We start from the raw sequence: 72,089 nt of genomic DNA, 5'->3' as shown, positions 1-72,089 counted from the left end.
TGTAGCCGTGTGACTAGTGTCCTTGTTTCCCCTTTATGAGAGCTTAGATAATTAATTAAATGAAGCTAAATTATTAATAATTTCTTTAGTTGTCTGTAGAAGATTCCCAAATCCAAAAAAGGATCTAGAAAATAAGGGAGCATAAGTGCCTCAATTTAGGAATATAGTTGATTATTGTTCTAGGCCCGGATCAAGGCCAACCAACCATCACTAGAGTGAAGGATTCATATGGCTCCAGTTTTCCATAAGCTAGCTAGAGCTAGACTATCCAAAGGCAAACACACTTTGCATGATTTTGATACAGGTTGAATTGGGAATGGTGTTCTAGTAATAGTGTTTAGGAAATTTTTTCTTATTTGAAACTCACATGCTATTTTTTGGATTGGTGTCCATTTTCTATCTATTGATGTAATGTATTGTTGTTGGGTTTCATATCTAGTGTTTTGGCTTACTTTAGTGGTTTGAAAGTGAATCCAGATGGTTTGTGTCATGGAGTTGTGTGTTACTGCTTTGAATATACCGTCGGCTCCATTGACTAGGCCATCTAGAATGTCAATATTTCCAGCACAAAGTTCTACAATTAGGCATGGTTTTAAGTGAAGTTTTTTGTGAAGACCTGCCATAAACTTTGGATCTATTGGTATTTAGATAGTTTTTCTGTAAGTTTTTGCCCTTGTGTCTTGTGCTTCAATAGGTAGTGGTGTCCCTATGGTAGCGTTGAAAATATGTTGGTTGTGCAGGTCTTTATCTTTGTTCGCATAGTACATGCGTATGTAATGCGTATTGAGGTACAAAATGTCTTTGCTAGTGTGTTTTGAAATGCGTATCCTGTTGAGTATGTCGATGAATGTCTTATTAGTTTGTCTCATGGTAATTGTTAACTCATAGCACTTTATGCAGTCATGCCAGAAAGAGGGTGAGATAGTTTTGAGCAACTGAGGTTTTCTGTAAAAAATCCAAGAGTCGCGTACTGGACTAGCTTGGCAAAGATCGCCGCACAAGTCAACATCAACAGCACCGAATGGAACATCGTAGTTGTTTTTTATTGAGTGCAGGCTAGAGTCAGACATAACAAAGATGTTGGTTCCAATCAAGGAGACTTCATAAAAAATGGCTAATTGTAGGTCTCGATAAAGCACCCGTAGCTCATTCAGCCTCTTAGGCAATAGGGAAGTGTTAGATGATGTGAGCAGTGGCAAGTGGAGGGCCAAGTGGATAGTGCTTCCACCAATGTTAAAAGTAGCCTTGCCTGTCTATGCCATTAGTAAAGCTTTTGTAGTTGTTGGGTTGGAATGTGATCTGTGGTTATAGAAATGTAGAAGCCCTTGGACAATCAAAAGGAGGGTGAAAGTTTTGCTGCCTCCAGTCAGGAAAATGTGGATTGGTTCTATGGGAAATATACATTTTTTCAGCATAATATCATTGAATATTAGCCTCTGTTGGGCATTAAGTAGTAAAATGCTTTTGTAATACATATCGTTCGGTTGGAGCAGTATTTAATGTGGTTGGTATAGTGTTTGCATGGAGTTGGTGGTGTTGCATATTTAGGTCTTGTGTGATGTCAACAAGAATATGGGAGGAAATATTAGATAATGTCATAGATGTCAAAGATGAACTAGTGCCTAATGAATTGGTGTTAAGGTTGTCTTTTAGTGTTGTGGTTTTATTGTATTTAGATTCATTTGTATCAATGATAGGTTTATTTTGATTGTATACATCTTTCCATGTGAGTCCATTTGTTAGATGTTGAGTTTCATTATTTATCCATGGTAGAAATAGAAGACATTGTTCTCTATAATAATTATATGGGTTCTTTGCAGCATTATATTTGACATATCGTTTTTTTGGTTTGGTAATTTTTTTGGATGTGTTTCTTGTTGTAGTATATATGGAGGAAAATTCTACCAATGATATGGCATTGAGCTGGGCAGGATGTGTACAGTATTTGTCTATGCTTGTTTCATAAAAGATTTATGTGCTAGACGGGTCTATGTTTTGCAGGAGGTGTTCTCACTTGAGAAGCATTGTTCTCTCGTGGGGAGGGTTTGTGTTTATGAATATAAATTCTCGAGTTGCTCTGTAGAGAAGTAGAGAAAGTGCAATATACACTGCTTGTTGTGAGCTTTTTTGTTGTGTATTTACTATTGTGTTTCCTATTTTTCAAAGTCTATCAAATGTAGTTGCATTGTTTTGAATGCAAGAGTCAAATTTTTCTTTGATTGCTTTGATGAGTGTGTTATCAAAATTTCTTATATATGAGGTGCAATAGGTAGCTGCACCGTGTGCATTTAAAATATATTGTATATCTAAATTCGCATCCCAAATCTTTGAAATGATTGGATTGAAATTATTTGTGTAAATATCTTTGATATTTCTTTTCAACAAAAGTGTTGGGCATGAGATTTTGGATGCTATATCTTGGATGTAATCCTCAAATCGAAGGTCCATAGATAGGAGCCAATGTTTGAATGTAATATTTGCTTTATAATCTAGTAGTAATAGATTATCTTTGATTTGTTTGTGTTTCTTTTTATTGTATTAGATATTCTTATGTTGAGAGCGACAAGGTTCTAAAATCATAGTAAAGGGCATTGGGTAGCGGGGAAGTCAAAGTGGCATCCCTTGCGTTCTCTGAAGCAAGACTTCTTATACTTGTGTGTTTGAATTTCTTGAAAATCTATGGGAAGAAGCATGGAATTAGTTGTTATGTACTTATCAATGAAATCCACAACATCTTCGTTGGGATCTTTCCCATAAATAGGAGCATTTTCTATCCATAGCAGCCCATGATCATGCTAGCCACCCCGGCTTTGAAACACGGTTACAAAAAAGTAATCTTTGAGTTTACCTAATATGGTTATATCTTTGGCTAGCAATTTCTTCATCCCATTAAACCGGTTCAAGTAAAAGCGGGCTGTTGTTACAGGGTCGGACCGGACCAAATTGTGTATACATGACGCTTCTGTTTGTGTGCTTGCACCCACAATGGTTGAGCTTAGCAAGTGCTCCAATCAAAGATTTCCTTTCTCATCTGCAAAAAATGTGACAAAGAATGTTGGTGGTCCAAGCTGTCTAATCATAGTGAAGGCGTTTTTTTTTTCAATTTTTCCTTGTAGTCAGGTGATGTTCGCAATGCCTCAAAGTCGCGATATCCAAGTTGGGAAGACAAGAATTTCTCAATAATAGTATCTCCAAAAACTTGTCCGGCTACTAGTGTATTGTGATGTAGCTTGCCTTTGCGCATACAAATCCAAATGGACCCCAGGATTTTTTGAGTCATTACTTTAACTGCTTTGAAAAAAAGATTCTCTATATTTAGTGAGAATCTTCTATTACTGTGCATACGCTCCCATTGAGCCACATGTTGATATTTATGCTTAGCAAGTGCATGGTATTTACGCGGCTAACCGTAGAAAATAGTAGGAAAACTAAGTTATTCACAGTATTCATTTTTCAAAATACTCAAAGGGCTATTTCCCTCAGCAGGAGCTACAAAGAAGATTTTGTCGTTGTGATCGACTACTTGTTGTGATGACTCAATTCCATGGAGCATGACATCTGTGGCTAGATCATCTTCTTTTGGTGGTTCATTGTTGTCGACAGAATCATCAAGTAACAGGTAATGCAGACTATGGAAATGGCTTAGCCACTCGTTGTTTAGAGTAATTTTTTTGTTCTTGTATAAATATGTTTGCAATAGTTGAACACTAGCTTTCATTGTAAGCAATGGCCGGACAACCCTGGAAAGGTAGCAATGATTGTATTGTAGACGACGTTTAATATCCACTAGTATCGAGGATTCATCATGAATAAACCTCGGCAGTAATTGTTGTGTTCTCCCCAAGGATGCCAAAACATTAACAATGCTACCTCGTAATCCAAACTGACCATCGTATATAAGCTCCCTAATTTTGGTGAAAGGTAGCCTGGCACTAACAAGGCGGCTTTCTAAATGGTTTAATTTCTCTACTATAGGCAAGGGGAGGTTAAATCCTATGGAATTCAATTGGGCGAGTAGTGCACCATGATCTCGCCTTTTACGACCGCATGAAGTGCAAACATAGTTTTCATGTATCTCACTGTTTCTAGACGTCCAAAGTGCCGACCTACGCCCTTTTCGAGCTAATTGCAAAAAGAACATTAGACGTCCACATTTACAACATTGATATATTAGAACATCGTTCACTGTTTTTATGTACTGTTGTATAGCTTTGTTTGGTGGGGAGGCTTGTTCAATGTTTATGTTCAAGGGAGCTGTGGTGTGTAATTGTTTTTTATGTTTTTTAATTTTTGCTGTTATTGCACCTATTTCCAGGATGGTCCTATCACCCAAGCAAGCAAATTGCCTCGCTATGGAGGCAGGGATTTCATTCGGTTTTGCTGGAGAAGCAAAGTTTTCAATGATTTCGTTTCTTCTTTGTCCCAAGTACGATATTTGCGTTCGTGCAAGCATCGGTTGTCCCCTAAGTAAAAAAACAAGCAACCACTTCTATCGACAATGATGATTTTGTGCAATGTTGTTGGATCGGCTCCACTACTGAATGTTTTCATTTTGGGTGACATTATTGGCACACCGTAAATATGGACATCACATGTAATATTAAATATAAAGGAGAATACATGGATAATATCAAGCGCAACACCAATAGATGATGTGTGGCTATTCAATACTTGGGTCAAAATGGAGGAATCATGTCTACTGGAAGCCAAATGCGCCAAAGAAGGTGTCATCATTGGCGTTTGCTCCAACGATACTCTCACCACATCTAGCATGATATTGTTAATTTTTTGCAATGATGAGCGTGACTTTATTATTTTATTTAGCATGAGGGAAACATTATTATTCCATGGGTGACTAGCTAGGAAAGCACTATCGATATCATTCTGAATGAGTTGTTCAAAAGATGCATTTTGGTTGCTTGAGGAACCCATGTATATGCAATTTTTCCCCCCCCCTTGGGCTATGGGGAGGGAGGAACACAAGTAAATGAAACACACACACACACCATGAGAGAGAGAGAGAGAGAGAGAGAGAGAGATTGAGAGAGAGAGAGAGAGAGATGGGAATTTACAAGATGAGGAATGGATGAAAGCAATATAGTATAAAGAGTGTTTTTCTGCGTGGAGGTGATGGAGCTTCAATGTTGTAGAGGAGGAGTGCTACTTTGTCTCTTCCACAAAAGATGTGATAAGACCTAACTTGTTGACGGTGAACTTGCCAGTTTGAACAAGGGAGGCTAGAAGCTCACGTGCATCCAGTACATCAAAAGAATATAAGGTGACACAGTTTTTGTCAAGATGCAATACTTTGTCAACTACATCACCCACTAAGGAAACGTCAATTGGGGAAGCTTTGTTGGTCAAAATCTTTTCTTCAAGCTTGGGCACCAAAACAACAGTTGTAGATTTTGAGAAAATAAAGCAAAAGTCTCCCCCTTGTTGGTGATGAATCTTAGTAGATTTGCATTGACCGCAAAAACGTTCCACCAAAATTGAGTTGACATTCACAAAGTGCAATGTGCCAGTCACCTATGTATAGCCACTTGACGAATTAGAGCTTTCTTGAATCATTACGGTGAAAAAGGAAAAGCAAGATCAATACTTACTTCTTGATTGTGGCCAATATCAAGAATATGGGCCTTATATGCTTCCTCCAAATGATGCTTGAGACGAGAACTTTTCACGCGTGCTAGGATAGTAATATCCAAGACTAAGAGTGTATTGCTACGGCCTGTGAAGGAACCTATGTTTCGTGCAACAAACATAGGATGCACATCGGTCTCAAGAGCACGAAAGATAGCGTGGTAATCGTCTTTGCATGCATTCACGAAGCTAAGCTGTGACAGCAAGAGAGGGAAAATATTAAAAAGCAACAAATCTATAGAAGGACAAAGATAAGAAAGTCTTATAGTGGCACGATCCTCAGTTGCTGGCCCATCCGCAACAACAAGATCACCTTGGGAAAGACCAGCTTTTAAAGTTCTAGCATGGCCCTGTATAACAACAAACGCTATATTTCCAAAGTGCGTACGGGTGCCCTGCATTAGGAGAAAGTTGGACTCACTTTTGGGCCCTGTAAGAAGTTCCACGTCGGCTTAGAGAGAGAAAATGAAAATGTTAAATTATGCATTTTATGTGATACTTTTTTGTGCCAACAACAAAAAGCCAAAATGACATTCTTTGGTAGGTAGCCGCCGTCTTTATCATTCTTATCCTTTGTTTTCTTGTCAAAAATCTCACTAACCGTATGACTAATGATTTTAAATGCCAACTTACAAGCGTTCCCTCCAGAAATATAAGCTGCAAGAACTCTATCAACTCTAAACATGATAATATGGCCTTCCCTCCCAAAACCTGAGATATTTCATGAGTTTCGAGTGTCTCTCTATTTCTCTATCAACTCTAGGAATGGAGAACACTTCTTTCTGATGAAAACACCAATTTGAGCTTGCAATCCTCAACCCCTTCATCTTCAACACTTACCCAAAGAAAGAACACATGTTAACCCTCACCCACATTCCTATCACCTACGACGGACATTGTATTATTTATTTGGTAGAGTCAGGTACCGGGCTTGTCGATCCAATAGGAAAAGGGTAAGAGTGATCGCCGATGAGAGGCACACTCTAACTGGAACATTCAAGGGATTAGTTGGCTAAGCATGGGCGCCCAAGTGTGAATGGGGCGAGCTCATATAAAAGTCAACTACACCTAAAATTGATTTATCTCTCATTTATGCAATTGAAGAGTTCTCTTGCTCCATCTCCATCTTCTTCTTCATCATCTCCTTGTGTGTGTGTATATGTGAGAGAGAGAGAGAGAGAGTGTGTGCGATCGAGCATTGCGGCGTCACGACGGCGGCGAGGCGGTTGAGCGCGGCATAACGGTGTCTCCCTCTTTTTCGCAGCAAGGAATCCTCCACCACAGGAAGCGTAGAGCGGTGAGTGACACACCAATGCCATCTTTGAGCTTACTAGTTTAGGCTTGTTGTGTGCTTGGAGCCATTTGTGGCTCGCACACAGTGTATCGGGCAAGTTCCTTGCATTGACACGTGCGACATACGCGCACATTTTTGGAGCCGTTTTCGGGGAATGCCATACACTAAGCTTGAATGGCACTCTGTGCTTCTTTTGTGGTGAAATTTCAATTGTAGGAAAGGTGAGGAAGGAGGGTGTGTGTGTTGAGAAGAAGGAATTTGTGTTGCTACTGTGTATTTCTTTGTTAATGGAGTTTTCAAAGGAACTGTGTTTTTTTCTTTGTGTAAGGTGTTACTATTAAGGTTGTTAGTTCTATGTAATATAAAGTACAGTAAGTAGGAAGTAGATCTGTGAGAGCTAATGAAGTGTGTTAGTGTGTAACAATAGGTGTACTAGTTGTAAGTAGGTAGGTAGAGTGTGTGTGTGCTCGTGCGCAAACCGCGGCGAGCTTATCCTTTATTATATAAAAAAAAAATTTAAAGGTAGGACCGGGATCGAGAATATCTCCCAGACCCAAGCCCGAGCTCACGCTCAGGCTTAGGCATCTATCGCCCTTTAAAATTACGAATTTTAGCTTCACAGGTAGCTAAAAATCGACTTTTTTGAGGACCAATGAGCTTCAGGTGACCGAACGTTGTGTTGTAAAGCACACCGCGACCCTCTGAGTGATACGCTCGTTTTTAGCTATCACACACTTTCACCAAAAAAATCGATCTTAAAAAAACGTTAAAAAAACGTTAATATAAAAAAAAACGAGTGAAAACAGACGCCTAAAAAAGTAAGCAGTTAATCTTCGAGGTTATTCGCCGACGCTTGTAGGGTTCCAAAAGCACATGCATATGCGCTCTGATCGTGTGCTAGAGACGGAGCAACTAGAGAGAATTTCAACTTACGCGAGTTCTCATTATCCACCTACCTTAGGTTCCAGGCCCTCGGCGGGGACCCAAGGTAGCACAAACCAAGACCCGAACATAGCGGCTAGTGACTCTTCCTCTGACTACGATGTCATGGAGGGTTTCTTAATGCCTAATCCCAATAGCTCAAGCCAAGACATGCATGCCATGGGCCCACGGTCCGGACTGAGTGTGCTTAGCCGCTTGAAGAAAACCTTTAGTAGAGCCACTCGCTCCGAACATGGAGCTAATGATGTAAATGAGGGGGGTGGGGAAGTAAATTCTCCATTCATAACCAACGTAGACCCTATGCCCTTAGAGAATGTGCACGTGCATACTTTATTCACTGCACTTCTTGACTCTTCAGAGCTATTCCCCTCCGAGGTCATATTACCCGATGGTAGAAGCCTTGCCGAAGTGAAAGAGGTTGAGCGATATATCATTGCAACTAGGGAAAAGGAAGTCGAGAGCTTACACAAGGCGGAGCAACGAAGAGAGTTAAAAGCGAAAGCCCTTATGTCAATATCCTTGCTAGGAGAGAAATCGAATGCTCCTGACTTAGCAACCGCTAAGGGCCAACCCCTAGAAAGGAACATTGCATCTAGTTCAAAGGACACCCCTAGCACCTCAATCCTTGATGGAGCATTCTTAAATGAGAACTGGGAGTGAGAACTACAAACGGAAACTCTGACCGACCTATACACAGGTCACACCTATACGTGGGTTGGTTAGATGTCCTACAATCCACAATGGGCGCTACTAGTGTGGAGGATCAACAACAAAGAGTTTGTGAGGTCATCCATAGGGTCATTGAGTTAGAGAGACAGAACAAGGGATCAACATGCCTTCAACGGGTCTCATGAGATTCTTAGATACAAGAAAGGCTAAACAACCGACCTTATTGCAAATGGAGACTCCCTCGGTAAGTCCGATGGATCCTCCATATGTTGTTTCTCTAGGGGTCTCAGTGCAATCTGAGCCCACAAGTGATAGCTTCACCTTTCCGAGTCTAGTTCATCTTTTCCTTGATGACACCACGGCTACCATGCCTACCCCAATGATGGGCATGCCAAGAAACACGCCATGGACCTCATTTGTTAGTAACGCACCGCTTCATGGTAGCTCAATGCCTGAAATAGTACCTACAAGTGTGTATCGATCGTATGTACCTATGTGTCCTCATACTCATGTAGCCCCTACTCCTCCAATTGTTTCAACAACCTATGCTCCACAACCACAATACCCAAGTTCTTATTTCCATGGGACCATACCGGCTAGCATTAGCATGTCACAACCAATGTCTGCTCCCGGGGGATTCACCATGGAAAACTTATCGCACCACGTAAGTGCAAGGGAGGGGTTTTTTTTTACAGGTTACAAAAGCGTATAAGTTAGGGGCAGGCCCCCCAATAATTTATCTCCCAAGCTTAAAAATAAGGGAGGGGGTATCATATTTGGGGGAGGGGAGAGGGGAGAAGTGAGAAAAGGGGGAAATGAGAGGAAGTTTTGTGTTTCAAAATCATGGCTTCCCAAAAGAGTCTGCCCTCAAACTTGTGAGTCAATAGCTACAAAGATACATGCAAGAACTGACATTGCTTTGTATCAATTTCTTGTTTTGTGATTATAGTTCATTTGTTGAGGGATGAAAGCTATAAAGACTCATTGTATAGATGCAAATTTACACAGAGAACCTAGCACAACTTTATAACCATGTTTTTTGTGTAATTTAGATGGGTCAAAATTAGACGAGTAGCTAGAGTGCAGGCTGAATGGGCACATAGTTTTGAAAGTCAAACTAAGACACATTGAGGGTACATGTAGTTATCAACAGAAGTGGTTTCTTAGTATGTTGCCAGTCACTATGCTACAAGCTCTTTGAATAGTTTTACTCAGTTAGATCATGTGAGACCTAAATTTTATATGTAATATAGGGGTATGATAGTTTTTTGCATTGATTGTCGTATAAGCGTAGAAAGGGGGGTCATATTCCATAATATGAGTCGTATATAGGGGTTTTATCAAAGTTTTCCGCTCGCAGGTGGCGTCCCGTTTTGTATATAGACTGAATCCCCCAGGTGTCTGCTATGCCTAGGGTCACACATATAAACTTTGGGCCGCCATATGGCACAACCCTGTACCAAATGTGGAACCCAATGGCTTCCTATGTGCCAAGCCCAATGCCAATACCTACTCCACATGTAGTCTCTAGAGCACCTTCACCCACGGTGACTGCTCACTTAGGTGACTTGGCAACATTTGCTCACGCTATTGGTCGATCTATTGTTGAGAATATGCATAACACGCCTGATAGAGAACCTAGAAGTAAGGTAGTACAAATAGCCAAGCTCACACAAAAATTTAGTGGAGACGGAGATGTGAGAAAGCATATCGAAGTGTTTGAACAAATATGCGATTCTCTAGGAGAACACAATGACCTACATAAGAGTAATTCTTTAAGCCTAACCTTAAGTGGGAAGGTAGGGGATTGGTATAGAACACTAAGGGTGGAAGAAAAAACGATTTACCCTACTCTTAGGAGACTGTTCTTGAAAGAATACATACGAGAGGGAGTGCTTTGGGGTGTAGTCTCTCAGCTCCAGAAAGCCCAACGAGAGGAAGGAGAGTCGGTGAGAGACTTTATTAGTCGCTTGAAGCATTTGAATTCTCGTTGTAATCCAAATGAGCACTTCAATAATAATCAATTTCTTGATAGATTCATTAGGGGATTACGACATGAGGATATCTACAATGGCCTAGTCATTAGAGGTATCACCACTTGGGAAGGAGTCACCACCAATGCGATCCAATTGGAGGATAATTTAATGATTCAAGGACCGCAACCAGTGCTAGGACCGCAACCACCACATCCGAGAATCACTTCTGTGAATCAAGTGGGTTGTGAGTCGTCTATTGCTTGTTTGGAAGGCTGTGAGGAAGATATAGATCCTAATATTGCCTATGGGCTGGATGTGCTTGAAGAAAGTCCACAATACTACATAGAGGACTATTGGGGACAAGTCAAACCTGTATATCAAGTAGCTGCTCTTATGGAAAGAGGCCAAAATATCAATTACACTGCTAAGAGACCACCTCTTCAATGCTATGAGTGTGGAGGTCCACATCCTGTAGCCGAGTGTCCTATTAGGCTACAAAAGAACGCCACACTAATGCAAACCAATCAAGCGAGCATGTCTACAATGCTGATACTCATGTGTAATCGATGTGGCATAGATCATTTGATTGCCCAATGTCCAAATAATCCAAATGCACCGAAGATCACGCCATTATGCTTGGTTGAAGTTACCGAGGAACCATCAAAAAGTACACCTGTGGTACCAGTAAACGTACTTACACGATCGATGCTCCAAAAACAAACTATATTCTTGAGGAAAGAGACACGGCATCAATTGCCCAATCTCAGAAAAAGAAGAAAACACGAAGTAAGAGATCACAAAAAGCAGCGAAGTCAGACCCCAGTTCAAAGACCAACATAGGGACTGGTGATGACCCAAATATATGAACAACGCTGACGAATATTCTGATTCAGGTGAAACCATGGAGACCAAAACAATCACTAAGATAGAAACCATCAAGGAAGATCTTCATGAGCCATAATGGCAGGGATCCAAGAAGAAGATAGGAACTTATCCAAACCCTACAAAGGAGACGAGCAAGTCAAGCAATTAAGGAGTTTGGTAGAAGATACCCAAAGGGATCTAGAACCATCACCTAGGCAGATCCAGATTATAGACACCATGTTCCCTATGCAACAACAACCTCACCAAGTCCATAGACCCTTAGTCATACCTAGTGTCATCCAAGAAGAAAGTGACTTAAATTCATGGGAAAGCGGGCGTACTCACTTCTTGATGGAAAGAATGTTTACAGAGGGACTACTTGATCCTATCGAAGAAATGGAGATCCCATCTTCCCCACGTCAAGGGACTCAAGGCCAAAAGGTGTCGTTAAACATTGCCAAATTGATGGATTTCATGTCTTCAGAAGTTAGAACTACGTCATGTCCAAACTATATAAAGACCCTAAGCTAGTATCATCTCTTCAAGCCTTCCTCAATGGAGAACTAAAGTTTGGGCTACCACAATTTGCACAGATGGCTGGAGCTGGGGAGATGCCAATAGAGGATGAACACTTAGATCTACAACCCAACCTAGATGATAACCTTGTTACAGAAATACCTGTTAACAAGTTGGGACAATACTTTGAGGGTGATGAATCCAATGCGACCATACCAATCACTACCAAGGGATTAACTATGAAGGGAATCCTTGATGTTGGCATTGGGGTTAGCATTGTGACTAAAAATTGATGGGAAGCTATGGAAAGACCTCACCTTGCAACCACGACCATAGTAGTGAAGATGGCCAATGGGTCTATTGTTCAACCTATTGGGATGCTAGAAGATCTCAAGATCAAGGTCTTTGGACATAAAATAAGAGTTACCTTCATTGTTATGGATTTCTCCAAACACACTATGGCATCGGAGATGATCTTAGGACGTCCTTTCATGAGGGAAGCAAAAATGGTGCATGAATGGTCTAAAAACCATGTCTACTTGCAGTTCCAAGATTCTGTCATTCGAGTGGATCTTGTAACTGGTTGAGCACATCCTCTAGGAAACAGGTTTATAATTGATCATAGATCTGACACCACAATTCACTCGGCCCCATCGCAGTATTGTTACACATGCAAAGCGGACACCGATGTTGGGGAAGATTCTCCTTATATGGATGTACTACCGGGGATGACTGAGTCGGACAATGTGGATTGGGTCCACCTAGCAGCAACCATAGATACTTGGGGAAACAGGGGGACGACCTGGGTAACACCTGAGGGGGATGAAATGCTTGTACCCTTAAATATGCTACAAGCAATGCATATAGATTCTGACAAGACTCATCCTAATATGATGAAGAAAACATACAAGTGAGTCCTTAAAGCTTCTTTAGCGACCATAGCTAGTGCTAAAAAAAAGAAGCCTTGTAAGAAACCTCCCACTCGCTCCAAGAAATGTAAGGAAACGTGGCGGTGGATTCCTAAACGACTATTGGAAGCCCAAGGCTACTATCAAGGAAATGATCAAATCTGGGTGCCAAAACTAGATTCTGTTCTTACCTATCACCTGACCCATGTGAGCTCAATCCTGTGTCTCCAAAATGAATCGAAGATCACGGAAAGGAAAAAATCACGGAATGCTACACACCCGCTCCAGAGCTAGTTTTTGTACCGAAGAAAGAACGATTTGTTCCACCTAGCTCAGGAACAGGAAAATCAAATGAAGCTTCTTGCTCTTCATGTAGTTCCTATACGGAAATAGAAGCTTCAACACAGCATGCACCTACCATTGTACATATCCATACAAGCAAGAAAGAGTTTGCACCTCCCGTTATAAGTTCACCACCTACAACAATGTTGCAAATAAAACCATGGGAGAGTATCTTACCACCCTTGCAACTAGATGAAACGCATAGGGCGGTCGAAAACTATTGGTTAAAGCCTTCACCCATAACAACTTGGAGCAATTGGTTTCAAAAGGTGACGACATCATTCCAAAAGGTATGATCTACCCAAGGAAGGGGGGAGTGTTTGCTGATATCTATCATTCACTTGCTTCCCTCTCAACCTTCCTCCCTAACCTCTCAATCTCCAATCTTAGGGAATGTATATATAAAGCCTTATACTCACAAAAACAAGATAAAAAAGTAAAAGAGCAAGAGCCATAACACAAAATCATAAAAGCACATTATGCACAAGAACGCGACCCTTGTAATATTTGCACTCTAACCATCATCTATTTGCGTGTACAGATATGGCTAGAACGCTAGAGTCATCCACTCCTCCCTTGGGTGAGAGGTACCCTTGTTACTTTTCACAAATGTTTCACATGGTCTTTTCGGTGCTTGCATGTGAATGGAATTTGGTAGGTATGCTAGCATGTGAGAGGAATTTTGAGGAGTTAGAATGGCTGATACGTCTCTTGACCACGACTTATCCATACTTAGTAGAGAGTGTGTCTCCCATTGCACAAGCCTATCCTTTTGACCAAGATGACTATAGGTGTCTAGTGACCTTCTTAGTAAACATGGGTACCTATGATAAAGAAGAAGATTTACATGACTACACGGATGGCACATATGGTCTCACGGATGATGACTTTTTTATCTCGACAACGAGGATAGGGGTTTAGCCTTAGGGTTTCCTCCCAATCTCTACAATATCCTATTCCCTTGACTCTCTAAGGGGAGTGCAAATAATCAGGTTAGGGTTCCTTATGTTTTTTTTAATTGTTTTCAATAAGTGTTGGTACCTTTTCCCACTGATGTGCCTCCTAGAGGTATTCTTTGTGTTTCCTAGTGTACACGAACGTGTTGCTGTTGTTAGGATTTGGACCTTCATGGAATCTTTCTCTCATTCACACTTCAAATCAAGCACGGCCATCAACACAAATAGGTGTTTCTTGTCCATTAATATTGCCCCTTATCTTTTTTGCATCCATGTTTGTCTGCTTTAATTGTGATTGGTAGCATAATATTCAGTGCCTTTGTTTAGTATCAAACATAAAATTCAATGTAATTTTTGTCATAATCACTTGTCTAGGTTTTAAATTCAAGCAGTCCGACTAAGCTAGTTTGACCAAGCTAGTCGTTAGAGATCTTCTCTTAATACCATGGGGAATGCCTTCCTAATAATTAATGGTTACTTAGGTTCTTAATCCGATTTAGGCAGCATTGTGTGAAATGTACTAGGGATTTCTATTTGGCTTAGTCCCTATTGACCTTTAGCTTAAGTATTATAAAGGGAGTTTACTAGTGTGATGAGCCTGGGAAGGGTAACAATGTTATATGACCCCCCAAAGTTACAAAATTAAAATGCTGAAAACGAACAAACAAAAAATCAAAGTGCCACAATGTAAAATCTAAAGTTGGAAGAGAAATCTTAGCTTGATTTGGTACTTCACTCACATGTATCACCTATGGTACTAGAGCCCTAGAGGTTCCCATTGTGGGCGCTTTTCCTTGAAAAGCAAAAAACCCAAGGCATACAAAATAAGTACACACATCAAAATTGAATCACTATGAAAAGACTTTGCGGGGTCAAAGAAAAGGTAATCAATCAGGCGATGATTTCATGAGAAATTCCTTTTATCGTAGCTTAACTACAAGGTCTTCTAGCTATAGCCTCTAGACAGCCCTCAAACATGAAATACTTGACTCTCGCAATTAAACAACTTAATTGACCAGAGAAAATTAAGAAGCCTACCCATGGTATTAATAGTCGATCTTTAGTGCCTTTCGACCGTTAAATTAGCGACCCTGGACTTGTTTAATTTTTTATCTTTACGACTGTTTATGCGTTTGATTATATTGCAATTTAATGTTTATTTTGTTGACAAATGGTTTAAAATTTTGTTACCAATCAAATTGTCTGCCTACAACTGCATATGCTTTTTAATTGCTTATGAGAATGCAATTACTGTGCCAATGTTGTTTGATTTTGCAGTAACTGAAGGAGGCTAAGGACATTCATCTCAAAAGCTCTTCCATCTCGACGAACGAGCTTCAACTCAATAGCTTCCGACGACGTAATCTACATCAGGAAGGGGGACATGTTAACCCTCACGCACATTCCTATCACCTACAACGGACATTGTATTATTTATTTGATAGAGTCAGGTACTGGGCTTGTCGGTCCAATAGGAAAAGGGTAAGAGTGATCGCTGATGAGAGGTGCACTCTAACTGGAACATTCAAGGGATTAATTGGCTAAGCATGGGCACCCAATTGTGAATGGGGCGAGCTCATATAAAAGTCAACTAAACCTAAAATTGACTCATTCTCTCATTTGTGCAATTGAAGAGTGCTCTTGCTTCATGTCCATCTTCTTCTTCTTCATCTCCTTGTGTGTGTGTATATGTGTAAGAGAGAGAGAGAGAGAGAGAGAGAGAGAGTGCGATCGAGCATTGCGGCGGCACGACGGCGGAGAGGCGGTTGAGCGCGGCGTAGCGGCGTCTCCCTCTTCTTCGGGGCGAGGAATCCTCCACGATAGGAAGCGTAGAGCGGTGAGTGACACACCAACGCCATCTTTGAGCTTACTAGTTTAGGCTTGTTGTGTGCTTGGAGCCATTTGTAGCTCGCACAGAGTGTATCGGCAAGTTCCTTGCATTGACACGTACGACATACGCGCACAACACACATCATCTTCATGTTGATATATTACAAGAGTACGCATCGTTGCAGAAACGTAGGAGAGAGTCTTTCTTATCTCAACGGGAGAAAGAACTTAGAAGGACAAAAAAGGAACATCATTTGGATTTGTGGACCGATGGATCTATTTATCCAAAGGATCCTACGACAAATGCACCACCTCCCTTTGCTAATATCACTAACCTCTTACATTTCATAGGCGATGGCAAGAATGGACTATTGGGATTCACCGAACATTCGGAAATGAGAGGATTGAATGCGGAAAGGCAAAGAAACCTCCTGGAGATGGAGAACATGTAGCTGAAGAAACTTAATGAAGCATGCTCTCGGAAGATTTCATCAAACAAAGAGACAATCCAAAGCCTTGAGAAGATGATCACAAGTTTGCAAGAGAAAGACACTGTGCTTGGTAGTTAGAAAAGAAAACGAGATCTGTGCAACATTGAGAACATGGATATTGGTAGTGGTGGCTTGAAAAAACGAATACAAGCTTTAAGGTAACTCGAAGTTTGTTTCTGCTTTTGTATCTTCAATGTGCTTCACTAAGAAACGGATACACTTTCCTATACATGATCATAATGCAGGTGCTTTTTGGCACGTCTTTGCTGCATCCAAACTTGAACGGTGTAGGCTTCAATGCCAGAGTGCATTACAACCATCTAGTTCCAAAAGAAGTAGTTGAAGAGATGATAACTATAAAAAAAAATCATAAGTTGAAGGTAGGCTCCTTATCTCCTTCATGAACAAGAATCGGCTGGAACCAATGGAAGTGCAAGCAATACCTAATGAGAGTGGCTCTCGCAGATGGGATACATGGCACTCTTCGAAGCATTAGCTAAAAAGTCTCAAAATAGACTACAGAGAGGATCATTGCTGCCAAAGCCATCACATGTAAAGGCTACTTGTCGGCACGTAAACAATGAGGTGTTTGAGAAACTTGGCTCACCATTCCGTATTGAAGCAACGTTCTTACGCAAGGGCGGTAGAGAGGTACAATTTAATGAGCACAACAACCTCTTTGTTGATCTTGAAGCATTGCAAAGGTATGCAGTTCACTTCTTTGACATCAGTCGAGAGGAGTGCGGTGGGGTTCTCAAATTTGTTTTGAAGCTCGACGAGTGCGAGGTCATGAAGAACGAAAAGCTGGAGAGAGTCACCATTACAGTCATGAACAGAGCTCTAGATCCATCAATAACAAAAGAGGATCCACGATACTTCAGCGTGCAATCCGAAAACAACATTCTAACTCTAGGATTATTTCAAGTATACTTAGTTCACTCTATAATAACAAAAATATTGATTATCTGGTTGTTGATTTTCTGTTTTCTTTTTTTGAAATCCTCGATTGGGTTTTTAGTCAAACCCAAATTCCTTCTATCATAAGTGAACACAGAAATGGAGTCGTTCTTTCAGTGGAAGGATTTGGTGACTATACAGTGGAATGGCACATGGCAGGTGACTTAGAGACTCTTAAGTGTATGTACAACATAACACACGGATCAGCTGTGGCAAATCCATGCTTATATTGCATAGATGATGCACAATCTTTTAAGAGTGTGTAATGGAATAGAGCTCCCAACAGACATCTTCAAGATAAAACTTTTAGGCCAGTGCTTGATATTCCTCTGAGTAGAGTTCACGTCTATACATTTCATGCACTCTTTCGAATAATTGAAAAGGTGGTTCATTTGTACATATGTTTTTCATGGACATTAAAGCCAGAGAGTGAGTCAAAAAGAGTGATCAAAGCATTAGAGGGAGTGCTCTCAGACATTGGTTTTCATGGAGGCAATGTCAAAATCAAAGAGGACCCTAAGATGTCTCAAAGTCGTTACAAGTACCTAGGAAAGCATCGATAGGTAGCATGAAGGCTAGAAGGTTTCTTGGGTTTAGCCTCAGAGATTCAGATAGAGAAGAGAGGAGAAACATGTTCAACAAATGGAAACAGTTACATAAAGTGGTTAAAGACAATGCTGGTAGTGGGGCAATCCAAAATCACAAGGAGAACGTGTGGAAATCACTAGATAAATTTTTTCACTACGTTGAGCAACATTCTTGGGACCAAACTAAGCTCACATCATTTCAAGAAGCCTTGCTGGATTGGAAGAAGGCTAACCTTACAGGATGGGGTGGGCAACATATCACACGTTACATGGTGGGTTAGCATGCTACATATACAAACAACATTTAAAATTATACTCTACTCACCATTTTGTTTTATTTCAATGCAGCACATATTGTTCAACCATGCTCCATATCTTGCCAAGACATACGGATCACTATCAATATGGTCCACACAAGGCATGGAAAAAACCCACTACATGGAAAGAATAGGTTACTTTAATCACAATAGACATGTCGGAGGAAAGGATAAGGCCAATAGCCTATTAGAGTTACACCAATGGACTTATAAACGACTTATTCATAGAGCAAGGCAGAAGGAGCTTCTTAAGAGTTCAAAAATTACACGATCTTTACAACACATCCACAAAGAGAAGAAACAAATGGCTTGGGGAAATTAAAATGCAGGGGAGCACCATGCGAGGTGGCGACAGTCACGAGTCAAGAGCGGGAGAAGATGGACCTGAGCCCATCATTTTTATCCTCTTCAATGCACCTCCTTCTTTCTCACTTTGTACCTCTTCGATGTGCAAGCTCCATAGACGAGCACGTTCCTCTGTTGATGGTAGCATCCCCACGGGAATCAGGCGTCTTCTTTCCCTCATAAACAACCGCTTGTTGTATGGATCTAAGCTCTCCGGGTCTTCAACCCCTGCATCCAGAGCCTGAGTTGTGTAGGACCTGAAATAGGGGGCTTTTGAGTGCTTGGAACCCATACCCAATGCCAAAGACGTGTAGAGAAAATTGTTTCTCAATCAGAATTAGTCTTTCTGCGTTTAGTGGGAGGGGGTGCCCACGACACAATCTTGTAATAACTTTCATTGCAAACAGTGGGAACTTTGCATTGTCCTCGGAGTATTCCTTGTGGTATATTATGATCTACAAAACAATATTAAAACATTTATGAGCCATAAGTGAGATGAGTACAATTGCCAAGTACTTGAATTGTTTCTAAAAAACTTTTTGTGGTTGAAACGCCCGATGTAGTTGATGCATGGTTTTTAGGACCCCTTCTGAAGATGCAATAAAGGCACAGTCATTTGTTGGGGAGATGAGGATACTCTAGTCCAAGGGATCTCGAAAGAGAAGAAAAATCTACTTCACAAGCACCAAAGAGTAAAAAGTGCCATGGACAGAAGATACGTGGGAACGAGCTCTTATGCATGCCTACAACCTATATCTTACAGAATAGCCCATTCTAGGTGTGAATTTCTAGTGAAATTTACACGAGGATGTTCGTGTGGACTCACAGCACAGCATACTCCGTTTTCAATTTTTTACTGACAGTAAATATTTTTTACCACAGTAAATATTTTTCACCTACATGGTAAATACAAATCACTTTTTACCTACAGTAACTTTTTTTACCCATGGTAAATATTTTTTACTGCACCATAAGTATTTGGTAGGTAACAGTTCACTGTTACTAGAAGCAGTGATTGGGCATCAACAATGCAGTTACAGGAGGAGAAAAGGGGAAAATCTTATGGTAAAGGTGAGTCAACAGGGATAAAGACTTTTGAGTTGAAAAGAGACATGCTGATTTTTTCAAAGAACACATGTCAAAAGAAGCCATGGTTGAGGATTTTTTGAGAATTTGATATTCACGAGGACCCAGCTGCCCCCCCCCCCCCGCAGGTCCCCCCCTGACATGTGCAGAACCTCTAGTTTCAACAGCCACCTTACCTGCTCTTAAATGCTGGTCAAGGCCTTATCCCCATGTGTCACAATCAGAAAAATCAGCATGTACCCTCCCCTCTCACATCACTCTAGAGAATATCTTGATGGTGACATATCAGGTGACCTCAATCCGTTGACCACCCTAAGCAAAAAGTAACCCCAATCAGCGGGTTTATCCCTAATCCTAAAGCCTCTCAGAAACCTATATAAGGAGGCCTTCTCTCACTCAAAACCAACACTTCACCCACTTCACCAAGCAACGAAGCTATGACGACATTGCTCACAACGAGGAGCTATGGATGGAGCTCTACTCTCTCTCCCTCTCTCTCTCCCTCCAGTATGCTACATTACTAGCCCTAAAACCTAAATAAGGAGTCTTCTCTCATGCTCCATGGCCACCATCCTCGCCATCATTCTCTAAGGTATTGATGTGTTGCTAGTAGGATCATACCTACTTGCTGGGTTGATTGTTTTTGACAAGGGATTATGCCATCCTTGGCTTGCTTCTCTATATCCTTGTTATGTATGATCAGATGCCGTTGTATTGTTAAGCTGATGTCTTGTGTATATATATGCTACATAAGGTCCCTAAGCTTCGTTTCTATGTGTTTTGCCATATGTTTTGATGCCATCATAATGCCAGAAGTCTCACTTGCCTATGTGCACTATGTGTGAGGTCCCTAAACCTCTTAATTTAGGGTGGTGCCCCCTTTGTTTTGTTCTTTGCTTGTTTGCATGAGGCGTGGTTTGTGGAGTGTGCACGAGTACAGAGGCCACCCGATTGCATTGCTCTTTTTCCCGCTATCAGTAGTGAGACAACGCCGCATCCTTGTCTTGTACTTCCAGTGACAAGCCCTTGCTGTGAGCCTCCAGCTCTTCTAAGGAAACTATCGTCATACACTAGCACCTGTCAACAAAAATATTGATCATGATATTTCATCACTGGGCCATCTCCAATACCATCTGAACGCCTTTAAAAATTACCATCTGATTCTTGTCCATTTCCAGCATCGACCTTCCCCACAAGTGAATAGACTAACTATTCATCACCTGAGCTCTGGGTGCCACGGGCCTACCCATGTTTTCCAAGCCGAGTTGTTTTGTTGCTGATTGAAACTGCTCATCTGTTGGAAAATTGGCCTCTCTGGACTTCACTTTATTGAATGTATCTTTAAACAGTTTCCACCCTGAAGTGAACTGTGAGTCGTGGACAGTTGTGTCAACAAAAAGATGTTGGTCCACTCCATCATCATCCACAAATCCCATGTCTGCCTCACAAAAATTCACAATTGAAACTAGGCAGTATTCCTCCCGTATATTCAGCTCATGCATGATATCTGTGAGCAGAACGTAGTGGGTGTCACCCGCCATAGCAAAGCTGGGAGCACAATTGTCACAGGAACCGGATAATAGAGATCGATAGCAAAAGATAGAGAAAGAGATCTTTGTATTGATGAATCTTTGTAGAGTTTTGATACAACAGAGGAGCAAAATATATGGGCGCACTCCGTTGTACGGAGCTCGAACCTCCCGACCACCCCCGAGCTTCAGTTCGCTTGCATGCAGCGTCTCACTCGCACTCGCACTCGCACTCGCACTCTCACTCTCACTCTCACTCGCACTCGCACTCGCACTCGCACTCTCACTCTCACTCTCACTCGCACTCGCACTCGCACTCGCAGAAGAAGAGATCGGTGAATGATCCCCAAACGCATCACCCGTCGTGCTTTTATCCTTCTTTTCCTCGAAAAGCCTGCACGATTTTCGTACCAAGTATACCTGCGAGAATAATATAAGAACGTGATCGCTAAGCGATCCGTAAAGGTTAGATTTCTATCATGACACTTTGCACAGATCCTGTTTCACACATTGATTTCTGCATCGCCTACAAAATAGCCAGAAGAACATACTCGTGCAACCAATTCAACATGATAATCAAATTAAAAAACATAATTATATACCTTCATAATCTCAATTGTCATACTCTACCATGAAGAAACAATCCACTTCTTGGTTGATAGCAAGGAGAACTGTATGATGTTGTAGGTCTGTCTGTCCCTGTGTACATTACACTGCTGCTGCCTTTTGTTTGTTTTCATCATAACTTTTACAAACGAACTCAGAATAGAGCAATCCACGTACTCAAAACGACGGGAATAAGTTTTTTCTACAAGGCAACGCGGACAGAATTGCGAAAAACATCTCTGTTTGGCTTAAAATGCAATTTTTAGGTCGAGACTCATAAAACCTCTATTTTTGGGTCTCCACTACTTTTACAACTTATTTTAAGCCTACCCATGCATTTTAAGTTAAAACACATAAATATAAAACATTGATATTAATAAAAATCTCAATTTTACTGTTCACAGACAGACTATCTGTTATTCATTAATCTTTATCAAATCCGTCTTTAGTGTATTATTTTAAAAAAAAGAATATATATTCTCTCTTAATATCTCAACTCATTCGTATAAGCTCTATTTAATAAACTATTCAACAATCTTTCAAATCGTGCTAACGAAAGATATGCCCTGCTACATTCTTTTCGACTTTAAGAACTTCAAAGACTAGTCCTATTACAACAATTCAGAGGCAAAGTCACTTCCTTATTTGGGCTTTCTTGCTTGCACCCTAATGCTGCATTCGCAAGAGAAGCAAGCGTTAAGCCCGCATCAAATGTTTCCTTTAATACCTCTACCTGCTCTTCTTCTGGCTCAAAGTGCACCTCTGAAGGTTCCATGGGAAGCGTGTGTGAGTGCAAGTGCGAGAGCAAAGAGAGAGAGAGAGAGAGAGAGAGAGAGAGAGAGAGAGAGAGAGAGAGAGAGAGAGAGAGAGAGAGAGAGAGAGAGAGAGACCTGCTTTGGGTGGAGCGCACAACAACATTATCCTATTGCAGCTCCTTATTTTGTTGTATTAAAGAATAAGTGCATACATGGGTTAAGTTAGTAGATGGGTTAGTAGTAAGTGGGATGTCTGGCCAGTTGGCGTGAATCCCAACAAACTCCCACTTGAAGGCCAACACAGCCCAAGTGACCTAGTATGTACAATCGTGAAGCAATCTAGTGGCTTCCACCTATACCCATCAACTCACTGCAATGTGTAAACCGTCAAAGAATCTACTGGGTTGTCGTCAGTGTGTAGCATGACCAAATCAATGAGCTCTTGGCCAAGAAATCTCTCCCGAGATGATACTCGACTTTAATGTGTTTCGATTTGGAGTGAAACACGGGATCCCTTGCCAATGCAAGAGCACTCTGACTATCACAATATAATCACTGGAGTCGCATCAATGCCAAGATTTCTCACCAAGCCAAATAACGATATAGCCTCTTTACTTGCATCCGATAATGCAATGTACTCTGCTTCTGTAGTGGAAGACGACGTACAATCTTGAAGACATGACCTCCAAGATACTGCTGCTTTAGCAAATATGAAGGCATAGCCAGATGTCAATCTCCTATTTTCGACACAACCCCCGCATATTCTGCATCCGCATAACCCACGATGGATGCATCACTGTTCTCGAAGCGTAAACACCTGCCGACCGTACCTTTGAGGTACCTAAGAATGTGCTTCTGTGCTTCCCAATGCTTGCTGCCAGGATTTTCCATATATCAGCTCACTACTCTCACTGCAAAAGCAATGTCTCATCTTGTGGCCACCATAGGATACATGAGACTACCCACTGCCAAAGAATATGGTACCTTAGCCATTTCAGCTCGCTCAACATCAGATTTGGGTGCATCTTCCTTGCCGAGTTTCAAGAATGCTTGCATTGGGGTACTCAATGCTTTTCCCCCCTGCATATTGAAACGCTGCAAAACTTTCTCAATGTATGTTTCCTGAGATAACTCAAGAATACGATGTTTGCAATATCTTTTGATTCGCATGCCAAGAAAGTGTGTAGCATCCCACAAATCTTTTATTGCAAAATTATTGCTAAGTGTTTTCTTCAAGTTGGCAATTTTCGCAATGGATTTCCTAGCTATAAGCATGTCATCAACATACAAAACTAGAATGTTCATCGAGCCATCATCTAGCTTTCTTGTGTACAAGTAGTGATCCTCTTTGCTCCTTTTATATCCTTGAGACCTCATACATGCATCAAATTTATGATACCACTTCCTTGAACCCTGCTTTAAGCCATAAAGTTCCTTTTTGAGCTTACGTACTAGCTCCTCACGAGATGCATTCTCCTGAACAAACCCTTCAGGCTACTGCATGTAAACATCCTCATCAAGATCCCCGTGAAGAAACGTTGTCTTCACATGCATTTGGAAAAGTTCCATGTCCTCAATCGCTACAAGACCAAGTACGGTTCTAAGTGTTGTCATCTTGACCACAAGCGAGAAGATTTCATCAAAATCGACTCCCTTTTGTTGTTTGAATCCTTTGGCTACAAGTCTAGCCTTGTACTTTGGATTTGGATCACTTGAGGTAAATTTCTTCTTGTAAACCCATTTACAAGGTAAAGATTTCACATCATTTGGTAGTTCTACCAAGTTCCAAGTGTCATTAGCCAGAATCGAGTTATACTCAGATTGCATAGCCTGCTCCCACTTCACCACATCATCTGCCATCATGGATTTTTGGTAGCATCTTGGCTCACTGCAATCGGTCAACATGATGTAATCAAGACCTCGATTGAAACGCGCAAGTGGGCGAGAGACTCTAGTAGACCATCTCACTCCTTGACCATTTCTATCCTCTCCCTCTGGAGCATTGCTAGTGGAAGGTACATCACTAGCCCGCTGAGTTGATTTCATTGTCTCTGAGGCAACATCCTCAAAAGTGACTCTCCGAATGTCTATGTCCTTGGTAGGTTGTTTATGCATCTTCGACTCATTGAAGATGACATCTGAACTACGGATGACTTGACGAGATTCGGGTGCCAGAGACGATATCCCATCTCTCCATCTGCACCATATACAATGAAAATGCACTTGTGTGACTTTGGCTCTAACTTCTGTCGAATTTTTTTAGGCACGTGAGCATAAGCTTCACAACCAAAAACACGTAGATGGTCATAGTGGGGCTTATGTTTAGACCATAACTCTTCTGGAATCTCATAATTCAACGACGTACTAGGAGAACGATTTATAATGTGCATTGCGGTCAAGACGGCTTTTGCCCAAAAGCCTTGTGTGAGATTTGCCCTATAAAGCATGGCTGTGACTCTTTCCTGAATCATATGATTTATGCACTCAGCAAATCCATTCTGAGCTGGTGTGTATGGTGCAGTAAACTGTCTTTTAATCCCCCTTTTAGCACAGAAATTGTCAAACTCCTTGGAGACATACTCTCCACCGTTGTCAGTCCGCAACCTCTCGAGTTTCTTGCCATACTGATTCTCAACGAGTGCTAAAAAATTTTGGAACACAGGAAGAACTTGATCCTTATGTTTCAAAGGATATGCCCACACCTTTTGAGTAGAGCCATCTATGAATGTCACAAAATAGCTGCCCCCCCCCCCCCCCCCCCCTAGAGATTTGGTTGGCATAGGACCACAAACATCACTATGCACTAAATCTAGAGGTTCATCTCACTTTTGACCCAATGGTAAGTGCACGGACCTAGTCTGTTTGCCATAGATACAGTGCTCACAAACACGAAAGTCAACATAAGATAAGACATGTAAGTAGCCAAAAAGAGTCAGAGTTCTCATTCCTTTTTGGCTAATATGACCTAGCCGGTAATGCCACAACTCAGTAGACAACAGCTCACTATAGATATGTAATCATGACCAACATCTGACACATGCATGGAATACAAGGTACCATGATTCTGACCTTTGAGTACAACAAGATTACCTTTGCGTACTATCCATGAACCATTGCCAAATGTGGTGTTCTAGCCCAAATCATCAAGCTGACCAACAGAATTCAAGCTTTTAGTCAACTAGAGCACATGTCTGACATTACATAAAGTAAAGTGCGTGCCATTACTTAGATGCAATTTGACATTTTCAACACCCTCAATGTCTAGTTCATAAGCATCACCAAGTCTCACTTTGCCACAAGAGTGAGAATAAGTAGAGAACCACTCTCTATGTGGTGTCACATGGAAACTCGCACCAGAATCTACTATCCAATTATGTGCATACTGCGTATCTTCTGTAACAAGAGCCTCGACAGGTAGATCTGCTGTGAAGACCAATACGTCAGAGGTAAGTGGCATAACAACCGCTGGAAATATCTCTACAATAGGAGCATTTGAAGAATCTAGCACATTGATCTCCTCTATCTTTGCTTTGCCCTTGTTTGAATCATCAGACTTAGAAGTTTCACAGAATTGTTTATCCTTCTTTCTTTGCTGCCATTTCCTGCAATCCTTCTTCACATGCCCTTTTCTATGGCAGTGATAGCACTCGACATTACGCATAGAACCCTGAGACTTACTGCATGAGCCCCCACGTTCCTTGCTTTTGGCACGACTTTGAGTGCGATCCCTCTGTCTATCACTAGCAACCATCCTTCTTACCTTCGAGAGATTTCCTGCGAATCTCCTCGGTAGACAGACTCCCAAGGACGTCATTGTACACTAGACCAATACCAAGTGCTGAGTTGCTAATCGCAGTACAGAACGTATCCCAAGACGAGGGTAAACTACATAGCAAGAATATACATTTGATTTCCTCATCGAAGACCAAACCATGAGTGGTCAACTGAGTGAAAATGATATTGAGCTCATTAATGTGAGTAGAAATAGTGCCCTCTTCCTTCATATGAAGTTCAAACAGCTTATTCATCAATAAAACCTTATTAGTGGCACTTTTGTTCTCATAACTGGAACACAACTTATCCCATACATCTCTAGCAGTTCTTTTTCCAACTATAGTAAAGTACACAGATTCTGCCAAATGCAAACGGAGGGTAGATTTGGCTTTAGCATCAAGTTTCTCCCACTCAACATCTGAATATTGGCCCTCTGGGAGCTCCATGATAGGATCCAGCTAGCCTCTTTGTATAAGAACATCTTGAATCTGCTCTTTCTAGATAGAAAAATTCGTCCCATCAAATTTTTGGATATTGTAAATATCCTTTTCACTGTTAGATGACATGGCTGCAAGCTAAAGATAATATGGCGATAAAAACTGGTAATTTTGGGAAAAATTCGGCAGAGTTTCCCCAGAAAAAATGACAGAATCTCAATCCAAAACTGTCACAAGAGATCAGTAACGCATAAAAGGTAATGCTCTCAGAGCATAAGACAGGCGCATCAACCACTAACTGTGCATAAAAAGTCAAAAGCTGACCCAAGACTGCCAACACGGCGTCAAATGCACCTAGCCCTCTCTATACATGTCCTATGGCGAGGCCACAAAAAAGGGGTACTCCAGCAACGTGTATCACTGAAAGGATCTCAACATTCGAGAATCCCCCAGCTCAAGAAAACCTCACGCTATTGACCCTCACAAAAGGTTATGCAGACAAGAAACCAGCCCAGTCTCAGAAAGGGCCTCCGAACCGAGTCTCAGAAACGGTCAGGACTGCCAAAAACACACCAAATCAGCTCCACAAAAGGTACATATGGTAGTTTCCGCAACTCAACGTACATCCACTGTCAACAATACTGCAAGGTGCAGTATACGCGCTCAAACAAGCGTCAAACAAAATGTGCAAGTAGTAAACAAATCCCTGCGGGGAGTAAAACCACTCTAAAAAGAGCTCAAGCACTATCAAAAGTGCCAAAACAATGCATATCCACATCAAATACTCCCACTGAAATCTATGTTGATGCTAAACACTGCAACCTATAAGAAACCTAGATGTCTTGTATGTATGCAAGAACCTGTGAGGAGATGGATGCCTAAAAAATCCGAGACAATATCGATGCTGAAAAGTGCTCCTAATCAGCCCATAAACACCGTCTCAATAGCACATAATAACCATAAAATGGCTATGTACCATCCCAAAATAGTCTCTGAACAACCTACACCTGTGTCTTGTACCTGTATTTGTAGCAAAAGTGGAGTTGAAAAATACAACTCTTGAAGCGTATAGCTCAGATGAAGCTTTCGACTGCACGAATAGCTTCCAAAGAGGGGTAAAACCCCAGGACACCTATTGGAAACGCTCTTGGAACGCTGAATTTGTAGATGCCGAAATCAAAAACCTGTTTGAATTTTTAAAAGTGCACGTGCACGGACGCGAAAATGGCAAGCACAAACCCTGCTCTGATACCTGTAGAAGGTGCCGTGGGAAGCGTGTGCGAGTGCAAGTGCGAGATCAGAGAGAGAGAGAGAGAGAGAGAGAGAGACTTGCTTTGGGTGGAGCACACATCATTGTTATTCTATTGCAGCTCCTTATTCTGTTGTATTAAAGAATAAGTGTATACATGGGTTCAATTAGTAGATGGGTTAGTAGTAAGTGGGATGTCCGGCCAGTTGTCCTGAATCCCAACAACCTCCACATCCTCTACCTCTTCGTCGGGCGCCAATGGGAAACTATCAAAAGTTGATGACAAGGAAGTCTCTGACTCACCATCCCTCTGCAAGTACAAGTAGCAGACAAACCCGTGGTAGAATTCCACTAAGCGGACAATTTTTTAAGTGCTTCATACACCTGTCTTGTACAAGCAATGCATTGGAGGGACACTTTTCTACACAGCGATTGAGTCTCCTTGCCGCACTCTTGTGAGGGTCAAGGTCGGCTGGGTGTACATATCTCATGCCATTAATTGTCATGGGATTGTCACAAATGACTGCCTCATACTGTTGCACACGGGTTTGTAGGTACTCAAATGATCAATCTATGATTCTCCGTATAGAAAATTCTGCATTAAACATTCCTGATAGTTTTGGTGCACGGTGATGAGCACGGGCATTGTATAAAAACGTGAATAGTTTTTCTTCACATGTATCCTCACCCACATCTTCTGTCTCCAGGATTATGATCCCCATGTCTGAAAGAAAAAGCAAGCCAAAACTACTATTCAAAATTGGTATGTATTTGGTGTCATAACCAAGCAAACATTGGGCCTGGAGTATCCCTCAAGGTCTCTATTTTCTTGGTTATGTCCCGTGCGCTAATGTCATAATAGGTGGCGTGACTACAGTCAGAATCAGAAAAATAGGGGCCCCAAGAATCTCCGAAGGGCCCTATTCATTTGGTTCTGACCCAAGTTGAATTTATGTTGTACACCACATACATTTGGAACAGGTGGATTGGAACAGAGCATTTAATGTTATGAGTAAATGCTCTGTATCCTCGTCCACGTCGTCTGTCTCTAGGACTATGATCCCCATGTCTGAAAGAAAAGAAGCCAAAACTACTATTCAAAATTGGTATGTATTTGGTGTCATAACGAAGCAAACATTGGACCTGGAGTATCCCTCAAGGTCTCTATTTGCTTGGTTATGTCCCGTGCGCTAATGTCATAATAGGTGACGTGACTAGAGTCAGAACCAGACAAATAGGGGCCCCAAGAATCTCCGAAGGGCCCTATTCGCTTGGTTCTGACCCAAGTTGAATTTATGTTGTACGACCCATATATTCGGAACAGGTGGATTGCAACAGAGCATTTAATGTTATCAACAATAAAAGATATATAGGCCTACTCACTCACTATACCCAAACATAGCATTGAATAACAACTCAAGCACGGCACATACGGAGTAACTATTCCAACCATGCCTTGAACCTCACAACGTTGCATGGAGAATCTCAACTAATATGTACAATTTGTAACTATGCCAATCTTGAGGTTGCGAGACTTCTAATCTTACCCTAACGGCCCTTGGAGTGTTGTTCCCCTTGTGCCCTAACCCCGTAACACAGTGGCTTCGGTGCGCACACAGTTAACAACACACATGCAGGGGGGGGGGGGGGGGGGGAGAGAGAGAGAGAGAGAGAGAGAGAGAGAGAGAGAGAGAGAGAGAGAGAGAGAGAGAACTTGTCTCTACAATATCCAATGGCACCAAGGTGGATGGTGATGTCGTAGGTCGCTGAGAGCAAGAACCAGAAGGTGGCCAAGGGGAAGAGGAAAAAAAGGCAAAGGCAAGGGCGATGGTGACACGGCAGCAAAGGATTCAAACCAGTGAAGGTCGCTCAATGCAGGATCGTGAGAGGTGGCGAAGGGGAAGAGTGTAAAAAAGGCGAAGGCAAGGGCGGTCTATTTGTTCCACTTGGAGATGGAGATGGCGACTGCAACGACGATCGGCGTCTGACTCTAAACTGTCACTCAAAAAAGGCACGTGGGTTGTGCTCACAAGGACAACCAGTTTGGGAGTAATAAACGGGTTCAGATTCCCATGTAGTACCATCTACCAACCGCAATCTCAGCTGTAATCATGCACATAAGTGAAGTTGTCACCCTCGCCAAGGTGAGCATACTAAGTTTAGAGGCAGTACCCCCGCCCAACATTTTAACAATACCCTTGCCCCAGATGAGTGCTCGTGCAGTGAGAAAACAGTAAAAGCTTGAGCGCTCTTCTGCCTCTTTTTGCATCTTCTACTGCCTAGCGTTTTAACTCTGCCCCCGTCGACACTACGTAGTAAGGAAACCATCTCTTTTGTGCTCCCAATCCTTTTTGCGCATCCTCCTCTTACTCTCTAGTGCTCCTCCTTTTTGTGCATCCTCCTTTTACTCCTGTTCTGCAACGCTTTAGTGACATAGAACTCTACACACAATGAAGAGGTATGATATTACACTTTTGTGCACTTGTATTTTGTGAGGTCAGCACCACCAAGCGAAGGCAAACTCTGTTCGTTGCACCTGTTCTCTTGGTACTGACCATCATTGCACCTGTTTGCTTGGTATTGACCATCGTCTTTATTAATGATGTTTGTTATTATACTTTTCTAAGGTCAGTACCAAGAGAATAAGGGAAGGAAAACTCTGTTCGTTGCACTTGTTCGCTTGGTACTGACATTCATCTTTATTAATGATGTTTGCTATTATAATTTTCTAAGGTCAGTACCAAGCGAATAAGGGAAGGCAAACTCTGTTCGTTGCACCTGTTTGCTTGGTAGTGAGGAGCGTTACACCTGTTCTCTTGGTATTGACCATCATCTTTATTAATGATGTTGCGGCTAATTTACTTTTTTGAGGTCAGTATCAAGCGAGCAGAGACAATACAGCCGTATTTGGTGCACTTCTTTGCTTTGTGCTGACCCTAGAAATCTTAAGTCCCTTGTGCAACAAATGACATGTCACTTTCTGTTATGCTATTTATAGAGATGCCTCGTGCAAAGGTCACGCCTAGAAGGGCAACATGTGACTCTTTGCATGCTCAAGCAAGAAGACATTGATATGAGCTACACAGAGGTGTCGTGCAATCTGTTGTGAAGGATCGAACAACACATGCACCCGGCCATTCCACGTCTTCCTTTCCAGCAAGTAGTGCGAGAGATTCGCGAGCACTAGAGAGTGGGCATGCGATGGGCCAACAGTGCACTTCTCTACCTGCAAGAAATTGCACAAGACTACCTCGTTGAATTCTTCAGTGATGGATATATCCTGGCTGCCCATGCACACCGCGTTACTATCATGCCATGGGATTTTGACACTCTTCGGAGGCTACGCTTCCACTACGATGGGCTGCTTCAGCCAGTACCTATCCGGGATAGTAGAACCATGGATACTCTTAACATCCTCCCTCTACATCGTCGTGCATGACAAACAGAGCCTTCTAGGGCTGAATTAAATAGCAGAAGGACACGATCACACGTCAAGAGAAACAACATAGATGGGTAGGCTGAGCCGGCCGTAGAGGGGCATGAGTAGGCCAGGGTGGACTTGGAGGCAGTTATGGAAGAAATAGAGACAGTTATGGAGGAACCAGCTAGAAAGAAAAATGAGCAAGGCATGGAGGATCCGGAGCCAGTAAGGGAGGAGCTTGTGCGAGTAAGGGAGGAGCCTATTAGGGAGGAGCATGTGCCAATAAGGGAGTAAAATGTGCCTTCCAGGGAGGAGAATGAGCCAGCCATGGATAAAGCTCAAGAAATGCAAGGGAAAGCCTCTGCTTCACAAGGGCCATCCAACGAGGAGCCTTTATCAGAGGAAATGATTATTTTAGAGCAAGTCAACGAAGAAAATGAAGAGGAGTTGCAAGTTTTGATCGGCGTAGAGCCTCTGTATGCACAAATACTGCTGCTTGGAAGGTTAGAGGAGTCCTACATTTTAAACCTCGATCAACAAGACTTCCCTGTGCATGCACAGTTTCTCCAACTCCAACTGAACGGATGCAATCGTCAACATTGCTATGTGGCACTTCTCAAGCTCTTTATAAGTCACGCTTGGTTCATTAAATGACTCATTTCCACTAAGACATGGGTCAATACCAAGCGAGTGAGTGGCTTATGGAATTGGATAGTTATACCACTCGCTCAGTATTGACCCATGTATTAGCGGCAGTTGTCAATGTTGCTATGTGTTACGTCTCAAGCTTTTGTTTATAAGTCACGCTTGGTTTATTAGATGGCTCACTACCGCTAATACATGGGTCAATACCAAGCGAGTCAGTGCCTTATGGAATTGGATAGTTATACCACTCGCTTTGTATTGACCCATGTCTTCGCGGCAGACGTCAATGTTGCTATGTGTTACATCTCAAGATTTTCTTTATAAGTCACACTTGGTTCATTAGATGGCTCACTACCGCTAAGACATGGGTCAATACCAAGTGAGTTAGTGGCTTATGAAATTCGATAGGTGCCCCAATCGCTCGCTATTGACTCATGTGTTTGTGGCAGTGACATCCCGTTGCAATATCGAAAGTCTAATCTCTGCCATTGATTCATGTTAGGCACGCTATCTCGCTTCAGCTACCCGCCACTGATGTTTAGAACAAAATATACCTAATAGATCCGTTGATCTCGCCTATGTTGCAGAACAAGGGAGTTTCCTTTTTGGCTCTGTTGGGCTGGTTTAGCAGAGTCAATTTTGATCTAGCACATTTTTTGGTCACTGCATACAATCAATCGTGAGTTTCTTCTTGCCTTGTAAAAACCATGTTGAATTTAGGATCTTTCTCCTCATCTTTGATGGTTTTGGTGTAGTGATCATTGGAGTCTGTTGTTATTTGACCTTGAAGATAAGATTGTCTACTATGCAAACTTCGGGCAAAGCAGGTTGTTTCCACGCTTGTTTAAAAATGTAGGGCACATTTGGATACATTTGGAAGTAGTATCTCTTGTATGTGTTACTGACTCAAGGGGTTACGTATGTAGTGCCGCAAAAACATTTGTATGCTGTGTAGAGCATGTTTTGTTAGAACATGATCTAGGGACTACCATCCGGCACGAACGGGTCACCATGCCCATGCAGGTTGATGACTATAGTTGTGGCTGGCAAACTTGTTTGAATGCCTTGTTGCTCCTCAGTCAAATTTTGGATGTACCAAATGTAAGTAATCGTGTTGTTTCATTGTTTGTTTGCTGCAACAACGTTTGTGCTCAAAGAAGCAACATCTTTACTTACTTTCTTATTATCACGCTTCTACAGGAACTTCAATTACATAACTACACCCCCAACTATGTGTGAAATTTTTTTGTAATGGCCATCCAGCATAATAAAATCTCGGTAAATAGACGTACGCGAGAGATGAGGAGTTCAAACAGGCTTGCATTGACAAAATGACGTAGCCCTACTATCAAACTCAAGAGGAGGTTCGAAACATGCAAGAAGCAATCAATCAATATTATGCGGACGCTGCAGAAGTAGAGAAATGGGCTACACGTCAGCGGCGGCAAGAGCAAGAATAGAGGGAATCTTCACAATTGCAAGATGCATGGGAAGCCATGGAAGAGGCCCTTGATTTCGTACGATGCGAAAGGATGCCCGAGACCAGCGTCCCCGGAGGGAGAAGAAGCAACAACCGAGGAAGAGGATAGGGGAGCAGTGGCAGCAACCGGGGGAGAGGGCAGGGGACTAGTGGCACCAAACGGGGGAGAGGATAGGGGAGCAGTAGCGGGGGAAGGGAGCAATAACTACCTCTCTTTGTATACATCTTGATAAAAACAACACAATTTGTAAATTTTTGAGACAATGAGAACTGTACATTTTTTAAACATTGTTTGAGCGGCACAAAATGTCTCTGTATTAGTCATTTTGAAGAGTACATCATGGTTTGCATGGCATCAAAGCTCATTGCGTGCACAATGTATGTGACCTAACTTCCGGTGGAAGCAATTAAGTGAAGTGTATTTGAGAGGGACTCCTTGCACAATGTTGTTTTCTCCTTTCGTCTTGGAATCTGAGAAGAAAAAAAGAGCTAGATTCTATATCTCAATGTATTAAAAACAATCAAAATTCATCCATTTAGTAAGCACATTTCTATTGTTGAGACTGAATGCATACAATTCCGGCAAAACTGGAATTTGTTCACATGTAAGATCTACCCTGAGCTGTGCAAGAGTTGTGCTTGACATCGTCTCCATCACAGTAAGTAGGTTGTCTTGAAAGTAGATCTCCATTGATAAAGGTTTTCTCTCGAGGCTAGACTCTGTATCTTGGTCAAGTGGAATAAGCTGCCCACTCAGAAGATGATATCTAAAATAGTAAAACGACACTATGAAATTTTGAGAGCTTATAATAACTTGCAAATTATGGACTTATTTTGCAAAATACAGATTTTTCCCTGTGACTATTTCCTATCCCAATTATCATCTAAAAAGTCCAAACAGCTCTCAGACTTGCAAATGAACATTGTTGCGGTAGTTCTTATTTGCTCATCGAAGAAGAAATCTACAAACACTTCAAGAAGCATAAATAGTGGGAGCAGAACTATTTTTGTGGCAATTGAATACTTGAGGGACTTTTGTATATCATGAAACAACCTATTCCTAAAGCTTTCACTAGTTTGCGAAGCTGGCAAAGACCAATCCTTGCTGTCAAAGGATGGAAGTGACAAAGAAGCTACACAACCCCAACCAAAGGAAGTTCTCGGTTCCAAATATGACATATCATAAAAGAATATTCCATTATCTTCAAGTTCCTTGTGTTTCTTCCTTGGTACATTTTCTCACCAGTAAATGCATGGAAAGCATTGAAAATCCCAACTATGCTCTCAACAGTTTGCCAGTCCATCTATTCGATGGATAAATATCTGAAACATACCAAAGATGATATCCACCACTTAACCTTCGAATATAATCATGCACTAAGTGAGATGCTCAAAATAACTTACAGTTGGGTTGATGCCTTGGAAAACTTGGAGGAGATGTTTGCAACCTTAAGTCTGCATGTTGGAAAGCATGTTGTATGAGGACCTCTTTCACCCGCTTGCTTTCTGCACACACTTTAAACTCTTTAACTTGTCCCTTGAAATCCTCCACGAAATCATTGTGTTGCCTCCTCTTCCTCTTCCTAGTTTGCAGTAGTACCCAACTTCCGATAGTTATTCGAGATGGTAACCATGCTTGATCCTCTGTAGTATAACTGTTAAAAATGCTAACAGAGTCAATGGTAGTGCTAGGCCTTGGAGAAGTAGTCACGGTGTGCACTAGAATACACAAAAAAGTTATCGCAAATATGAAAAAGGGAAGAAAGTTTTGAGAGGGAAGTAGAGCTACTCAAAGTAATATTTGGGCCAGAACATAGATACTCGATTCTTCAATGAAAGTTCTGAAATTCATCGGTACAGAGTTAGTACGACTTATGGCATTTATGCCATGAAAGCGTTGAATTGTGCAATTTGATGAACAAAATTAATATTTTCTCCCTTTTTCTGAAAAGAGCTTGGCTCCAAAATGTCAATTCTCAATGTAATGTTAGCCTTTTCCTCATTGGTTGAGCGTCACTCTCTCTTTAGAATTGAAAGACCCAAAAGTGAGTCCAACTTTCTCCTAATGGTGCATGCAAGGACTGTGCCTCATCCAAAAATTGACGCACTTTGCTCTCTGAGTAGAAACTAAGGATGACTTGAAAAGGCTTTGTATTTTCTATGACCATGGAAGCGTTGAAGAATAGTACATAAGGAGATGTACAACCATCTGACTTAGTTTTTTTTTTTCACAGTCACATTCTCAATGTGCACAAAGTCTCCTATAGCAAGAGTGTCAATGAATTGCACAATAAATTGATCATTAATAGCACAAGTGATGGTGTCGGTGTTGAGTGGGTCAACTAGGTCTGCCTTAGGGTAGCGCATATATTTAGCAACTTCTGGGCTTTGTTTGTGAGTGCCATATCGGTTTAGTATGCACCCCTCGAATGCGAAATGAGAGCAAGTCTCAGTGATGTCAACAATGCACAGTAGAGGTATTTTAGTGAGAATATAAGACACAAGAGAAGATAAATTGGTGGGAATCACATCCCCATGGTAACACTTAGTAGTAGTATTTCCATCTAGTTTGGCACCCTCTGCAATGCTCTCGATTTTTGCAATTGTAGGCAATGGACCCTCCAGAAAAGGCTTGGCTGCCACAACAAAAAACAAAACTCGTAAGGGTTGGACACAACAATAGAATATCTATGGGATGCAAGCAAGACTTACTTGGTTCCGTTGTCGCCTCGCAAGTCTTGAAAAGTGTACGTGCCACTGCACCACTTTGATTCACACGCTTGAGCGATTTGGGCCCAAAGCCAAGTTTAGAAGTAGAAGCATCAAGCTTAGGCAGACTGAAAGCGCTTCTCGTGCGGAGTGGAGGCACATGATCAAGAATGAGGCTACTATCGGGTTCCAAGAATGATGCAGTTGTATCACGGTGCACTATCTTGTTTAGCTCTGGAAAAATAGATAGAAAAATCGCATTATTGCCAAGCATACAACATCAAGTATTTTCTATAAGTTATCAAGCTATTAGTCACCATCTTCAAACTCCATCAAGCGAACGTCACTAGATTCATCGCACATAGATTCCGCGTTGTCATTGTAGCCAACGTAATGTCCATCGAGTGGATTTCACGAGGAAGAAGAGGGAGCCATATTAAGAGAGGATGGTAAATAATGTTCACACAACTATTACTTGACTTGTTCAAAAGAAGCAAAGAGAAAAGAACATTCTTTAGCTAAATGATAAATAAGTTCTTGGAAACAATACTTCACACAGTCACAGGGATCTTAGGATCAATAAGGGAGAGGAATAGTGTTGAACTAATTTTTGTAGCAGCAACACTACTTATATACTACAATCCTCCCTTCTGTTGGGTCCTTGGGCTATAAACACATGTTGTGGTGCAGCAATCGAGGAAGAGAGAGAGAGAGAGAGAGAGACAGTTCGACAAACAGCAAAAAAGAACACGCTGCTTGGCAATTCCATTAGCAAAATGTATTTACATATAGCTTTTGAGAAGTGATATTAACCATTCCTTTTACTCATGCAATCTCCACTAAGGACTCATGTTACCTGTATGCTATAGGGGTAACTCCCATGAGCTAGACACCGGACAAGTGGGCTTGCATACCCAACACCTTCTCTTTCTCAACTTTTACTAAGGCTTAAGGCTAACCTACTATCATATCTATTAAATGAATTTGACACATATTTAGACGCATGCAAGAGAACATCAAATTCAAAAGCATTAACGTACACTATTCAGAAAGGGTACCCCCACTTTATCCATCTATACTATATATGAAGCAGCTTAAACTTTTTGAGGAAGGAGAAGGCATCCATGTGTCACTCACTGCTTCACTTGAAAGAAAATCTTACACAATGTCACATTCTTATGAAGCTTGGAATTTGTGAACCTTTTCAACTTTCAACACTCACCCTATCAAGTAAAAAGGAAAAAAAGGTTTGATTGTACTTTTCCAGTTTACTTTTCCTTTTGAAAGCCAATTGAAGGGTGGCTCAATTTTGCTTTGGAAAGCCAATGGCCAAAAAAGTTCAAAATTTAAGAAATTGTTAGTATGTACACTAGCAAAATTTTGTTAGTTTACTTCAAGGAAAACTTGGAATCTAGCTAAGATTTTTCAATTAATACACTAAACTCAATTTTAATCGAATATCAATTTGAATAGCCTCAAAATGAAAGGGTGCACATGCGTGTGCGCACATGTGTGTGTGTGTGTGTGTGTGTGTGTGTGTGTGTGTGTGTGTGTGTGAGAGAGAGAGAGAGAGAGAGAGAGAGGTCTCAAAAAGTGTGTCAAATCTTTTTTCCTTGATCGAAATAATTTTAAAATAAATCTATCTATTCTATCTCTTTATGGAATTCTCAAGCTATTATCCATGCCACGCGTCAAAGAATAGAGCACCTCTCAAATGTGTGCACACACGTAGTCAATTTATGGCAGCAAAAGATTGGATAAGCTGATGCAATTCCGTGGCCTTCCTAGAGAGAGAGAGAGAGAGAGAGAGAGAGAGAGAGAGAGAGAGAGAGAGAGTTGCTCACGGCATCATCAGTTGCAAACATGGCAGCATACGTCAGTCAAAACATGTAGAGAGAGAGAGAGAGGGAGAGAGAGTGAGTTGCTCCACGTCAGTTGCAAAACATAGCAGCACACGCCAATCAAAGCATGTGTGTGTGTGTGTGTGGGTTGAGGGGAGGAGGAGAGAGAGAGAGAGAGAGAGAGAGAGAGAGAGAGATGTGGCATTAAGTTGGATTGTAAAGAGCAATAGCTTAGGTAGGAACCATTCAGACACTAGGTGCTCTCCCACATGAGCCTAGCCAGTGCTCATGTGGACGATCTATTTTGTGTGAGTCGAGCAAGAAATCCTAGGGGTGGGAAATGGGCGTTCACTGGTGTCAAGAGTGGCAGGGATGGTCATCATATTTTGGGCTACCCTATTTGTTGGCTTGGCAACGTGCAATAGGTTGAGTGACATGTCATCATGTCGGCTCCCTTTGTTTACCCATGAGATACAACTCTTCACTTAGCTAGCTTGATTATGTAGCCAAATTGCATTGCCAATTGAGGGGAGAGAGAGAGAGAGAGAGAGAGAGTTTTATTGATGTGTATCTAGGTATGAGGATGTGAGTGTGTGATGGGAGAGAGAGACATGGAGATAGATAGAGAATTTCATTAAGGTGTGTGGTGTGAGGGGTCGTCTGTGTATGTGGAGAGAGAGAAAGAGAGAGAGAGAGAGAGAGAGAGAGAGAGGAAGCTAGGTGCGTCCATGCTTCGCTCCTCTTCCATTTCCAGAGATGGAGATGTGTGATCTATTCTGCAAGAGAGGTTAATTGTGTGTGCATTGTCTAGCTTTGTTTTTCTCAAGAAAATCTTGGCTAGATTGTGAGCTTGCAATCAAGAAAATCGACAAAATTTTACAAGTTTTAGTGTGAACATCGGCAAATGCTTCAAATTTGGACCAAAAATTTGAAAGAATTTCAAGGGTGTTCTTATTTTAAAAATGCTTTTGGCAAGCATTGGGAGCGGCATAATAACACCATGGACAAACTTTAGTCACAAAAGTTAGATATTTCACCAGATACAAAAATTAAGCAAAGAAGAAAGAGCCTTGGAGAGGCTAAATATAAGTCTATGGACACAACTAGAGAGAGAGAGAGAGAGAGAGAGAGAGAGAGAGAGAGAGAGAGAGAGAGAGAAGAGATAAATAGAGAAGGTTGAAGCTTTGTTTCACCAAAGGCTTTGGGAGGCGTATGTGGAACCAATGTATCAAGGGTTGGAAACACCATTCTCAAGCCTTCGTGCTACACCTCCTTCTGCATTGAACTCTTCACACCTCCCACGGAACCTGCTAAAGGCTCTTTTACTATACCTACAACAACAATACCATGCATTTTTTGATACTATTATAGATAAACAAATCCCTATTTATACCTCAACTTCAACTTGATGTTCTACTACAGAATTTACTATCTAGAGTAGATCATTCTAGAGATGATCGTCTCTTAGGATCTAAAAATTAAAGCCACCCAAAAAAATAAAGGCCAAGGATGATGACACTCCATTGTTCAAGAGTCTTAGGTCTTTTGCCTCCTCTTTCTTTTTTAATCACAGTTCATTATCCTAACTTTTGCACAAGTAGATGTCTAGTTCTATCATACCACAAAAAGAGGGAGAGACAAAGAGAGAAGAGAGTTCTCTTTTGTAAAAAAAATCCAAGAGACCCTATAGGTCTATCAACAACAAGTCATCAAGTCAAGACGTGTAACTCAAAAGAAAATTGAGAGAACCAATCTATTGCACTTAGTTTAGAGAGAGAGAGAGAGAGAGAGAGAGAGAGAGAGAGAGAGGGAGGGAGATCATATTGTCTCTTCAAATATCAAGTATGACCTATGGAGCCAAATGAAACATGTCACATATAGTTTTGAGCTGATCATAGACTCTCAAACTTGCAAGGGCATATTGTGCATAAACTAAGGGGCTCAGCGCACTAATGCCCTATCTCGCACCAAAGAGTGTGGGAGATGAGCCAGATTGTTGCCATGATGTGGATTACAAATAAGGGGATATGTCCAAGTGTGTATGCATACGCACAGAGAGAGAGAGAGAGAGAGAGAGAGAGAGAGAGAGATTCCATACAAAACACAAAATTCTTGAAGAGTGGAAGCAAGCATTAGTCAACATCGGATACTCATCAGAAAGCGATAACCATGAGCTTCCAACTACCAACCATAACCTAGCTGACTTGGCTTTGTATGCACCCTTCTATATCTTTTGGCTCCTCAAGGCATTGACTGTGCTTGAGGCTTAATGTACATTTTTTCCTGTGTTAACACAACACTACCACTTACAACGGTGAGTATGGAAAAAAGAAGAAGAAAACAAGCTCATTTATTAATACTTTATTGGACTTAAGCTCTTGTCAAATTAAGGCCATCTGTTTGATCCCAATATTTGTGGAAACCAACTTGCTTCATGTACCACATACATTATGACATATTAGTATGGCCGACGGCTCCGCCACCTCTCTCTCTTTTTCTCTCTCTATGAACGCACTGAGCGCAGGGTTGCAGAGTACACCATCGGAGCTGGCCGGAGCAAGGAGAATATGCCACGTGTTGAGGGGAGGGAGCTGGAATACCTCCTTCCATTATGGATATTATAGATGGTTTACAATCTATGTGAAACTCCTTATTTACAACATAGGAAGTTGTATTTTAACTATGGGGCTAACTTGAGTTAAGACCCCTCCGCATGGTTTTCAAGATTGGTGACTTGAATGCACAATCCTGATTTCTCTTGACAAAGCTTAAAGCCTAGTGTCCTAGTCATGTTCAAAATTGCTCTTTGAGGGCTTTTTAATATGCTTATTTTTTACTAAAATGAAAGGAAAAACGTGTGCTAAGGGTGGGCTTGATGCAACTTTTAAATGATCTTTGTCCTCCCTTTCTCTTTCCGTTCTCTGCTTGCACTAAAATTAGCTTTATTGCTGAAGCCTGAAAATATAGAAACAAGCGAGTGAGCAAACATAGGTCTAGCACTCTAAAAATAAATAAATTAAATATTTTTTCTACTAAAAATGTACTTGGTAAATCCATAAAAAAATCTCATGAAATTTTTATATGTGCACACATAGATTGATCTTGACGCAAAATCTTAATTAAGTGAATGATAACTAACTAGCATCACAAATATAGATAATCCATTTTTTAATTTCTTTTTAGCTCAATTAGGTCTCCCCAATATCAGAAAAATAAAAATTCTTCAAAACATATTAAGTGCATAAGTGAAGGGTGAATTTAGAAAATGAAAAAACAGACGAAGATGCTGTGTTCATATAAAGAGGTGTTTCTTCTCTTCTCCTTTATTTTTCCTTTAGAGTTTTCTTCTCTTTAAAGTGCTCTCTCTCTCTCACTCTCAATATTGTATCCGTCCTTCCCAGCTAATATTGTTGCAAATCTACGTGCTATGTCATTGTCCGTTGCTACGTGCTATAGAATAGCACATCATTTTTGTTGTTGTTGAGGGAATCTTTGAATTAGGAATAACTTTTAATTATCTTGAAGCCATTAAGAATACCTTTTAATACTTTATTTTAGCTCGAATAAGAGTGAATGGTGATCATATTAACAAAACCAACAAAAATACTAGAACTCCATGCTCACACTGAGCCATGGAGGACAACCATCAAACATAACCGTTCATAGAGTCCATAGCTTGGCTTTTTACAGGGAAGCCAAAAACCCCTACATCATAATGACTAAAGCCGAGCAAGATTAGTGAAGATGCCACCATTTCTGCCCTCCCACACAGGCATGAAAACGCGTAAACCAACCAACAATACATAGAGAAGAAACTAGGAGACAAAGGCTTGAATGACCATACGTCCCAAATCCCATGTATCATCCAAACATGTCTGATCAACAAACGGAAAGATGCAGACACCAAACTTGACCACATGTTTTGTTCGAAGGTTGTGGTCATGCATGCATCAGTTATTAGTACGATGTGATTGATGAAATGATGCCCTAATCGGCATAGCTACAAAAAGCGTTGCATAGTTGTACACAAGACAAATAATTGTTGGTGGACTTCTGACCATGCATGGGACATAGTTATTTCAAAAATAGGTCATAATTTTGCATTGTGTGACCACTACCATAGTTCACCTCACAGTTCACAAAATGACCTAAAATTGTCGCGAGCAAGCAATTGATCCATCTCGATCTTGATGCCTGGTTCTAGTCTCTCTGTATACTAAACAATGGTGAGCCGGCCAAAAAAAAAAACGGTTGGGAGCTCACCATCCCCCGGTGCAGTCACACATCGTGTTATTAGACCCTTTTTTATTGGAAGTCATTTAGTAATCTGGCTTATTTTCTTTCACGAGGAGAATGCATATTATGTATTTATTTATCAAAAACTAATTGGCATGCAGAAAGACATTTACTTACCAGCACTTTGACAGTTTTGCGGACCTTGCACATTCCTCTGCATGTAGAAGGCCCCCTGGCTTTGTTGAATTGAGTGTCTGGGTGCCCACCTAGAGAAGGGCTTGCACAATTCCTTTGCACATAAAAGGGAGTAGACGCCAAGTACTCATCATCAAACTCCGCTAGCTGCTCCTTCAGGCTCAACCTGTGGCTCCTACTAATAACTCTTCGCCTTTCATGGCTCTCTTCTGCAAAGCTAGAGCCTTTCTTACAAGCTTGCGATTCCTGATTAGCCCCAAGTGGAGTAGATTTCTCGTCCTCAGAGCAATTACACTGAGTTGGGTCCATGAAATAGCAATTATTCTGAACTGGGTTGCAATCATCATCCATTAAATAGCAATCCTTATGATTTGCCTTCATGAAATGGGTCCTAATTGTGCTTGGCAGATAGTAATTAGGGTCTATTTGGAGCCTATTTGAGCCCAGCTCTGAGCGCCCATCATCCTGTCCAAAGTAATTAGTGCTAATTGCGCTGCTATTTGGAGTGCTAATTACCTGTTTTTCCTCCTCTAATTGCTGATTGTACAGATATGTTGCTAAAGTGGGTGACCACATGGTGTTTTCTGCTAAGGATTGATGGCTACCACCCTCTTGTGATCTCCTCTTAAACTTGCTAATCACCCTCTTCAGCTTGATTAAGACCACTGATCTCACCATTACACTGCCTTCCCTCCTTTCCACATGCACCTCTTCCTCCTCTGGGCTGAAGTCCAAGTACCATGGCATTGGCGATGAGCTCACTGACTCGTCGCAATCTGTCCTCTGAGATGCCTTCCTTGAAGAGGATGTGCTGAAGAAATCATGGAAACCTTCATCATCATCATCATCATCTAGTAATTTGTCATGCACCTTAAAAATAGTGGGTGAAGGCTGCCAACAGGGAGAGGCAGAGCCTTCCCTGTCATGATGGAAGCTTATGGGCTTCCATGGTGAAGTAGAGGTACAATTACTCTCTGCATCTTCATGCTCCTCCGTAGCCAGAAAGTTCAAAGCTTTTCTGCTGACAAATTCATCCTCTCTAGCAGAAACATCAAAGATGGGAAGGATGGAGTCCATGGAAGCACCGTATTTGAGGTCTCTGGGGCTGTATCTATCAAAGAAGAGCCTGTCATTGAAAGAGAGCTCCTCTGGTTGCTTGTAGTTATGATCAAAAGAGGTGAATTCAATGCAAGGAGGGTAATTACTCCATGGATGGGAAACGACAGGGGGTGCATGCCTAGTGCAAGAGGCAGTTTTGAGCATGTATTTGCAGAGCTTTTTCAGTATATGCTTGTTGGGAGGTGTTCTGAAGAGGCTTTGATTGATGGGTTGTGTCAGTTTTCTAACAAGGGGGGTCTCATGATGGCAAGCCTGGCTCTTCTGTAATAAATGCAAAGGGCTTTGATTGCCCTGACATTGAAGCCTGGGGGGTAATTGGAGAGAGCTTGGATTGTAAGTGACCAGCTCATGGCAAGAGCTTGTATTAATGGGCTTCCCAGGAGCTTCCTCCCATTTGAAAGGCACCATCTTGCTGTCATTTGAGTCCATTGAAGTGCTAATCAAGTCTCGACAACTTGCCGGATTAGTGGTGCTTGCATCGGTGTAGCTTGCGGAATGGTCATCAGGGGAGTATGTGCTAGCACAAGAGACATCAAAGCTTCTTGACTTGAAATTACAAGGGCTTATTGTCTTATGGTGAGCTAGAAGATCACTTGAAGAGCTACTGATGAGGCGCATAGTGTTTGAGTGAAGGGGCAAGAAGGTATTTGTAGAGGCGGCCTTGGGGACAATCCCCTCATCTCCTTGTGTTGCTTGCTTGCAATAATATAGGGAGGCCATCTTGTCTTGCAGGAGGCTCTCATACAGCATATAACTAGTACTCAGATGAGATTTTCTTCAATAATTCTCAAGGGGGGGATCATCACACTATTGTGGCCTTTTGAAAATATTGGCTGTGTGTTAGAGAGAGAGAGAGAGAGATTTGACCATGTGTGAGTTGAAGGGAGTGCGTGTGGTCCCTAGTGTAGTGAGTGGAAGAGAGGCATTGGTGCATGGTCCCAAGTGTAAGAATATTTGAAAGCCTATGGTGAGAGAGAGAGAGAGAGTGAGAGAGAGAATGTGTGCGCGCGCTTGGCGTGTAGAAGAGAGAGGCATCCTCGAGGCGACTTCAAGCGTGACTTTGGGAGATATTAGACTACAAGCATTTCTTTCTTTTGGTAAGTTTGGGATCCACCATCCATCCATCCATCCATGACATTTGGCCCTTTGATTAATATTAGGCTTATACACTGACCTTAGCTTTTTTTCCCCCAAACGTATCCACATACCTAGGCAGCACCTTTTGGCAAATTACGTGTTTTGACACAGGAAAGCCATCACTTACACGATTGCATCGCTAGATTTTGTACTACTACTACTCTCTTGCTTTACTATGTAGTGGCCCTTTCAACACACAGTGTCCCCCCCCCCCCACCACAAAAGAAATCGCCCTCTCCTTCCCAACTTTCTTAACAAGAGCCCCCCCCCCCCCCCCCCCCCCCCCCCCCCCCCCCCCCAAAAAAAAGAAATCGCCCTCTCCTTCCCAACTTTCTTAACAAGAGCCCAACTTCCCTTTAAAAACCAACCCTTTTGCCTATTTTCAATCCATGGCTTTCCAAAATCGCGGTAAGTTTCCACGCTTGCCTTACGAAACCTTAATCAAATAATCATCATTTTTTAATTGAACCTTATAATTTTTGGTTACCACCCTATTGATTTTCGCTACTGCTCTTTTGCTCTTTCTTAGAAGCTCCGAAAGATGTTTACTATACGTTTACTTTTTGTGAGCAGACACTATCTCCATAAGCTAATGCCCTTTGCCCTTTTTTAGAAGCTCCGAAAGATCGTTCACGATGCGTTTACTTTGCGTGAGAGGACACTATCTCCATAAACTACCAATAAACACCACCAATGGATTTTATCCTCATTTGGCACATGGCATTTACCATTGTAAAGTGAGCTAGCTAACCATTGTAGAAAATTAATATTATTGGAGATATGCTTGTCGCTTTCCACATCATTTGGCATGCCTTCTCAAAAAAGTGCACAAAGAAATTCATCCTCAAAAGGAGGATTGCACCCATAATTTGACCTCATTCTCAAAGTGAGCATGGCATTTTTCGGTGAGCTAAGCCCTTTTCCATTCTCACCAAGCATACCTTGTTGCTAGGAAACAGCAATGAAATTTCTTGCAATCAGAAATCCCTGTCCCATGATTCCATTCATCGGCCTCACAAGAGTTAAGAGTAATTTGCATAACCTACTTTTCTCTTCATCTCTTCCCTTGTTGCTACTATCTACCTTGAGTATCTCTACAAGCACCGTAAGGGTCAAATGGTCCACGGCTTGAATGATGAAATCCGGAGATACTCAAGCACCATAAGGGTCAAATGGTCCACGGCTTGAATGATGAAATCCAGTCCACAACATAGAAAGGGTGTGTCTGTATTATTTTGAAGAGGCCATGTTCATCAGGACTCTTCTGCAGATGCAATCTTTTGGCCTCCAATCTATCTCACCTTGTCGTCATTGAAACAAGGTGAAGCCTCCCTTAAGCATTTATAAACAAAATATAAAGGAAGTAAACAATGGAAAATTAAAAAGACAAATTGTAACACCTCTCTCTCTCTCTCTCTCTCTCTCTCTCCCCATTGCATGTTTTACAATGCCAAAAGGTGTGCATTATATATGTCTATGTGTTTAGAGAGATAGAGAGAGAGGGGGATGGTAGTCAAAAAATATCTCATACTCCATAGAGCCTTGATTTGCAATCTCTAACCAATCAAGATTTTCACAGAACATAAAGCAAAAATTAGAATATTTTAGACACACCATCTACTAACATAGTATGGCGGAGGTAGTAACCCTTTACATGTGTTTCTATCTGCGAGATGAAAGCTAAATGCCAAAAGTGAGAGAAGCACACGATAAAGAGGGGGAGCGAAGAGAGAGATAGAGGCAACCGAAGGCGGTTGACCGTACTTGTCTACTCTAAGATGATGATCTTACATGTCTCAACCCGCAGAATTGATCCGCTTCATATAACTATAGATAATCTATATCATTATTCTGCAACTAAACCTAGAACCAGCCCCTAACAGAAAGCAATAGTGTTAGGTCAAGTTGATCCAAGGGGTCACCAATATAGCTTTGAAATTCCATTATAAGAATTAAGAGGAAGATATTTTTAGGCCTTGAATATTTTCTTGTCGCGCCTGATGTATTCGATGTTATTCAAGATTTCAAAAGACTTTGCTAGTCAAGAATGCGATGTGACCTAAAAAAAGTTGTAATTATGTTTATATCACAACATAGAAATAAAATGATTTCCAAAAATCAAGAAATTTTTTTCCACATTCATTTCCATTTCTATTTTCTAATCAACCTCGAGATTTGTCTATGCTTTAGGCTAAGGCTGGGTTCACACGAACCCGGCGACAAACTCTGCGAATATTTTTTGCCTCCGTCCTCACGTTCACACAGAAGGGCACCTTAGCTTTACATAAACAATGGCGTGAGAATAGATACGCAATGGCGAGTAGCCTAGCGGGTGTGTCATTGGTTGCGGTCCTGACGTGAGCAGATCAACTCGCAATGTCCGCATTTTGCGTCGAAAAGGAGCCCGACAACTGCAGACCTTCCGAGGGGGGGAAGCTCGCCCAAGAGGTGGTGGGTCTGGAGAGAAGTGAGGAAACTATAATCCAATCGACAGGCGCCAGGTAGGAAGCACGCACCTTCCTTCCATTTTGCCGTTGGCCCGTCTGAACCCAGCCTAAGTGTGGGTTCAGACGGGGTCCAAAACGCAAACCGTTAATTAATTTGAAGGGAAGATTCTGTTCGGAATTAAAATGGACGAAAGTCCCATCATGCCACGTCATCCCCCTCCCCTCCCACTGGTGACCATCGCACGAGCCTGCTACTGTGCATCCAGGCGAGCATCAAGCCATCGCCACGACCATACGCGTGCGTGCGTCAACCCATGATGGCATAGTGAATCCCATGAGGAGGCAGCAATGTGCAGAACATTTATGGCCGCCAAGGGCCTGCAGAGGGAGACGCACACATGCACGCAAGGATGCAGCATGGGCTCTCCGCCACAAACGGCATGCAAGGGAGATGGAGCAAAAAAAGATCAAACAGATTGAAGAAGCCCATGCCATACCCTTGCGCAGGCAGAGAGAGAGAGAGAGAGAGAGAGAGATTGCCTGCCTGAGGTGCACATTTCTCATTGGCAACCCTATCATCTACTCCTCTCGGCGCACTCTCTGCATGCTCTCGATGAATCCCCCCTGGGTTTCTCCGAGCCTCAGACATCTCGTTGCTCGGCACTGCCGGTTTGCTCGGATCTGTGATTGGTTTTACCATCAACAGAGCAAGAGAAATATCTCCAGACTAGAGAGAGATAAAGTGACGCATGTAAAAGGGCGGGGAGAGAGAGAGAGGGGAAGAAGTTAACGTCCTAGGAAAGTATCCCAAGAGACACAACCTTTTCACCTGGAAAATGACGCCTTCATCTGATTTTCCTAGGAAGCCCTTTCTTTTCCTTTGCCAGCTCCTTTTTTTTTCACCTCAAACAAAGTGAGAATCTCCTTTGATTCCACTTAATTCGACCCCAAAAAAGATTAGCAGGACATATTGTGTGTGTGTGTGTGTTTATTTTTTTTTGGGTTAATTTTTAGAAGGCCAAACCTTAATAAAAAATAGCTTCAAGTGGCCTTTCATTTTAGCTGTAGATAATAATGCACTAAGGGACAATTGCCTTAGATAAGCTTTTTTTAGTTACATGTCACATACTCTACTCGCACTAAAAGGAAATGCCTATGGGTGGACATGCACAATCAGTATTTTAAGTGCATGCATTCAGAATAATTTCTGTATGGATGAAGCAGGGAATCATAATTTAAAAGCTCGCACAGCTCGCCTACGACTTACGGTAGGTTTCGCTCACTTACATAAACAAAGGCCACTCCAACTTTTGTACAAACAAGAAATACTTAATCAAGGATGAAAGCATTGTAAATGACAAAAATTTACAACATAAACTTTAAATAGAAACTTATGATAAAGCTTAGGATTGATTGTCGCTGATTATGAGTGTTAAGGCATAACATTCGCAATCAAGTTCTCCTTGGCCGGACGAGGAACCCTTAGCCAGCCCCTTGTCACCCATCAAGGCCTCCGCATACGATGGTTTTGCAGCATTCTCCATATTCGGGCACTACCTGGTGAGACCCGGCCCTAGGTCGAAGAGCCAAAATTTTTTATTAAAAAAATTCCGCGATCAATTTTATAAAATATTTATGAAACAATTTATTCATATAGTCGGGCAGACCTTAACCACTGTTGAAATTTATAAAATCAAGAAAAACAATGGAAATAGAGCAACCAAATCTTGGGTTTGTATTTATTTGGGTTTGTATTTATTTCCCCACAAAAGCAAAAGATTCCGTTATTTAACGCTTCAGAAGTGAAAGGAAAGGAGATGCTATTTTATAATTATAGCAAGTTTCTATTATTATTATAATAGAAACTTTGATTTTGGCGGCATGAGGAGGGAGCGAAAGCCAGGCAGACGGGCAAGAGGCAGAAGGTTGGGAGCGAACGAACGGCAGAGGGCTGCTCGATCCCTAAAGACCTCTGTGTGTGTGTGTGTGTGTGTGTGTGTGTGTGTGTGTGTGTGTTTTCGTGCGCGCACATAAGCGTGAGAGAGATCGCACTGAGGATGCACTGCTAGTCGCAGGAGGTGGGCAGAGGGTGGGCTTCGGTGCGGTCAGGCATGCGTGCAACGGCTCCGACATCGAGGTTGAGGGAAGGTCGTGGGGGAGCCTAGCAGGCTATCGTGGACAACATTCACTTGCGGCTTTCTATTCGCAGAGGCAATTAAAGAATGCCACGTCGGTGGAATTATTTAACGAACCTATATAACCTATATAACTAACCTCATCGTCTGACTAAAAATTCAAAATATTTGACCACGTGATTAGACCATACAGACGATGAGGTTAGTTATATAGATTATAACAATGGGAATAGGTATCTCACAATCACAATAAGATACTTATGCGGAATACAATTATCACATAGGATCATGGTCTACGAGGCGAGGGTCTACAAGTTTTCTAGGGTTCGGCCCAGCCTGCGAGTGGTGCGGAGGAGGGAGACTCCTTGGCGTCGACTCGGCAAGGGGCCAGGTCTAGATGGTTGCGGTAACATCCATTGGTGGTGCAGGGCTGTAGAGAAAATCGTGATGTCTGAGCAGAAAGGGATTCCGCCTCTGGGGGAGGCTCCCGACCTTCACTCCCACAACCTGGCCATACTCTTGTCTCCTCCCTTAATGTTTTGCTTTGGGAGAGTCCACCCCTCCCACCTCTTCATCAAGAGGTGGCCGATTCTTTACAGGTTCTTTGGGATGCAGGGAGGCTCCTGGCAGGTCCCTTTCTATGTCGTGGCACTGGAGGACAACTGTTGGAATTAGGGTTGCAGGAAAACACACACATATTGGAGAAGACGAAGGAAGCTTAAGGCACACAACAGAGAGTGTGTTACTTAGTGTGCAATGGAAATATTGATAGCCCTAGAGTCATGGGCGTATATACAATGCACGGGGGAAAAAACCTCCTAAAGAGGGAAAAAATGCCCCGGCGGTCCTAGTGTGTTCACACACATCACTACCACATGTATATGGTAACAAATCCCCCCTGCAGTAATGCGATGAATAACAGCTGGCACATCCGTAAAGGGAAGTGCCATGCCTTGAGGACATGATCGATCCACAAAGGGGAGAAAGCCCAAAGCTTTTCGGAAAGCTTCGAGATTCTCACAAGACAATGCCTTTGTGAAAAGATCTGCAAGGTTGTTCTGTGTTGGCACATAAGCCAAGCTGATCTCTCCTGCTGAGAGCCTCTCCCTGACATAGTGGTAATGCATCTCAATGTGCTTTGTGCGAGCATGAAAAATTGGGTTCCTCGCAACTGCCAATGTGCTCTGACTGTCAGTGTAGATAGTGTTGGCAATGTCCTGTCCAACACCCAAATCAGCCATAACGCATTTGAGCCATACACACTCAACCGTAGCTGTGAAGACAGCCCTATCCTCAGCCTCACAACTAGAAGTGGCCACAATAGGTTTCTTCTTGTTCAACCATGATATACATTGTCATAAAATCTAATATCTAACCAACCCAAATGACTTTCTCATATTAAATTGATCACTTAATGTGGGAGAATAAACGGGAACAAGTGTTAAGATATAGATATGTGCTTATAGATCTATCTCAACACGGGGCCAATAGTAAAGGGGCCCAAATGGGAGATGGTCTATCAAGAGCAAGGCTAACCAATGGAGCATAAGACCTTAGGGTTAGCTTCATTGAAGACCTCCAATAATGTGTGTAAAAGTCCTTTGACCTTAGGTAAGCTAGGGCTGAGCTTGAGGTGGGAACCCAGCCCAAGCTCGAGGTGCTTGACCTGCTTGAGGTGCTTGTCGTGCTTGAGGTGTTTGTCCTGCTTGAGGTGCTTGATTAAGGTGCTTGAGGTGCTTGACTTACTCCATGCTTGAGGTGCTTGACTTGCCGCTTGATTAAGGTGCTTGAGGTGCCTTGACATGCTTGCCTGAGATGCTTGTGGGAATACCCCCTAGTCCAAGTGCTTTGTCATGCTTGATGACTAAGGTGCTTGAGCTCCTAAAGTCAAAAGCATCCCTACAAGAGGGTGGGCGAGCCCTTTTCCTAGGGATTAGAGAGAGAACACACACTCACACTCACAAGGGAAGCCCCAGCTTGAAGAGGCAGCAAGGACACATGTCAGGTCCCTACCCATGTTACCTTCATGTGTTGCTTGAAGCCTATTGGCTAGGCTTCAAAGGGGTCCAATGATAAATTACTTGAATTATCTAATTGTTTTTGTGTTTATCAAGTCCTCTCTCTCAAAGGGGAAAGGGGGACACTTGTCCCAAGGCTATCCCTGTTGCTTGTAATGGCTTCTGCTTGTGATTGGCTAGGCCTGGAGGGGTCCAGTGAGCTTCAAGCATGAGCTACAAGGGGGGGTCGACCCAAGCAAGCTAGGGGGGTGCTTAGGGGGTATACTCACCCACACACACTCACAAGCACTCTCATGGTGTGCTATGCAAAGTGGAAGAGCTCCCTCTCCAAGCAGGTAAAGGTTGAGAGCCTACACCAACACTCTTGGCTATGGAGTGCAAATCCAACCAAGAGCCATGCTTCAATGCTTAAGCTTGCCATCTCCTTCTTCTTCATTACTATGATATTATGTATGCTAGCAAACAAGAGTATGATAAGTGAGGAACTAATTCTTTCTCCTACGAAATGTTTCTTCTTCCTCTTCCCTACCCTCATTCCCTGCTAGCTCTCTCCACCTTCGAAGGTGTTTGAGGTCTTGGGACTGAGGCTTGGGATAGTTAAAGCTTTCTTCAAGTTTATGTTATGTTTGTGATGCATGAAGCCTTCCATCTTCATGGCATCACCTAGGTCACAAGGAACACAAAGACTGTATTGTAACAAGTCTCTCTTTATGGGAGAAATCATAATACAAATGCCTATTGGAGGGGGGACCGGCTCCACATAAATCCGGTCCTCAACTGTTGTCATGTTCTCTAAACTCTCTCTCTTGCAAAAGTATTGTCTATGCCAAGTTAACTAATTGCTATGATTATGTTGCTATCTTCAATTATGTCAACCCGCTATGCTCACAAAATCATTTCTTGAAAGTACTCTCATTAAATTCCGCTACTCTCAAATTGAATAGGCAAATTCCATTACATTGGTATCAGAGCATTTGGTTTCTCTTTTCTTGCCTAAGAAGAGAGGTCCTTAAGTAGCCTATAAATGGTTGATGTTGTTAATTATAATAGGGTAAGTGGAATTGGGATCTATTATTGGTTTTGTTGAGCCCACTACTTAATAATGGAGTCTTTCTAGACTTGCCTACGGCTTTACCATTATTGAGCCATAAGAAGTCCGAAAGGAGCTAACCCTTGGCAACTCTGCTATGTTAGACCTACTCCTCTACTCTCTATAATTAACCACTTTGAGCCGTGGGTGTAGATACTTAAGAGCCGATTTTCAAAGGCTAAGAGGAGTGGCAACTAAGGTTTTGTATTGCCAAAGCATACACTAAGTATAAACATAAATTTTGTTAACATGGCTGACAATAATCAAGAGAGTAGAATGAACATTGATAGCTTTGATTTTTCACATGAAGGTGCTAATGATGATGCTCCCATGTTTGTGAATTATCTCGTCACTAGGTTGCAACAAGCTATAGGCAACCCTGTTTTGCAAGCCGAAGTTACTCAACAACTTCGTGCTTATGGAAGTTCCCTTCCTCTCCCAGAGGAGAGAGAGCTTAGGAGGCCTCTTGAAGAGACCCCCAAAAGAAGACTCTCTCCCATTCGAGAGGAGGAATCCAAAGAGAAAGAAAGCAATGACAGTCTAAGTTCTTCTAAAGATGTGGCTCCACGAAGACGGCGGTCTAGATGATCGCCTACTCCTCCCAAGAGGAAAAGAGCAACCTATAGTCCTTCTCCTCATCACTCTGAAAGGCAAGAGAGGAAACAAAGGAAGAAAAGGGCTAGGAAGAGGTCACCCTCTTCTCCTTCTTCTTCACCTTCCTCCTCTTCCGATGAAAGTTATGGCTATTCTCGTAGAGAATACAAGAGGGGAGGACATCACAAATCATTTCTTGCATGGCGAAGGTCACAAAAGCTAAATAAGTTCAAGGAGGGAGGAAAGAGTATCTCTTTTCTCACCTATGATGGCACCTTTGGTGCTACCGACAAAGTGTTGGCCTTCATCCAGCAATTTGATGCGGCCTTTGGGGACGAGGGCTTCACAGAGTCCTCCAAGCTACGCCATGTAGCTATGCACTTCCAAAAATCAGCTCGTCAATGGTAGGCTAGCCTTCGTGGCAATGGAGAAGCCCCAAAGACATGGAAAACTCTACGAGTTTGCATCATGAAGCAATTTCTTCCAAGTGATACTAAAGATAAAGTTCTTACCGAATGGCGCGGCTTGAAGCTTCTCTCTCATGAGTCTATCAACAAGTATGTAGACAAGTTTTGGGATTTACATCTCAAAGCTACTGTCTTTCAAAAGATAGACTTTGCCAAACAAAGACAGCAATTCTGTGCGGGATTACCTGAAGAGATGTCCGAATACATCAACTCTCAACGGCCCGGTACTATTACCAAAGTAATCCACCACACCATGGTTGCTTCACGCATCAATTTCCATCAAGGGGCTAGACGTAATGTCAAGCCCATGGAAAACAAAGATAAAAATGATGCAAAGGGGAAATCCAATGCTCAAAATAATTCCCAAGGCACTTCCAACAACAACAACAACAACAATCGGTCCAAGGAGAAGGGAGTTTACAAAGGTAAAAAAAAACTCTCTCCTGAAGAGCTTGAAGCTTTTCGCAAGGACCATAAGTGTTTCAAGTGTGGAGAGCAAGGACATGGCTATTGTTCTTGCCCCAAGAAGAATACTCGCAATGAGACTCCTAGGGCTTCCACCATCGAAGCTCCAAAAGAGGATGGTCATTGCAAAGGATCATCACTTTCCTATGCATGGGGAAAGGTAAGAGAGCATGATTCCTTCATCTTGTTTGACCCAGGCTCTACTCTCAACTTCATATCAATAGAGTTGGCCACCAAGTTGGGCATTCAAGCTTTTGAGATGGGAGATATAGTAACAGCCGATGCAGCTTTCAAGGGACAACAAGCCTCCGTTACTCCCTTGATTGGGAAGTTGAGGCTTCATGTCCAAAGCTATGTCGACAAAGAAGACTTCTTCATCTCTCCTCTCCAACATCAGGATGTTATCCTAGGGGCACCATGGTTTGATCGCATGGCTGCCAACATGAAGTTCCCTGAAAGGAGAATTTACTCCACCTACAGGGGAAAGAACATGTATATAGATTCTAGTGAGCGTGGTCGCACTATTCCACTTGTAAATCCTCTTTCTTTTGATAAATCAATGAAGGGCTCAGTTTCTGCGTACATGATTTATGTCAAAGAGTCTCTAAAAGCTAATAATGTTTCATCAAATGAAAATGATAGGAATCAAGAAGAGTTAAACTTGTCTACTTTTCTAAAAGGATTCCAAGATGTGTTCATCGATGATATCCCTATGGACCTACCTCCAAAACGAGGGGATGATGACCATCGTATTGAGCTCCTTCCAGGAAGCTCACCGCCTAACAAACCTCCTTATCGAGTCTCACAAGCTCAACAAGAGGAGATTATGAGGCAAGTACAGGAATTGGTAGACAAAGGGATGGTGAGGCCTAGTTCCTCTCCCTTTTGTTCTCCAGTCCTTTTAGTGCAAAAGAAAGATGGTACATACCGTATGTGTGTGGACTATCGAGCACTAAACCATATCACTATCAAAAACAGATTTCCCGTGCCTCGGGTAGAAGATCTATTTGATAAGCTACAAGGCTCTACCTACTTCAGTAGGATTGACCTTAAGAGTGGCTATCATCAAATAAGGATAGTGGATGAAGATATCCTAAAGACCGCGTTTCGCACAACATTTGGTCTTTATGAATATCTAGTCATGCCTTTTGGCTTGACTAATGCACCAGCTACTTTCAATCGTCTCATGGAGAAAATTTTTAGACCATATCGTAAATTCACTGGAGTGTTCTTTGATGATATCATCATCTACTCCAAGTCTTTGGAGGAACATAAGCAACATCTCCAAGTGATTTTTCAAGCCTTGAGGGAGAACAAACTTTTTCTCAACCAAAAGAAAAGTGAATTTTTCCTTCAAGAGATTCAATATCTAGGTCATATTATCTCTCACGATGGTATTCGTATGGATCCATCAAAGTTAAAGGTAATAAAATCATGGCCTAACCCAAGGAATCTACATGAGCTAAGAAGCTTTATTGGTATGTGTGCATACTATAGACGCTTCATAGCAAAATTCTCTCAAGTAGCAGTACCACTACACGACTTAACAAAGAAGAACGTTAAGTTTGTATGGACTGCTAAGGAGCAAAATGCTTTTGAAAAACTCAAAGAGAAGCTTACTTCCCAACCAGTCCTCGTGCTTCCGGATCTCTCAAAGCCATTTGAGGTCCAATGTGATGCATGTGGTGATTGCCTTGGAGCGGTTTTGCTTCAAGAAGGGCATGCCATAGCATATGAGAGCCGAAGGCTCAATAGTGATGAACGAGTCTTGGGCATTTATGAGAAAGAGCTTTTAGCTGTTCTACATGCCCTAGACACATGGAAGCACTACCTATTGGGGACTCCATTTATCCTACGAACCGACCACCAAAGTCTCAAGTATTTCATGACGCAAACTAAGCTTTTCGACAAAAAAATGAGGTGGGCAAATTTTCTTTCGCAATTTAATTTCCATATTGCTCACATAGCTGGTAAGCACAATCAAGTTGCCGATGCACTTTCACGACGACCAAAAGTTAATGCGGTGTCTATAGCTACTCACAATGATCTATCCTCTATGATAGATGAGTATGCTACTGACCCTGACTTTAGAGACATAATGTCAGCCCTTGCTTTGGGGAAGAAAGAGGAACCATTCACCTTGCAGGATGGTTATCTTCTCCACGGAAATAGGCTATGTGTTACCCATTCCCTTTGTGAGAAGGTTATGTATGAATCCCATGCTCCTCCATATGCAGGGCATAGAGGTATTCAACCTACTCTCCGAGGAGTAGAGACGTATTTCTATTGGCCTACCCTGAAAGTGGACATACAAGACTATGTTTCAAAATGTGTAGTATGCCAAAAGACCAAGTATGATAGAGGGAAGCAACCTGGATTACTCCAGCCATTGCCTATTCCAAATTCACCATGGGAGAGTATATCCATGGATTTCATCTTTGGATTACCCAAGTCTATCCATGGGAATACAGGAATATGGACAATAATCGACAGGTTTAGCAAGCAAGCACATTTTATTCCTGTCAAAAAGACTATTAAGGCACATCAAATAGCAACTCTCTTCATATCTCAGATTTTCAAGCACCATGGATTACCCACATCCATCGTGTCAGATAGAGATCCTAGAATGACCAGTAATTTCTGAAAAGGTCTCTTTGAAAATCTAGGAACAAGATTGAATTTCTCTTCGGCCTATCACCCACAAACGGATGGCCAAAGTGAGATAGCCAATCTTACGATACTCGAACTACTCAAGACTTATGTTACCGAAGTAGATCAACGCTCACAATGGAAAAAGTATTTACCTCTAGTAGAGTATGCCTACAATAATACTGTCCATACTTCTACCGGGAAAGCACCTTTCGAGATCATAGAGGGAAGACCTAAAAGTCCCTTGCTACTCAAAGTACATGGGAAGATCTTCGCCGCCGATGAATATAGCCGTGACCTACAAGAATCTTTTCAAAAGATTAGGGAGGCTATAGACATCTCTCAACAAAGGAAAAAAGCTGTTGCTGATAAGCACAGAAGAGCCTTAATGTTCAAAGAAAATGATTGGGTCTTACTCAAGTTTCCTAAGGCTCGATTAAGGCAAACGACGGGAAAAAATCCTACGGGCCATCAAAAGTATTATGCTAAACTAGCAAAAAGATACTATGGTCCTTTCCAAATCTTGAAGCCTATCAATGAGATGGCTTATCAACTCAAGTTGCCCAACCATTGGCTTATACACAATGCCTTTCATGTAAGCCTACTTAAGCCCTACAAAGGAGAGCCACCAATTGAACCAATTATTGAAGACCCTCCCGAAATTGAAGACCAAGAAGAGGTGCTACAACCCGAAGCTGTCCTTCGGCATGAAGACAAGGTACTACGACATGGTAAGATAATCTGATGGTATCTTATTAAGTTCAAAAATTATCCTTTTGAAGATGCTAGATGGATGCAAGGAGTACAACTTAAGGATAGTATGAACCTTGTCAATGCTTACAATGCTACATTAGAGTAAGCAAATGTACAAATTTCTTTTAAATGACTCATGTTTTTGTCTTATATGACTAGTCCTCTTTTTAATTGTGCACAAATTTAACTAGTATGCATGCTTAGAATCATGTTTGTGATGACGACGTCTCTCAAACACCAAGTAGAATTTGTCACTCTACTTTGGGAGAATGAAATGGACTAAAGAGCAGACATGCTTGCGGAAGCTATGTCTCCCAAGCACCAAATGGATTAGTCATCCATCTTGGAAAGATGTCGTAGGGTAAAACAGGGATCCTCTACCCGCTAAGTACGATTGACTAATGACTAAGCCTTTATCTCTTCTACCTCATAGTCGAGGATGACTATGATTTCAAGAGAGAGGTAATGTCATAAAATCTAATATCTAACCAACCCAAATGACTTTCTCATATTAAATTGATCACTTAATGTGGGAGAATAAACGGGAATAAGTGTTAAGATATAGATATGTGCTTATAGATCTATCTCAACACGGGGCCAATAGTAAAGGGGCCCAAATGGGAGATGGTCTATCAAGAGCAAGGCTAACCAATGGAGCATAAAACCTTAGGGTTAGCTTCATTGAAGACCTCCAATAATGTGTGTAAAAGTCTTTTGACCTTAGGTAAGCTAGGGCTGAGCTTGAGGTGGGAACCCGGCCCAAGCTCGAGGTGCTTGACCTGCTTGAGGTGCTTGTCGTGCTTGAGGTGTTTGTCCCGCTTGAGGTGCTTGATTAAGGTGCTTGAGGTGCTTGACTTACTCCATGCTTGAGGTGCTTGACTTGCCGCTTGATTAATGTGCTTGAGGTGCCTTGACATGCTTGCCTGAGATGCTTGTGGGAATACCCCCTAGTCCAAGTGCTTTGTCATGCTTGATGACTAAGGTGCTTGAGCTCCTAAAGTCAAAAGCATCCCTATAAGAGGGGGGCGAGCCCTTTTCCTAGGGATTAGAGAGAGAACACACACTCACACTCACAAGGGAAGCCCCAGCTTGAAGAGGCAGCAAGGACACATGTCAGGTCCCTACCCATGTTACCTTCATGTGTTGCTTGAAGCCTATTGGCTAGGCTTCAAAGGGGTCCAATGATAAATTACTTGAATTATCTAATTGTTTTTGTGTTTATCAAGTCCTCTCTCTCAAAGGGGAAAGGGGGACACTTGTCCCAAGGCTATCCCTGTTGCTTGTAATGGCTTCTGCTTGTGATTGGCTAGGCCTTGAGGGGTCCAATGAGCTTCAAGCATGAGCTACAAGGGGGGGTCAACCCAAGCAAGCTAGGGGGGTGCTTAGGGGGTATACTCACCCACACACACTCACAAGCACTCTCATGGTGTGCTATGCAAAGTGGAAGAGCTCCCTCTCCAAGCAAGTAAAGGTTGAGAGCCTACACCAACACTCTTGGCTATGGAGTGCAAATCCAACCAAGAGCCATGCTTCAATGCTTAAGCTTGCCATCTCCTTCTTCTTCATTACTATGCTATTATGTATGCTAGCAACAAGAGTATGATAAGTGAGGAACTAATTCTTTCTCCTACGAAATGTTTCTTCTTCCTCTTCCCTACCCTCATTCCCTGCTAGCTCTCTCCACCTTCGAAGGTGTTTGAGGTCTTGGGACTGAGGCTTGGGATAGTTAAAGCTTTCTTCAAGTTTATGTTATGTTTGTGATGCATGAAGCCTTCCATCTTCATGGCATCACCTAGGTCACAAGGAACACAAAGACTGTATTGTAACAAGTCTCTCTTTATGGGAGAAATCATAATACAAATGCCTATTGGAGGGGGGACCGGCTCCACATAAATCCGGTCCTCAACTGTTGTCATGTTCTCTAAACTCTCTCTCTTGCAAAAGTATTGTCTATGCCAAGTTAACTAATTGCTATGATTATGTTGCTATCTTCAATTATGTCAACCCGCTATGCTCACAAAATCATTTCTTGAAAGTACTCTCATTAAATTCCGCTACTCTCAAATTGAATAGGCAAATTCCATTACATACATGAACTGCCAAGCATGAAACGAAAACCACTTGCGGACACTCGCGTGTCAAAACAACCAGCCCAATCTGAGTCCGAAAAAGCATGTAAGTTTGGCGGCAATGATTCCCCCTTCGGATAAAACAATCCAAAATGTAAAGTGCCACTAAGGTAGCGAAAAATCCTCTTGACGGCCTGTCGATGCTTAGACCCTGGGCTATGCATAAATCTGTTGACCCGTGAGACCGCAAACTGAATATCTGGCCTCGTGTTGCATACATAAATGAGACAGCCAACAACAATTTGGTAAAGAGTGACATCAGCAGGATCACCATCTTCATGTAGACTTAACGTCAAACCTATTTCCATGGGAGTGGCAATAGGTTTGCAATCCTCAAGTCCAAACCTACATAGCAATGTCTCTATGTACCTTTTCGGACACAAGGCCATACCGCCATCACACGGCTTAAATTTTATGCCCAAGTATTGATGCAACACCCCCAAATCTTTCATCTTGAAAGTAGCATACAAATCAGCCTTAAATTCAGCAATATGTGCCTCATTGGGACCAGTGATTAGCAAATCATCCACATAAAGAATAACAATGAGAAGTACATCGCCCTCACACTTGACATACAATGTGCTTTCTGTTAAACTGTTACGAAAGCCTCGTTTGACCAAATGAGTGTCAGCTTTCTCATTCCAAGCACGAGGAGATTGCTTCAACCCATACAATGTCTTCTTACATCTGCAGAGTTTGTCGTCTTGTCCTTTCTTGACAAAACCGCGAGGCTGTGTTACATAAACTTCCTCAAATATGTCACCATTCAAGAAAGCAGTAACAATGTCTGATTGATGTACATCCCAACCAAAATGAGATGCCAATGTACATAGAAAACATGTAGTAGTCATACGACAAGTGGGAGAAAAAGTCTCTTCATAATATATGCCCTTTTGTTGTGCATAACCCTTTGCAACAAGTCGAGCCTTATGGCGATCGATCTCACCATCCGGCTTGCGTTTCAACTTGTAAACCCACTTCATACCACTGTAAACCCACTTCATATCAATGGACTTTTTGCCAGGAGGAAAATCACATAAATTCCATGTGTCATTTTCCATAAGTGCATTATATTCTGATCGCATGGCAGCCATCCACTTTTTTGAATTATGTGCTTCATCAAAGGACAGAGGTTTATCAACATCATGTAAGCTAAACATAGCCAAAGCATAACAATCTGATGCATAAGATGCATGGCCAGAGCCTGAACGAGTACGCCTAGACAGAGGTGCATCCAATTTACTGTCATACAATGTATGCACCGTCCATTTTGGCATACCTCTAGCCTGCTCATTTTCAGCCCATTCCTCATCAAGTACATCATGTATATCTACATCAGTAATAGGCTGATCTGTAACATTTTTAGAAACCCCAATAGGCTGTACATTTGCCTCATTGGAATTTACATTTGAACTTCCACCATTGAAAAGAGGCAACACAGTGTCATAAATGTCCTGTGAGCTTACATTATTGTCTCTAGTACACGATAGCAAGGGCTGAACATAATCTTCCACAAACACTACATCCCGTGAAACCAGAATACGCTTTGTTTGTAGATGATACAACCTGTAACCTTTGGCTTACAACACTATAACCAACAAAAATACATTTGACAACCTTATCATCCAATCTCCTTCGTTGTGTTTGTGGCACCAAAGCATATGCCAAACAACCAAAAACATGCATGTGCTCAATAGAAGTTTCTCTATCATGCCATGCTTCATATGGAGTAATAGACTGCAAAGCTTTCGTAGGACACCTGTTAAGTACATAAGTGGCACACATGATGGCCTCAAGCAAAAAGAATGTGACAAAGCTTGACTTTTGACCATACATCGTGCCATTTTCGTAAGTGACCTGTTTTTCCTTTCAACAACACCATTTTGCTGAGGTGTATAAGGCATTGTACATTGGTGTTTTATCCCACGACTTTCCAGAAATTCATTAAATTCATGAGACATATACTCCCCTCCTCAATCGGAACGGAGGGTGCCCATAGTACATTTTGACACATTTTCAACCATAGCCAGAAATTGTTTGAAGCACATAAAAACTTCGGACTTCGCTTTAAGGGGAATACCCATGCATGCCTGGAGTAATATGAAGTAAAAGTAATTGCCCAAGGACGGAGTTTGCATGGGCCCACAGACATCACTATGCACAAGCTGTAACCTGCATGTGGCCCTAACTGAACCATCCTTTGGAAACTTCGAATGCTGCACCTTACCCACAATACAACCTTCACAAACATGTTTGATAGGTGCTTCAAGAGGCGGCAAAGAAGCAACCATTACAGATTTTTGCAAATGCAGTAAACTGGCAAAATTCAGATGCCCAAAACGTGCATGCCACAGTTTTACATCTGAAACAGCCCTCGAATTTGCAACTGTATTTGCAAAATTTTATCCACACTTGTCATACAAAGTGAGCTTATACAGCCCACTGCAAAAAATGCCACATGCAACAATCTCATCACCAAAACTGAGATCATGAACTGTACATCTATCATCCACAAATTTGGCTACAAGTCCAAGTCTAGCAAGTGCAGATACAGACAAAAGATTCTTCTTGATCCTAGGTACATAAAGTGCATCAACAAGTGTGAAAGAAATGCCATTTGCAGCAATAAGCACAATCTTTCCAACCCCCTGAACCGGATAAGAGGCATTGTTGGCACAAGTAACTGAATTCCCATGAGGACAGACTCAAGAGAGGTAAACAATTCACGATGTGAGGTAATTTGCTTTGTAGCACCACTATCAAAATACCACACATGTGAATCTGCAGCAACTGACATGTATGCATCATGGACAACAGGATTGTAAGTGACATGTACACTACAACACTACATGAAGATTTCGACGCGTATATATCGACGACCATGCTTTTCCATGTGTATATCTACGTAATTAGCGTGCGTCGCTATACGCGTCGCAGTGTGCGTCGATATACGCGTGGAAAGGATTTATTTTCCACACGTATATCGACGTGTATATCCACGCGTATAGCGACGCAAAAAAATTTGGGGGAAAAAAGCGAAACCCGCACGCAGGGGCCATTTTCGCCTGCTCAGATCTTGGCCGAAACCTGCTGCGCAGGTATTATGTCCATCTCCGCCCCCCCCCAACCCCTCCCCCTCTCTCTCTCTCTACATCGTGTGTGTGTGTGTAGGAAAAAGAGAGAGAGAGAGAGAGAGAGAGAGAGAGAGAGAGAGAGAGAGAGAGAGAGAGGTGTGTGTGTATGCATGTGTGTGTGTAGGAAAGAGAGAGAGCGGTGTGTGTGTGTGTGTGCATGTGTGTGTGTGTAAGAAAGAGAGAGAGAGGTGTGTGCGTGTGTGTGTAGGAAATAGAGAGAGAGAGAGCGGTGTGTGTGTGTGTGTGTAGGAGAGAGAGAGAGAGAGAGAGAGAGAGAGAGAGAGAGAGAGAGAGAGAGAGAGAGAGAGAGAGAGAGAGAGAGAGAGAGAGAGAAATGTGTGTGTGTGTGTGTAGGTAATCAAAGAGAGAGAGAGAGAGAGAGAGAGAGAGAGAGAGAGAGAGAGAGAGAGAGAGAGAGAGAGAGAGAGAGAGAAATGTGTGTGTGTGTGTGTGTAGGTAATCAAAGAGAGAGAGAGAGAGAGAGAGAGAGAGAGAGAGAGAGAGAGAGAGAGAGAATTAATGTATGCTTAGGAAATTAAAATTAAAGAAAAAAAATTAAAGAGAGAAATGAAATGAAATGTTATATTAGCGTCTTCGAAAGGCCAAAGTGACCTATGAGACATGAGACAAGAAAGTTACAATGTGATGGATCTGATACAAAGTCAGAGTAAGAAGATGACAAAATAAAATATTATGGAATCCTAAACTGCTGGGTGTGGACTAAACGGCTAAACCAGCTAGCTGGGATAGGTAGATCATAGGAGATCCAGCATCTGTCGCTGGTGGATCTCATCAATCTCCTCCATGGTCAGTAGTTTGACTGGGCGTTGTGCATGTCGAGCCTAAGTGACCTAGCTAGATCCTCTGATGCAGCCTCTGTCAATGTTTTGTAGTCCTCCGCAGTCGTGGGCGTCTAGATCTCCCTAGCTCAGTCGCTCGTTCGATCAGTAGAGAGATAGGGAAGTAGAGAGAGAGAGAGAGAGAGAGAGAGAGAGAGAGATAGGAAATAGAGAGATAGAAAAAGATATATATATATATATATATATATATATATATATATATATATATATATATATATATAGAGAGAGAGAGAGAGAGAGAGATAGGGAAGTGGAGAGCGAGACAGAGAGAGAGATAGGAAAATAGGGAAATAGAGAGAGAAAGAGAGATAGCTAGCGAGAGCGAGAGAGAGAGAGAGAGAGAGAGAGAGAGAGAGAGAGAGAGAGAGAGAGAGAGAGAGAGAGAGAGAGAGAGAGAGAGAGAGAGAGAGAGAGTGAGAGCGAGATCGAGAGAGAAAGAATGAGAGATAGGGTACGTAGACTGAGAAGAAACTATGGAACTAAAAGAGGCAAAGGGGTTTTTCCTGCTACATCCATTGCCATGTACACCTGGGAGTGCACGTATGTGTCTACCTATATAGGATTTGACCAATAAAGACGAGATTTTGACCCGATGGTCCTGATCTCCGTACACCTCTGGACCGAGGTGTATGGAGATTGGGCAAGACTAGAGAATGCGAAGTAGTTTACATTGTGAGGAGTATATATATATATATATATATATATTAAAACAACATTCATAATAATTGTAGATGGCAACGTCATCAACTAACATGGAGGAAAAGATTGCATTCTCGTGCACACTCTGCAAGTATCAAATCGTGCGCAAGCGTAGGATATGTAATGAGCATGTGCACAAGTACGGAGAGTTTGCTAGAGAAACCGTACAGAATCTGCGATACGACTCCCACGGAACGGGCATTGATTTCTGCGACATAGCACCTACATCTGAGAGAGAGAGAAAAAAGATTATGCGTGAAGGTCCGACCAATATAGAGCCACGGATGGAAGCAAAAAAGAGCTTACAGATAGAAGATGACGGCATGGAGGAGATGTTGGATACCTTCTTCCGGACAAGCGAGGAGAACGCGAACGAAGCAGCACCAGAAGCCGTGTGCCTATCTCCTGAAGACATGTTGAGGAAGTTGGCACGTCAACCAATCTATGAAGGCGCCAAAATATATGTGCTTTGTACTTGTCTGGCGTTTTTGAATCTTCAGTCAGTGTAGGGGTGGTCAGATGCAAGCGTCACTGCTTTGTTTAGGTACGTAATTTACAAAAGAGATTTTTTGATTGCAACGGTGATGTGCTCAGAGAGATTTTTAATTTAATGTGGCTTAAACAGGTTATTGCAGGAGCAACTTCTCCCGGCTGGCAATGAAATGCCCCCCTCCAGGCCAGACGCAAAGCAACTTCTGACCTCAGTTGGCTTGGACTACAACAAGATTCATGCATGTCCAAATGATTGCATTCTTTTTCGCAATGAATTCGCAGATTTTCTATCGTGTCCTAAGTGCAGAGCAATGCGCTACAAACAAGATGCAGTTGGCGAGACAGTGCCAGCTAAAGTGTTGCGGCATTTCCCTATTATTCCTAGGATAAAAAGCATGTTTCGTTGTGGTTCCATTGCAAAGTTGATGCGGTGTCATTCTACGAATAGATCCACTGACACAACATTTAGGGTGCCCGCTGATTCAAAGGCTTGGAGGCACATTGAAGATACCTGGCCACATTTTAAGAGTGAACCACGCATTTTGCGTTTGGGCATGGCAATGGATGGAGTCAATCCATTTGGCTTGAGAAGCTCGTCATGGAGCACTTGGTCTGTGTGCCTTATCAATTACAACCTCCCGCCGTGGCTTGCCATCAAGAAGGGTCATTTGATATTAAGCTTGATTGTACCTGGAAAGTTCAAGGCAAAAAACATGGATGTTTATCTAGCTCCACTAGTTGACGAGCTCCACGAGTTATGGCATGGGATCGACATAGCAGATGCGGTTGAACCAGTAGGACAACAACATGCAAGGATCCATGGACTTCTTATGTGGACTATGCATGATTGTCCAGGATACGGAGAAGCTTCTAGTAATGGTTATTGATTTACAAAATTCTCCCTATTCGCAAGCCCTTTGCCTTGGCCTGATTCATGCTTTAATATATGCAGGGCTAACAACTTAGGGATACAATGCATGTCCAATTTGCGGGCAGTCTTTGGATGTGCGCTATTCTGCCTCTCTTTGAAAGACAATTTATCAAGGACACCATCGTTATCTTCCAGATGGCCATCACTTGCGCGAAGGTCAGCTTGGTCGCGTTGAATGTCGTCCTATGCGTGTACAAGAGTGGCGTCGCCGATGGGAGCAACATGAGGGGCAACCTGTTCCAGGAATGAAACGTTTGTCCATTCTCCATACATTGCCGTACTAGGGTGATCTACTAATTAACCATTTGCTGGATCCGATGCATATATTCAAGAATGTGGGAGAGCTCCTCTGAAAGACAATCATGGGAATGAAAGACAATCGAGCTTCACGAGATGATTTGCAGTCAGTTGGAAAGATGCCAGAGCTATGGCCTTTCACCAATGCAGCTGGCCAAACAAAACTTCCAAGAGCGCCATGGGTATTGCTAAATAACGAAGAGCGACAAGTGAAAAGGGTGATTTCAGAGTTCAGGACGCCAACAGGATATATGCGATGTCTCAAGACAGCATTCACCCGTGACGATCAACTGTCAGAATTGAAATCGCACGACTGGCATAAGTTCTTGCAATTCATTCTTCCAATTGCGATCAAGGGGTGTTTAACAGAGGAAGTGCGGACCTGCATATACAAGATTTCAGAGCTAGTGCGGTGGATCTCTTCCAAGGAGCGTGAGGCCGCAGGTACGACAGATGACCGGGGGGACATCTCATCTTGGCAGCGGAGGCTTCGACACCTTTCGCTATGAGTTTGTGAGTTTCTAATCCAATCTTAACTATGGAATTTTTTAAAACGCGATGAATCATGTATTCTTATTACTTTGATTTTTGTATAAACGCAGAATCTTGCGATGCATCGAGCTCCGTCACGCCAGGAGGAGTCAGATGGATATCGCAGAGGTATCTATGAAGTACTGAATGATCTTGAAGCTTCAGGAGAGCCTGTAGACTGGGAGGCCTTACAGTTTCGCTGATCGCTTGAGGTGAGACGTTAATATGTGTGAGTTGATTTAATTAAGTAAGTATATGTGAAGTAATATCCATACTAATTTTGTGAGTTGTCCTATGTGCAGGTTGCGACGCCTAGTCATTAGTGGACCGGATTTCATATATATGCTTTGTGAGACACAGACACGCTTCTGTGTCTCTTTTTTGTACAGATAGTTATTGTTTCCCTTATGGTTATGATCATCGTCATTGTCATTGTATAGACATGGTTATTTGTCCTATTCTTGTATAGACATAGTTATGGTTCAGGTTTTGTTAATGGTTATGTTTAACTTTCTGGTTATGATTATGGTTATTGTTAATTTTGTTTATGGTTATGGTTATCTGCATTATGGTTATGCTTTTAAGTTATGGTTATGGTTCGTTATGGTTATGCTTTTCAGTTGGTACGGTACTTGTCTTTCATTGGCCTTAAATCTCATGTGAGATCCTACATGGATAGCATGTAGGAGGCGTATACATGATATGGTTTTCTTTGAAAAGTTTATGTAAAAACAAAGGGAACTCTGCCGAAATTTTTGCGCGCGGGAGCATGGTTGATTCTGGTGCTGCTCGCTTTCTTGGGCAGAGGGCAGGAAGTCTGGCTGTGGCTGTGTCTATCTTTTAACTGGGCACAGGCCAGGCTACCTGCCCTCTGCCCAAGAAATTTTTTTTCTGTTATGGTCGTCGCTATCTGCGTCTATATCTGTGTCGCAAATAGAGACAGGTTCACAGGGACGCGGATATCGACACACATAGCGACGCAGTGCGTCGATATCTGCGTCGATGACACCTTTTTTTGTTGTTTTGGTATGCATCATGGACAACAGGATTTTAAGTGCACTCTGCACTAAAAGCCCGTTCAGCATTAACATCAACATCACAGTCTCCTTTCACAGAAGACTCAACAATGGCTACATTTGTAGTGGAACCAACATTTGCAGTGGAACCACCCTCTTTCTTCTTAGCCTCTTTGGACTTCAACTTAGGACATTGCTTGTTCAAGTGATCATTATCTTTACAATAATGGCAACGCATCTTCTTTTTTCCCTTATCACCAGAATTTCCAACCGAATTGCTGCTAGTAGAATCATTGGGAACATGTGATTTTCCACTCGCAGAAGAACCATAAGAAGTGTCTGTATTGCTGTTACCACCCTTTGTTTAAGAAGCAATAAAATCTTGTTCAACTACATGCTGTCTAGTCCTGTTTTTTCTAGAAAGTGACTCTTGCAACAGCAATGTGCACAATGCATCAAACTTAAGAACTTTCGAATTTCCTTGGGTCATAAGTCTCCAAGTACTAGCAAAAGTCTGGTAAGAATCTGGTAAGGCATCAAGAACAATCTGCACAAGGAAACTGTCTAAAATGACTTCATTTGCAAAAATTAGTTGCTCATTGATATCCTTGACACCAGCAAGGAAAGTGTCCATATCATCTTCCTCATGCATAATCTTCAACTCCAACTCTTTAGGCAGCAATGCAATTTTAGCCTCATTGCGACTTGCATAAAGACCAGCCAAAATATCCCAAGCCTGTTTTGCAGATTTTGCTGAACGGATGTGAGGAACAATGGTGCGCTTCATGGACAAAGCAATCAATGCATGAGCCTGCGCATCCTTTACATCCCAATGAGATTGTTCTACTGTAGGCAAAACAACTCTAATAGCAGCAATCCTTCCAGCAAGACGTGCAACATCCTCAACATCACCTACATCCTCAGAACCAGGACGTACATCAATGCCCTGCACAATATTCTAGAGGCCCTTTGACACAAGAACGTGTTGCATCATATAAGCCCACATAGGGTAATTGTCCCCATCCAACCTGTCCTCAGCAGCAAACATCATGAAGACATCTGTGTTGTTGTTAGCCATGGAAAATGCCTGCACATATGTGAAAACTGCCCAAAATGAGGAGAAACTGAGTGAGACTAGCACGTGCTATATAGCACAACCTGCAACAGATTGTATGGGATTTAGTACGTAGTAATTGACCTGACAAAAATTTTGCACCCAATGAAAAAATTGCATGTGCAGACGTGGCCGTAGTGGAAATGGAGGTCAAAATGTGCCCGAATAAAAAATTGGAGCAGGCAAATTTTTTTTCGACCAACGAATGCTCGCCAAAGTCCATTGAAATCAAAGAGAGTGAGTAGGCGTGTGCTACAGCTGCTGCCGACTAAGCCTGAGAGGACGCAACCTGCTCTGATAGTAATTGTTGGAATTAGGGTTGCATGAAAACATACACAGCTTGGAGAAGAGAAGGAAGCGCAAGGCACACAATAGAGAGTGTGCTACTTAGTGTGCAATGAAAATATTGATAGACCTAGAGTGATGGGTGTATACACAATGCACGAGGGAAAAAAGCTCCTGAAGAGGGAAAAAATACCCTAGCGGTCCTAGTGTGTTTACACACATCACTACCACATGTATATGGTAACAACAACACTGGAAGGGGCAAGGCTCCCCTTGTGCCTCGAATGTTGGTCAAGGAGTTGTGGTGGTGGGCCATCCGGTGGCTCACCTGTGTTTACCTTGGGGCCCATCCAGGTCGGTGATGGGGGCTTCGATCCCACTTGTTTATGGCATGCTGATATATGGTTTTGATTTAGAGGTTGGCTTCCTGGTGGTGCTTTGTTCTGAGGCAAGCTACGTGGATTTATTCTTCTTTTCTCCCCTCTTTGGGCATGTCTTGTCTGGGTGACCCCGGATAGGCTTGGTGGCTCCCTGATTGGGGTGTTTACTGGTAGTTACGCGGGTGGCTCCCCTCATTCATCGATGTGTCTTTTTGTGATGATCATGAGGAATGTGTCAGTTGTTGGATGCCGTGACTTGTTTTGAGCATGGATGTTTTTGTAAATTTTTTGGCTTTAAACATTTCTCACTCACATTTTGTGAGAGCAAAAGAAAAAAGTCATTTTTTGAGAAAGACATCAATCTTGAATTCTCAGTGCTGCACTTTGACCTCGAGGCAATGGCAAAAGTTTGCACAATCTTTGAAGGCCTTCCTAATCACTTGAGGGCAAGCTTTCAAAAATAAAGGAATTCGTCCACAAAGAGCTTCACAAGGATCTAGTCATTATTAGGTCATGACATCCCTTTAATCTCCCTTCTCACAACACATGCTTCTAGAATTGTAACCAGAAGGTGAGAGCCAATGCCGAACAACATCAAGGTCAAGGGGAAACCTTGCTTGATAGAACTTTTAATTGTGAAAGCGCCCATAAAATTAAGCTTCAAATGGCTTCCAGTGCCAAGGGTGAGTACCAACCGACATATCCTCGGACCAAAGCCCAACAAATTCATGACATCTTCTATGAAGGGCCATGCGATCTAATCATAGGCTTTGTCCAAGTCCAGTTGGAGAAGGATACACTCTTGCTTGGTGAAGGCTGCAATTTCAATGCCGACCATTGCTACAAGAATGTTGTAAGAGATTGACCTTCCTTTGGTAAAACCATGTTGATGGCGGGTAATGGATTTGTCTAGGAGAGGGGAGAATCTGAGGGCGATAGATTTGGCAATAATCCTATATGCCACTGACATCATAGTGATGGGTCATCAGTGCTTCAATTCAGAGCATCAAATTCTCTTAGGAATAGGTTTAATGAGGCCCCTTTTTATGCTTGCATCCAGGTCTCCTTTGAGCAGGGCTTTGTTAGCCATGGACATGATTGGGGCCTTACGATCTTCCCAGTATTCTTTGAAGAACTCTCTACTCATATCGTCCCAACCAGGAGACTTTTCCTTGCCTAAATCTTTCACGAGAGAACATTCATCTTTAGTAAAAGCCTTCTCTAGCCAGTTGGCATCCGAGATATTGTCTACTTGATGCTCCCTAGGAGAGTTGCTCTGGCTTCATCCACTTTTCAGGAGCAAACCTCAGGCTAGCCTATGATTTGATCCAAGTAATCCAATGTTAGCTTAGCCATTTCATCTTGGTCATGCACTGCATTTCCTTCTCCATATGCGAGTGATTGGATAAAGCCTCGATTCTGTTAGGTTTCAGGTCCCATGGCCGGTTTTGGTCGGGCGCCCGCCCCATCTTCTATTCTTTACTTATAATGTCAATAAGGAGTGTGAGCATATTTGGTGCACTAAGCTCCACCCCAAACCTAAGAGTACTACTATCTTGCATTCCAAAACACTCTTGCACTTCGTACGAGCACGTTCCGCACGCCCTCACAAGTGGTATCAGAGTGGTGGCGACTCTCCCAAGTCAAACAACACGTGCCTAGTTCTCTATTTTGAGCTAAAGCTCAAGGCTTTGTAGCAGTGTGAATTTTAGAGATCTATAGAGTTTTGTGATAAGCACAAAAGATGGCAGCAAAGGAGATTTTTGAAGCAAAGTGACTCTAAGGCTCAATTAGGATAGCGCTACATAGAAAAAAGCAATATCACTACAAGATTTAAGAAAACATCTGCAAGGAGCTGAAAGCAAAGCATGGAGTTCTATTCTTTGAAAGTTGGTAGCTTTTGAAGGTGTGGTGTGTTGATTTTCTAACGCTAATGACAACCTGAATGTATAAGCACTACAACAAACCTACTGCAAGCAAGGTAAAAGGAAGCGCTACTTTCCTACCGCTAAGGCATTTTTTTGGAGACAACACTACAAGAATAGAAAGAAAGAGCAAATTGATGTCCATTCTCTCAGCCATTCTCTCAGCAACACTATAGGGCTTTTGAAGACACATTGGCGATGTTGCTAGTGTGTGCCAGTGGGCATGGTGATGCGTGTGTCTAGTGGCAATCATGACAAGCAAAGGAAACGTGGGTGTAGCTGTGGTTGCTCTCAAGATTGCAGGCAAGGTCATAGCAAGAGTCGTGGCAAAAACATGAGAAATGTTGTGTTATTACTACCATAAAAAGGGAAACTTGAAGAAAGATTTTCGCATAATGCAGCGTGATAAAGGCATGGAGAAAGCAAAATCTAACAAACCTAAAAGCAACATAAAAATTGAAGAGATCAATGTGGTTGAGACTCCAGCCATTGTGAAAATTTTTGACGTGCCAAATGATGTGTTGATTTTCACACCCGATTTGAGTCTTGATGCATCGTTAGCCCTTGACAAGTGTTATGCGCAAAATTCGATTGTGGACTCAAGTGTTAGCTTTCACGTGACTCCTCACAGGGAGTGGTTTTCTAACTACAATGCCACGTTGTTGAGAAATTTTCGGTCTTGTCAGGAAAGCACCGAGCTTCTGGATGTGAAATTTTGTGAGAGAACTCCAAAAACTATATGAAGGAGTTAAACCATAGATGCCATGAAGTCTAGGGTTTCAAAGAAAGTACAATCAAAGGAGCCCCACTCTTTCTCTCTTA

General features: G+C 42.1%; 2 protein-coding genes across 2 annotated transcripts; both read right to left on the bottom strand.

Annotated features, from left to right (window-relative positions):
* Nucleotides 1–33,974: 33,974 nt before the first annotated feature.
* Nucleotides 33,975–40,051, bottom strand: LOC147442350 (uncharacterized). The gene is made up of 3 exons (XM_086528556.1): nt 36,332–40,051; nt 35,024–36,255; nt 33,975–34,942 (listed from the first exon to the last, which is right to left on the bottom strand). The coding sequence occupies exons 1-2, from the start codon at nt 36,600–36,602 to the stop codon at nt 35,834–35,836; spliced, it is 693 nt and encodes a 230-aa protein (XP_086384682.1). The 5' UTR covers nt 36,603–40,051; the 3' UTR covers nt 33,975–34,942; nt 35,024–35,833.
* Nucleotides 40,052–40,500: 449 nt separating this feature from the next.
* On the bottom strand, nt 40,501–44,501 carry LOC147442349 (uncharacterized). The gene is made up of 2 exons (XM_086528555.1): nt 42,583–44,501; nt 40,501–41,124 (listed from the first exon to the last, which is right to left on the bottom strand). The coding sequence occupies exons 1-2, from the start codon at nt 44,467–44,469 to the stop codon at nt 40,996–40,998; spliced, it is 2,016 nt and encodes a 671-aa protein (XP_086384681.1). The 5' UTR covers nt 44,470–44,501; the 3' UTR covers nt 40,501–40,995.
* Nucleotides 44,502–72,089: the final 27,588 nt, after the last annotated feature.

The sequence above is a fragment of the Adiantum capillus-veneris genome, chromosome 14 (assembly GCF_014529385.1).
Source record: "Adiantum capillus-veneris isolate H3 chromosome 14, ASM1452938v2, whole genome shotgun sequence".
Lineage (NCBI taxonomy): Eukaryota > Viridiplantae > Streptophyta > Polypodiopsida > Polypodiales > Pteridaceae > Adiantum > Adiantum capillus-veneris.
Note: the sequence above shows the minus strand (reverse complement) of the source record. Positions and strands in the feature narration are given on the sequence as shown.

Coding starts and splice junctions, on each gene's coding strand:
- LOC147442349 (XM_086528555.1), bottom strand. CDS start 44,469: ATGCTGTATGAGAGCCTCCTGCAAGACAAGATGGCCTCCCTATATTAT. Junction 41,125..42,582: donor GCAAAACTGTCAAAGTGCTG/GTAAGTAAATGT, acceptor CTATATTTTCAG/GCTTCAGCAATAAAGCTAAT.
- LOC147442350 (XM_086528556.1), bottom strand. CDS start 36,602: ATGCTTGGCAATAATGCGATTTTTCTATCTATTTTTCCAGAGCTAAAC. Junction 36,256..36,331: donor CGAGGCGACAACGGAACCAA/GTAAGTCTTGCT, acceptor TTGTTGTGGCAG/CCAAGCCTTTTCTGGAGGGT.